This window comes from Anas acuta, chromosome 9, assembly GCF_963932015.1.
Source record: "Anas acuta chromosome 9, bAnaAcu1.1, whole genome shotgun sequence".
Lineage (NCBI taxonomy): Eukaryota > Metazoa > Chordata > Aves > Anseriformes > Anatidae > Anas > Anas acuta.
This window is the reverse complement of record NC_088987.1, coordinates 24,566,947-24,639,035: the sequence shown is the minus strand read 5'-3', so window position 1 is coordinate 24,639,035 and position 72,089 is coordinate 24,566,947. Positions and strand designations below refer to the sequence as shown.

The 72,089-nt window shown below is 38.2% G+C and overlaps 1 protein-coding gene and 1 long non-coding RNA gene across 3 annotated transcripts; both read right to left on the bottom strand.

The window, feature by feature from the left end:
* Positions 1–17,003: 17,003 nt before the first annotated feature.
* LOC137861118 (uncharacterized) lies at positions 17,004–39,208 on the bottom strand. Its single transcript, XR_011099396.1, has 4 exons — positions 38,851–39,208; positions 27,594–27,766; positions 19,930–20,030; positions 17,004–17,736 (listed from the first exon to the last, which is right to left on the bottom strand). It is a non-coding gene; the product is annotated as an uncharacterized lncRNA (long non-coding RNA).
* A 7,226-nt stretch (positions 39,209–46,434) lies between these two features.
* DIPK2A (divergent protein kinase domain 2A) lies at positions 46,435–60,755 on the bottom strand. Of its 2 annotated transcripts, none has more exons than XM_068691794.1 (3): positions 59,946–60,755; positions 51,853–52,156; positions 46,435–49,288 (listed from the first exon to the last, which is right to left on the bottom strand). In XM_068691794.1, the coding sequence occupies exons 1-3, from the start codon at positions 60,597–60,599 to the stop codon at positions 48,957–48,959; spliced, it is 1,290 nt and encodes a 429-aa protein (XP_068547895.1). In that variant the 5' UTR covers positions 60,600–60,755; the 3' UTR covers positions 46,435–48,956. The 2 variants fall into 2 exon arrangements, with proteins under 2 accessions (XP_068547895.1, XP_068547896.1); XM_068691795.1 differs by lacking the exon at positions 59,946–60,755 and adding an exon at positions 58,277–58,417.
* Positions 60,756–72,089: the final 11,334 nt, after the last annotated feature.

The following is a 72,089-nucleotide window of genomic DNA, read 5'->3' as shown; positions in this document are numbered from 1 at the left end:
AAATTGACTCCATGTGTTCAGCGTGTAACAAATTGAATCTAGACTATTAATGCAGAGAAGGTGGTGTGTAAAAAGGAGGAAGAAAGCCAAGGGCTCTCTGGGTAATGGGGTTATCTCATCTGTGCAACTGCTGCCACATTCAAGGAGCTCTCCAACTCTGGAGTTACAAAGCACAACTACTGGCATCAGTGTACGCTTATGTGCAATCCACTGTGCAGAACCACAGCAATAAGGTAATTAGTTAAAATAGTGAAATTTTAAGAACTATAAGAAACTGAAGTGTAAACCGAAGGTATTTTTTAAGAATAAGGGAAAAGAATCTTTGAATTTGACATTAAACTCCTTGTGGGCATGTAGCTGAAGGGGAACAACCAAGCAAACCCAGATACACATAACACTAAATCTTTTCTTTAACATTCTTTTCCAGATTTACTCTTTGATTAAAAAAAAAAAAAAAAAAAAAAAAAAAAAAAAGCCATCTCTCAGCAAGAGTTTTCCTAGGGTAACTTCCATTAATCAACACTAATATGGTTCCCTTCAAAAAGCACAATATAATACTGTTAATAGCAATATAAAGAGATAGTTCCAGGGAAAAAATATTTTGCTACACAATGTTAAAGAATAACCTTCGTATTTGGCTAGGTATCCAAGATAAATGTTTGCATAGCAGTTTTTATAGAAAGCTAAAACTGCCTTATGCACTTCTTTTCCCTTTTGGTTTACTTTTTTTTTTTTTTTTTTTTTTTTTTTTAAGCCTAAGAAGGCTCCAGTACACTGCATAAATTATTCCTTGCCGCTTACTCTTCAGATAGAGTGAATGTGTTTGGATTATGTTTTTGCCTTTTTTTTTTTTTTTTTTAATGTTCACCTTGGATAAGGGAAGGAAAAAAAGAAAAGAATGTGTTTTTTGTTTGTTTTCTTCAAAAGTGAAGGAATATGGAAAGAATTTTCCCATCTAAAATAAGCCCAGAATAGTGCTTGTTCAGCATATCAGTGATGGACAAACATTTCAAAATCTTCAGTTAAAAAAAAAAAAATGAAAGAAAGGAAAAAAAAAAGAGAAAGCCCAAGCAAACCACATATCCTTTTGACAGTAGGTTCCTCCAAAGGATTACCATGGTAAAGTGTAACCCAAGCTCTAATTGCAGCGTTCTCTGAAATAACATAGTACACAAAACCTCACGTACAGGCAACACACAGATGGTAGGTTTTTGTCTGGTAAGAGAGCCTGTCAAATAATAAGCAAGACAACGTTTTACTGGAACAGTATAAGAAAGCACTTACACAAATGTGATTTTTATATTAAAGGACTCCTGTGTTTTAAAAAAAAAAAAAAGTCACCAGCTTTCATTTTAATAATAAAGGTACATTTTTTTAAAATAGTGTTCTTTTCATTAATTAATGCATCTGTTTACACTTTTACTTTGCTCAGCAATAACAACAACAAAAAAAGCTTTACTAGAGCTAGACAAGAAAAAGTATATACACGCTTTTTTTTGAATGAGGACAAAGTCAGTGCTTCATGGACAAAAACTGTCTCAAAAACCTTATCTGTCAACTACAGTGTCTTATTTCAATTCAAACTAGTAATTTTATAAATTTACACTCCTAAATAAACTCATTTTGAACTTTTTAATGAAAACTATGAGTATACCATGAAAGCTTACAAAAAGCATTTTCATATAAGCACAATGAAAACAATGTTTTCTTCAAAAACTTCCCAGTACTGCTAGTCTATTTAACTTGGATCCAGTGAACTAAAATCACTGCAATACTGGCATTTCAAGAAATTTAGTTGTTCTTCTGTACTCCACACTACTTATATCTCTTTGGAATTGCACTTCTGACTTGCACAATATTTTGGGGACAGGGTGGTTTAAATAAGTTGGTTTGAATAAGTGAATGAATAAAAGAGTCAAACCTACCCCACATTTCAATCCAGGCAGTGTCACTGAGCTCACTGTTTCCCCATCCATAGGGAGACAAGGCAAAGCTGACTGCTGCACTACACACGTTTCAGAAGAAGTATTCCTTCAGTACAAAGTCTTTTCAACTCACACAGCCTTCCTTCAAGCAAGGAAATAAAGTGGTTGTTTTAAGCTCAAGTGAGTTCCTCAGTGCTGCTCACAAGGCTGCTCTACAAACAGTTGTGTGGACATAACTCAGGGGGCAGGACAGCGATGAGAACTATCTAAGCCTATAACACCATTAAGGAAATTCCTGGATGTACATCAGTGTCTGTGCCCCAGGAAAGATCGTATTAGTAAATAAATTCCAGATTTGCTGGCTGAGCATTTGCTAAATACACTACTTAAAGAAGTTGTGCTATTTCATTTACACTCCAGCTGCAATCAAATGACCATCTATTTCCTTAACCTAAAGACCATTTTATGGGTGTGGGGACACATAAGAAAAAGCACACACAAAACAGAACAGCCTTACTATCTGTTTCGGTCAGCAAGGTCACTCATTAGCTGCAGCCTCACAAGAACTGGCTATATTGTTTGTCGCATGGGCTGCTTGAGACATGATACTTATTACAGCATCATCAAATAGTAGAGAGATGGACAAAGGTCAAATGACAATGACATCAACAGTGTGAACCACTGTATGACTTGCTATTTCTTACTGTCTTGCAGTAATAGACTTATCGCAGTAGGAATTTGCTAAAGTGAGTCTAGTGGCTTTAATTTTATGCAAAATCATTAAAATCTAGTTGGTGTGAACTTTCCCTAGAGCTTACAAGACACCTAAGATGCTATTAATTACTGCTTAAAACTTGCATTTTCCCAGGCTTTTTTAAAGATAAAGGAAGAAGTAGTGTCACAGCAGTAACACTCTTATTATATACAGAAAATTAACAAGATGAGGCCATCAGAGGATCAAAGAAAAGTTCCATGCAAGTCCATTGGAACCACTGCAAGAAAACACCTGGAGTGGGTTTTTCAGCTTGCTGCAAGAACAAAGAGGGATAATGACATCACAGATGACATCAAAGCACAAGGAAACAGCTCAGAAAAATAAGGAGAGGTCAGAAATGCACATGAGAAACAGACCAAGATTCTACATAGACCAAAAATCCTACATTTACAACAACTTCCTGGCTTACCACTGTAGGAACAAGCTTGGCCATGATCTGACTTGGAGATCAGAAAGCCTGCAGCCCACTTAAACCTAGAGAGGAAACAGATCACTGGTAACAAGGCGCAGAAACTTCAGGTATCTCTAAAACAGAGCTTGGATCTTAACTTCATGCTGGTGCTCACCAGTTAACACTCCTGGCTGGCCCCTTGCTTTCTCCATACAAAGCCACCTAGGCGCTTCTGACACCCCAGGTGGGGTTCCTTGCCTTCCACTGTTCCTCATTCTCAACAGGTAACGCTGAGGAACTGGAGACTTCCTACAGTTCGCAGGTTTGCAAGGCTTGATAATGTTAGATTCATCATTTGAAGCAGTCCTGTCACATTGATCTAGTGCTGCCCTTGAGCAAATAACCCTGACAGACCCTATCTGGTAGAGTCCGTGACACAGACAATCTGTAAATAAATTCAAGTTGACTACCTTCATTCCTCAAAAAAGCCAGTTCAGAATATCACATGCCAAAGTATCTGAGAAGTCATGTTGATATATTGAGGCAGACGTTTCACAACTATGAGTTACTCAGACTGTTGTGCAAAAGGGATTAGCTCAAACACTTCAAAAACTGTTTACCTTCCCATTTTTTTTTTAACTTGCAGAATTCAACACACAAAAGCTCACTTTCTAGTTAATCAGAAATTTAAAGGATTTAAGTATTATCAGTAATATCTATTGCTAGACTAAATGATGACAAGCTCGTAGCAATGAGAGCTAGGAGACAACCAGCAGTATCAGCGTACCAAGTCTTAGAGTACGTGCACAGATTTCTAAATGAATCCCCTTTACTAAAGGTTACATCCTCTCAGGCAGGCACTTTTCCTGTGAAGAGCTCTGCTAGCTTACATGAGGCTTCAGATGGACACAAGTACATGTATCCAAAACCAAGATGCTGTATGTTTCCTGTTATTCAAGCATTTCATATTTTTTTAAAGAAAACTTAAAATTCTTAGAAATTTATTTTTTGTCCAGCTCATATCTCATTGCTGCTGTATCCCTACATTCACATATGCAACAATCAAAATCTGCATGCAAAAATATCACACAATTTCACTTGGAAAATTATTTTTGCTACCCCTTTCTCTGAACACCATCATTTTTACCGTTCCTTTAAGACATAATTTTCATCTAAAAACTGTTAAAAGGCCTCAGTCCTGTTAATACAGGCGTCCCTTTATCTGACACCAATGATTTTTACCAGTTTATCAACTTATTATTAAGCCAATTTATCACTGGCTTAATGCCTTTAAGCCAGTGATAAATTAATCAACAGTGCGGTCAAATGATTTTGTCAACTTCATAACAGTATCTGCAGTTTTGAATAACAGGCTCCCAATGGAAGATCTAGAATGAAAACCCTTTAGCAATTAAAAAAAAAAAAAAAATCTCTTCCTGTCCACAAGAGTTAGAGATTTGCAAGGAGCATGCTACTATCACCACTGCACTGTTCCCCCCCACTTACAGATGACAGGGTGTGGGGAAGTCAGGGAGGTAATTGCACCAGGGCAAGTGAGGCATTTTTACCTCTTAGGAATAGATCAGGAGCTACAAAAGCCTCCTGCAGTCAGTCCCTCTGGACCAAATCCAGAAAAGCATTTCCACTTGAGTTAACATCAGCAAGGACTACCACTTTTTTAACTTAGCAAGGTTAGCTAAGTCCATTAGCAAGGACTACTAACATTTTTTAACGTTACACATTGTTTAAATGCATGATAGATCAAGCTACACTAGTTTCTGGATGAAAATGCAAAAGCATACTGTGTAAGTTCTTTCACACAGAGAAACACAAAAACATTAGTATAACATTGTACATCTTTGTCTGCTTAACACCCATTCAAAAGAAATAGATTAGTGTTGAGTAACAGAACTTCAGTCTCCCTTCCAGAAATCAAAATCCTTCCTAAAAGAATTAGAGCTCTTAATTCTGTTACAAAAGCAGATCATGTAGGCCCAAAATTGCTGATAAAACAGTGCTTAAATGAAGCAACTGCATATTATTGATGGTTCTTGTGACCTGTGAAAAACTTCTGGAGTAAAGAATAATTCCAATTACTAAACCCTTCAGCACTCTGATTGTATTTGCCTTCCTCTAAAGAGCACTACAGGATGGGGGGAGCCAGCCCTATATAATGCCTGTAAAATATATCAGTGTAGGTGATGTATAGAACCCACTTCTGTTTGGGTCAGAAATCACGGTCAGAACAAGAGGCAGATTTCCAGCCCTTGACAATGCAGCATCTCCCTGAGGAGGAAAGGGTGTGGCTGAGCGACCTTCATACACGGAGCTACTCACACATCTGCACAGCAAGGCTGCACTCCAGGGAAGCTGTGATGTTATTAAAGCAAGACAACAGGAAAAATATTGCCAGAGGCACTGCTACTACAATAAGGATTTGCGAGGAAGGAAAAACTGAAAGAAACAGAAGCAGCAGCTGGGAAAGAGAATCATGACAGGGAATGGGGAACTAGCATGGCAGTGGGGAAAAACAACGTAGATATAAACAAGTCCAGATTATAAAGCTGACGACTGACTGCATGATCTGTATTTTCCAAAATTATTGAAAGTCAAAGTACAATGCAGTTCAGTTATCAAGGAACTGTACACAAAGTTGTATCCTGTGTGTTATGGTTGCACTGGACAAAGGATTAAGTACTTTCTCCTTTTAACAGCTACAAATCCAGTAACAGCATTGCCTTTAAATCTACAGAATTCAAGAACAATCAAGACTGAAGTAGGAACACAGTAAAGACAAGAGCCACTAACAGCTGTTAACATAGTGTCTTGAGAGTTGTGTAAGAGAAAAATTCCATGTTGTATGTGTATGTAAAGAATAAGAATCATTTAAAAAAAAAATAAAATACAGCATTCTGCTATAACTGCTTTAAGATTCTGACCAGAGGCTATTGGTTTCAAGATCAAATGTAACGTCCGAAGCTACATATAAGTTGCTAAGGCAGTTTGTCTGATGCATATAGCAAATCCCACCCCCGATCCCCATGATCATTCCTAGTTTTCCATTAGTTTGAAAAAGGCAGTCAACCTAACCATTCCTACAGTATGATCTCTTTCAATTAAAATACCTGAGCATACTTAAACTTGCCATTGATCATTCCTGTACCAACAAGCTTCAAAACAAATGGGAAACAATAGGCACTCTCAAATAACATGGGCATTTAATTAGTTTTCTAATCAGAACTGTTCTGTTGAAGTCTAAAAATTTGAGAGGGCAAAGAGAGGGAGGGAAATCTCTACATCCTTTGTCCAGTGTAGTACTTCTCAGGAAGCTAAACAAAACACACTTGGTTCACAGAATTGTAGATTTAGCTGTATAATTGCTTGCTGGCAATTTCTAGCAATTTGTAACTGTTGTTGCCAGCAAGTGCTAACAAGCACCAGGATTCAGATTCCAACTAAGCCTGACAGCACTTCAGTTTTTGGCAAACACTCCACAGATAATATTTCGTTTTTATTTATCCACAGATAAATAATCCCAGACTCTACTGCATCTGGCTGGGATGGAGTTAACTTTCCCTGCAGCAGCCCATACAGAGCTGTGCTGTGCACTGGTAGCCAGAGCAGCACTGCTGTCCCAGAAGTGCTTTGGCCATTGCTCAACAGCTCTGGCACAGCACCAAAGCCAGCTCTCCAAACCCCCACAGCACGTAGGCTGGCACTAGGCAAGTGGTGGGGAGGGAACCTCACCAGGAAAGCTGACCTAAACCTACCAGAGGGAGATTCCACACCACATGTCATTGCACAGAGCAGTAGAAGCTGGGGAAGGGGGTCTCTCATTATCAAAACACCTGTCCTGCCAAACAACTGTTATGCATATTGAGGCCCTGCTTCTCAAGGTGTGGCTGAACATCACTTTTAAACCAGTTTCAACCAGTGAGTTTCCCCAATGAGTTTCAACCAGTACAGTTGATAAGCACATGACTTCGAGGACATTCAAAACTAGGCAAACACCTTTATTTTCAACTTCTGCACTTGGAAGAAAAGTGTTGTTTCACTTGTATTCTGAACAACTAGAGAAAGTCATAGGTTTCTGGGTTTAATTTATGTTCAAATATTTGGAAACAAAAAAAAATCAAACCATGCAAGACCCCTGGAAACTAAAAGCCAGTTTCTTCATGAGTAATTCACAGTAGCTCTACTAAATTTTCAACTGCAGCATTGTTTATACAAATAAATGTCTGTCCAAGTGTTTGTCAAGCTATGCAAAATATCTATGATGGGTGGGAAAAATAGGTTTTCCATTTGAATATGGAAAACTTGAGTATATGTCCCTAAGATTCAGAAACAAACATATCATAAAATGTAATGGCACACATCTACACAGTTGTACCAGCTCCAAAATCCTATCTACCTCAGCATCCACCTAGTGAGGCTAGATATTTTTCTTTTCTAGAAATCCAAACCAGATATTCACAAGAGAATGAGTAATATTTAAACAGACACAGAATCAAAGGATTATCTCTAGACTGTAAATTTCATTTCTGAAAGTTTAAGTCCTCTGTGTACAACCGCAGCACTATGAAAAAATAAGCTTTCAAACCCTGTGTAAGTTCAAAATGCATACAATTGTTTCATATGCTTTGATATCTTAGAACCTATTGAACTATAGAAGGCCCAACATATAAATACATGTAAATCCAACTCCTGTTAGAGTCAACAAGAGTTGCAACTGCACACGAACTGAATAAGAGCTATTATACAGTAAAATACCAGAAGGCATTTTACTTTCTATTTTAAAGTTTGCCTCAAATTTTCCATGTCTTGGCAGTTTGTGTTTTCACAGGATTTAGGGATTTCTTTCTAAAGTAGCAAATAATTGTAGACTTTGAAATTCACTGTCAGAAATTGTTTCCAAATTTGGATGCATAGAGAATTAACAACCATTGCACTACCACTTCAGAAGGATAGCTGTCTTACATTAACACAAGCGCAGAAGATATCCGACCACAGGGTGTAAGACAATAGCAAGATGGTGTTTGTTCTGACTAACAGTGTTGCTTCCTTAAACGCAAATATTTTCCAAAAGACAGACTGACTTTTTCTAGTTATTGAGTAAATAACTTCTGGGTACCCATAAAACACGATGAACACTTCAGCAAGCTTGCAGTCCCCAGGGTCAGCTTCACACATTATTAGTTATCTTTGAAACTGTATAGCATATAACACCCACTGAAATTTTTCCAAATTTTTTTTTATTTTTATTTTTTTTCTCAGCATCCATGTCTCAGTATAACAATAAAAACAGTCTTTGTGCAGAAATCAAAATAAACTTAAAAGCTATTTTGAATGAATCTGAGCATGGGCTTTGTACCTACTCCCCTTTACAAATGCAAGGTTTAGACTTGATCTACATTTGAAAGTTTGCAACTCAACAATGATATTAGTTTACAATTTTCTTACCAAAACAGTCATATCACTGTCATATCATTGTCAGACTTATACTGGTATAGCAGTATGCTCACTACCTCAGCAATGCAGACCAAGAATGTCTGTAAAAGAAATAAAGTAGTACTTAAACATGCTGCAGCAGCATTCACATGGGGTGTGGAGCACAAGGGAGGGAACCTCTTTCATACCAGCCATGTGGGTAAAAGTGGCACTGTTCAGAAAGCCGCACCAGCACACAGCAGCTGCAGGCTGCTCAGCACAGGACAGGCTCCGGTGAGTATGCTGCGGACTGTCCCCACATGAGCTGATAGAATGCTACACAACAAGCAGCAAAGGTACTGTGTTCTGGGCAGAGCAGGCCCTGCAGGAAGGAGGGACACTACATGCTTCACCTGTTGGGGTGATGCTTCCCTTCAGCTGTCCCTAAGATATTCAGCCATGACTGACTTGCACAAGCAAACCACTCAGGTAATATTACTCAGTTATTCTAATTCTTTGACCCTCTCATAGGAAAGTTGCTGCTTCAGAGTAATTTTCATGTTATGAGACTGGATACAATTGGTTTGCTTTTTTTTAGCTATAGTCTCTTATTTCTGTTCACTAGGAACTCCTTTTTGAGCCTATTTGTGATCAGCATAATATGTCGTTTGGCAGAGGGGGTTACGTACTATGACACTGCAGAAAGTTGCTGAAAGATTATCATCACAACTGTCAATTCATACCACATCCAAGCTGTTCAGATCTGCACTGCTAGTCTGAACTGCAGAGCTCACAAAGCTCCAGCCTTAGATCGTTCATTAGATTTGATCTCAGGTTTTTTACTGCAGAAGCCCACAGTACCCCCTTCAAATAAAATTAAAATGGAGAAATATCCTACAAAAAGCTTGTTCTGAATCTCGCAGTCCTGGCCCCTTATTCTCACCCTCCTGCTCCTCCTGTCTGCATCTCTCAACTTCTCAGGGCCTTTTCTCATCAGGTTTACACTGCCCACTGAAAGCCTCTTACAGGGCTGCTACCTGATTCACTCCACTGGAAGCAGTGAAGTTTACTCCAGAAAAGTTCCTACTGGACCATATTCTGTACAAGAGTCTGTCCCCTTGTTACAGCAGTCCAAAATTTCGGACCAGAAAGTGAAACAGATTTTCGAGAAAGTAAAATGTGTAATTAACCTTTATAACAGCTTATCATCCAGCTATGTGGCAGGCTTTCAACGCTCACCATGCCTTTGAATCAAAAATTGAAAATTAGAGATCAGAAATTGTTTTAGCTACTGGGCATGACATTGTAGCGATCTGTGCAATCTTCCCGTGTCATATGAGGTCAGGTAATAACATTCCTGCTTAAGTCTATAGACAAGACTACAAGCCTGTAATAACAAAGAAAGCTTCAATTATGCCACTGTGGTTTTACAGATTTCCAAGAGAGATGGCTGCCATGTGTGCTGTGGCTGCTTACAGCTCTATGACATATTTCAACAGAAGGAGAAAGAGTTTTGTTGCAGTCATCAATATTCTCTGGACAAATTCTGTCCAAGATTGCCTTAAGGAAAAAGCAACAAAAATCCAAGACCAGAGTCTAGATAGATTACTATTGGACATGCACAGGATATGAAATATAAAAAGTGTCTTGCTCGCAAACTAGCACCCACAAGCAAAACAGAACAGCCATCAGGTGGCTGGAGTTACAAAGTAATAAAAATTTATTATCATCTCTCCGGTGATCCTAGCAGTATCATCCAGGCAGAAAATAATCAAGTATCTTTCATTCTACTTTATTTTACCTAGAGGAGTCATATGCCTTTACTCAATAGTAGTTCTAACTTTTCAGGTCATGCAGTTACAGCCAAACTACATTTTCCTGGGACAGAAAGTAATTTACTGTAACCTAATTTGACATGCTATATATTTTTATATGAAAAGATTTAGAGAGAAGTTTGGAAACAAAATCTTGAATAGAGACACCACATGTATACATAACAAGGAAACAAAGCAGTTAGATATACTAACATTCTGACACCATAGCAAAAAAAAAAAAAAAAAAACCTACTACTCTCAGTTAAAACTGAAAATAAAATGTATTTTTTCCCCACCCAGAAAGTTACATTCATAAAGTGACGATATGTTAAAAAAGGTGAAACCCTAGGCACACCTGCAGGCCTTCAGGAGTCAGTCACTAGGTAAAAACTTTGACACAGCTTTCACCTACAAAATGCTCTGTACACCACCTTTATAAAGAAAAAAAAAAAAAAAAAAAAAAAAAAAAAAGTCTTCAGGACATCTCCAGAAGGATAGCCACAATAAACTTACATACAACATTAACCTCCTCCTGTCATGGGCTTCACCCTCACACCTACTTGCAGCACTTGTCCCCAGGGAGCCTGGCTGCCAGATCACGTGTGCAAGGAATGTCACAGACAGACTGTTTCAGCAGCCATGCAGATGGTGGGCTGGCAGACAGTTTCCACAGCAATGGCCACGCTGAACAACAGCAGAGGGAAGGCAGTATGTGACCCCAATTCTGGGGCCACACAGCCCTCTGGCTGAGAGAAACTAGCATGAAAGGGCTGCCAAATGCCAACAGGGTCTCCTCCTCAGGCTATTCCTTCCCGCCTTCCCTCAGTCCATCCTGCCCTCTGAGCCTCTGAGCCTTTGCTCAACACCCACCACAGGGACATCTCCCAGGCACGAGGCAGGACCGTGCCTGTTCTTGCCCCCATCCTAGCTTCCAGGGCCAGCAGCCACAAGGCGAAGAGTCATGTGCCCCTGCCCTGTTTTTATTACCCCCAGGCACAACCCTAATCCTCTGCTGCCTAGGCATGCGGCCAGGCAGCAGGAGTCAGACACAGCCATGAACTGGACCACAGAGGTCAAACAACCCTCTGACCTTGGTCAGTGATTGTCTTAGATGATTCAATGATTCATTTTAACTACTTTTTTCATTTTCATGAACTGCTCTGCACCACTGTATCAGGCACTGCTCTTCACCACATGGAGCCTCACTCAGCAGGAACCCAAGGAGGAACATGCAGCATCCAGACCAGAAATAAAGGTCAGTGAATGAAAAGTGTGTGAAAAGCAATGTTTTAACAAACAGATGGAGAAAGTGTGTCTATGCTGCATTCTTTAGAAACAGTCAATTAGTAAACATTAACCCCAGTATCATACAAACAAATAGTGGTTTACAGAAAATAAGTGATTTCCTTTAGGGGTCTGGAGTAGGCCAAGGAGTTGAAGACAGATAAACTGAACTGTATGAATAGTTAGACAACCTGGGTTAATGGTTTCTGAAGGTGACATATCCAAATGGATTCATGAACCACGCAGTTTTACACAAACATATACTAATTGAGGATTTATTGTATGTTTCTTTTTCTTACTCAGCCAGTTAGTTATCAAATTCTGAAATTGGTACTGGAAAAGTCACCATTAATCTCCAGAACCTGATAGTTTATCTAACTTCCAGCATTTTTTATTATTATTATTATTATTGGAATGATGGTAAAGAGCATCCCTCACTGACAGTAGTCCCTGGTGTTAAGGGCAGCACAAACAGAGCTGACCCACAATTGCTGAGAGGTATGGTAGAGGAAAAAACAGGGCCAAAGAGGCTGTTTTGGACAAATAGAGAAGATCACGATGTTTCTTCAGACATTTTGTTGGTACCAATAAAAATAGGCTCAACTCTTCAATCTGATTTTCAAGCTATGCAGCTGTTGACTTAGCTTTTACTGCAAATTTTTAAAGTGAAATGTCTTCAGGGTAAATTTGCCAATCCAGAAAACAGTGCAGTCGTTGCACAATTAGCTTGCAAGATTAAACTGTCACGGATTATAAGGGGGTTAATCACCAGATAATTTAAATACATATTTACTTTGTTTAGTTGTTAAGTCAGTTTGACATGCAGCAGGGCTATTTTCTCCTTTCCTGCTCCAATTTTGTGCTTGCCTGAAATAAGCCAGAAACCTGGTGTCTGGCACAAAAATAAACCTGAAGCCTGAAACAAAATGTGAGTCTTGTATTCTCCGGTAAGCCTTCCTGTAGGATTTCTTCAAGCTTCATTAAGCATATCCTTGAAGAGGAGGTGGATTAATAGGGAAATATGCAGTTCATTTCAGTAAGATCAACAGCTAAAGGAAGGCAGAATACAGGTTTGTTTTGTTTATAACAATAATAAATATTCCAGTAAAATGGTCACAATTTTCTTTTCTCCTTTCATATTAAAAATTCTCTTTCCATATAACATTGTGACTTGACCTCCCTCAGTCTTATACAATAGTGCAGTGAGCTGACAATCCCTGCAATACCAACAAAGAAACACCCTTTATGCAGATTGTTTTTTCCATTATATTTCACAGTCCAGCTTCTCAGTAGTTCCAGATAGAATATCTGCATTCACTTGAACAACCAACATACAAGAAAGGTTCCAGCATCACACACAGAACAGCAAATAGGCCAGATCAAATCTTGCAAAGGCAAATTCAGGATAGGAACTTGCTATCAGAAAATTCTTTTGACTCACACAGACTCCAGTTCTGCAATTCAGCCTACCATTTCACACCTGTAAATCACATATCAACAAGTCAAAATTGGAAACATATCATCCCCACCCACACAGGAAGTCAAATCCCTAACCTCAAAGCTATTCCATACCTGGAGGAGACTCTGACTTTAGCAGTGCCATTAAGAATAGAGCGATAAGCTTCAGACACTAAAATTTCACCTGTCTTGCAATTTAAACAAATTTGGATTTAAAAAAAAAAAAAAAAAAAAAAAAAAAAGAATGCTCTTTATCCTGATAATAGGAATGTTCACAATTTCCTAGTCATATGCAAGCTTCAGAAATTTTTCTGTATCTAATTTAATCCTCTTTGCCAGTTTAATGTTGATCTGATCTACAGATTTCTCAATATTGCTGAGCTGTATTAAATAGTTGTTGCAGTCTATCTCTTGAAGTGGCCTCATTTGTGTTGGAAGGGAAATTACCTTTTTTTGCACTGTGTAATATAACTTTCACAGCGTTTTAATCAAGGTAAAACTGCATACAGATCCTTACGCAAAGAACCAGAAGTCTAATGAATGGTTTTAGAAGAGTCTTATCACCATTATGAGTGGAAATGTTTGCAGTGCAGATAGGTTTTCAGATTGATTTTGAAGAAGAAAAACGAGACTTGGAATAGGTTAATAAGGCTATTATTCCAGAGGGGCAGCTCACTCTGAGAAAGTAGCTGAAGGGAGAACTAGAGAGGAAAGGCAAAAGGAACATATGACTTTTGGATTTACTAATCTTGGTTTCCTATATACGGTCCATAAAATATTCCACCGAGTGGTCCACCAGAGAACATAAAATCAATCTTCTTTAACATAAAGCAGAACTGCATTTAGTATGTAATTTTAGCAGTAATTGACTTTGAGATAATTTGGGCAAATAAACTAAGTTTCATTAAAGAAGATAATATCTTTAACCAGGTTACCACAGAAATGATGGAGTACCATGTGGCAGTAAGTATGCACACCCCATATAACCACTGCCACCCTTGGAGGAGGCAAACACATTGATTTTTTGCTTCTGTGAAGCCTAACAAATGGTTTTTGTTAACCACCATGCTAATCAGATTTATTTGTTCCCTTAAAAAAAATCAAACAAATATCAGAAAAAAAAGAAAAACAGAACAACAAACCATGCATACACCAAAAAGAAAGTGAAAGAAGAAATAAACAAAAACAAATAATAATAATAATAATAATAATAATAATAATAATAATAATAATAATAATAATAAACAAGCAAGATGTTTATCTTTCAAACCTTGTGTCATATTATGCTCATCAGACCTCTAAAAGCTCAGCAGTTGATAGACACTGTGCTAGGAAGTTTTTCTTCACCCTCATCATAGGAGAAGCAGTTTCTAAAGATATTGTCAAGCATAATGTGATGATTAGGAATGATTGACTGGCTTTCTGCAATCATCCAATTTACTTGCTCCTGATTTATTTCTTACACAACCTTACATGTATAATAAAGGTAGACAGAACCAGTACAGGATTGACAAAATATTATTTCTTTGTTATTTGCTGAGCTAGCTTTTTTTTCCTCCCCTATTACAACTATCCCACTAATATAGAGCAGAAGCATGCTAGCAGAAGTTTCTGCTGGTCTCTTCATGTGCTGTGTAGGTGTTTGCTATATTTAAAGCAGATTACTGTCCATAGGAAAAATAATTGATTTGGATCCAGTAGAAATGCACTGAGGTATACAGCATACTTGTCAGAGAGATTAATGTAGACCTAGTAATAAGATTCACCTCAGCTCTAAGGTTAAGCTCTAGCTCACCCATGCTATAAGCAGACCAAGACAGCTGCAGCACAAGAAAGCACCCACACCACTTTCCTCCTGCCAAGGGTAGCAAAAGCTAAAAGAGGACACAGATCAGACAAAACCAGTTAGTCCCCTGGGTAACCCCATTAGTTATCTCTGCTAAGATTTAGACACTATCTCTAAGCTGCTGTCAGAACTGCTCAGCTAGGTAAAACAAAGGGGAGGGGACAGTGACAAATGGACTTGCCCACCCCACAGGTGAACCTCTAGTGAGGAAGAGAGAGGCCCAGGCAGACAAAAACAGGGAGCCCCAGGCCAACATGCTGCCAGTGCTGTTTGTCAACTAATTGCAGTCAACGAATTTCACCCCAAAACTTATCCACATGTATATATAGTATAGCTGACTGTAGCAAAAGGCAAAATCATTCTCAACCTCAGTTTCACCTGCAACTCCACCATATCTGATTTATTACTGCTATCCAACTAAACAGAAGCAGCCTCCCTCCAGACTGCTACTTTCAGAAGAGCTTCTCACCCAGGCAGGCAGAATTTGAACCTCCTCCCCACCAAAACCTCTCACAGAAATCATCTATGCAGTTGCCACAGTCACAAAGGTGTTAAGACCTTCTCCAACAGAGTTGATTCTGGAAGCACGCATTACCACCTTCATCCCCTTCTTCCATCACAATCTGCAGGAAATAAACCAGCCCCTGAACAGTAACTGTGTTTGAAATACTCATTATTTCTCAGGTATGAGTTCAGGTACACATAGCATTATTTCATCACTTCAGTTTAACTCAAAAAATGTCTCAGGCTGCCTGAGTAGTCAGTCTCAAAAGCTGCTAGGCTAGTTTGGGATCAAAAACAATTTTCTCAGCAAGATGCATTTTTAAGTGAATACACTAAATAGTTTGTAGATGTTGCATACGTTTTAAAGGAGGTTGATTCCTGCAACCACCCAGGGACACCAAACTACTATGCTTTAACTGTGATTTGAGCTGAGAAAGATGATCCCACAAAATTCAAAGAAAAGCAACAAGGTAAACAGGGTTTATTTTCTTCATGGAGAAGCATTACAAACACTACTTGTAAACTGTAGCCATGACACAAATGACCAAAAAGCCCAACAAGATAATGAAGATTAGTATGTTATTTGTAATCAAGGAAGCCCTAGGATTTCTGGCGAATTATTGTCACTAAGGAGAAACGTTGTAGATTAAGGTCAATAGATATAGGGCTAATCAGAAAACCATTGGCTCATACTGATTTGATGTTGGAGATCTGAGGTTAAGAACACTATAGTAGCTAATCTACCAGCACTTGAAGATGAACTGAGTAACTTAATGTTTCCTTGACAAGAAATTCGGTAAGACAAAGTAGTAGTAAATTGGCCTTTACACCAAAGTGTAGTAACGGTGTTAGGGTTGTTCCATTAAAAATAAATAAAACATTTATCCAGTTCCCTGGGATGTTTTCGGTTTGATTTTGTTTTTTTGCCTTCACATCTGTTGTATCAGTGAGCCAATTGATCCAACCCACCACTTGTATCTGCCATTGGCAAACTGACGGAGGTGATGACCCCTGAAAGAGGTGGTAACGAACAACAGGAGACAGTAATCTCTGGGATCTGTACAGAGACTATAAGCCACAGTCTCACCATTTTTGCTCATTGTTCTGAGAGCACAGGGGCTACAGAGCAAGTTTTTAAACCCTGTTCTGGCTTGTGAAGTAGCATTTACTCCACTTTCTGTTTGGAAATGTGCCCAGAAACAGTGTGCGTGTGAACTGCCTCAGTAGATGCACAGGTCTCTGCCAAGGCACCTCCACAGAAAGCCAGGTTCTCTGTTCTGTCTCATACACAGGGAGCTGACAGTACCCCTTACAGTAAGCATATTCAAAGCCTTCCATGATAAGATCTATTTTTACTTGGTTATAACTTTGCCAGTATTGACCATTCCTATAAATTTCCTTCTGCTGGGTGCCTACCTCAGGCTGAAAGATTTTGAAAAGTATGAACTTCAGCAGATGAACTAATTAAGAAAGATGTAAGTGAAACATTTTATTCTTTTTTTTTTTTTAAAAAAGGACGTTTCCATTTAAAATGTTTTACACCTTCAGGTTAGAGAGTAGAGAGGGTAGGAAACTGAAATTCAGCAGACGGAAAGTATCATTGCAGTGTCATGGTGTGCAAATCCACCCAAGTTTGGTGGTTAAGCTATAAGCCTCCAAAATTTCAGTTCCCACCAAAACAGTTGAGGCTTTTGGTACAGCCTGACAGCAAAATGTTTTCAATGCAATTTCTAGACTGAGCTAGAGAAACTTTTTTTGTAATTGCTTTGAGTAATATAACACCACGCATGAGAAACAAGAGAAGAGAAACTCCTCCTCTGTTTTCAGTAGATTTGTTAACCAAGAAACGAAAGAGCTGTGTAACTCAGAAGAAAAGAGATGGGAAGAACTGGGAAAAACAGCAAGTTAGAAAGGCCTGACAGTAGAAACACAATAACATGCTAGGGCAGGGAAAGTCCTGTGGGAACAATCCAGGCAATTCTCATCAGGACAGATGACATCCAAGACAGACACATCTGCTAGTACATGCATATAAATTATTAAACTTTGGCAGAATTTGAGCCCAATCCAATTTCTCTAAAGCCTTTCTTTTGGCTGTCTCACCTGCAGTTGTCAGTGGTTTGGCTGTGTGTTATACAGCTTCTCATTTAGCCTAATCCACAATCACAAAAGGTGGAGTATTTTCTGTTTTTTGTAAGGATTATAAAAGCATGCAGACCTTGGCAGATATTTAGTCCCAGTATGGGGTATTAAATTGCATAATAGCAGTCTTTTGTTCTCCTTTCAGACTGTAGGCTTCAGTTTGTCTTCTCCTGTGGATATAATGAATTTTCTGTTTACAAGTATTTCCATTACCTGCTAGACTTGCATCTAGTTACTAGTTTTTAAATGAAACAAAAATATGATCTATAATTAGTGAGTTTCAGAAAGCTGCAGTGATTGACCCAGGAAGGGCTATTTTTTCCTTCCTCTGCTTTCTGCCAAAATGTTTGGGAATAAAGGGCTTTCCACCACTATGCTGGAAACCTTAGTCTCCTGGTCAGAAATCAGAGGCAAGACCATGCAGTGTCAGAGATCATTTATCATAGCTCATGAGCTATACATGTATATGAAAAAACGATTATTTTTTATAGTGTGATAGAGGAGTGCAAGGGTAAAATTTGCCAATTGGAGTTATGAAGGCAATGCAGACTTTGCTAGAATCATAATATAATTAGGGTGAAGTCTCTGATCAAAGCAAGTTGTGTTTTTGCTTTTGAACTGAGGAAAAGCTCAGTCAGCATTTTGATACTGTAAAAATGAATTCCTCAACCTTTGAGGTTATTAAAGACTTTAGAGCATTTTTACAATGAAAATCATAGTTAGCTAAGCCTCTAAGTACATTATATTTGAGGTAAGCATTTCTCTAAAATTTTAACTAGATATTTCACTTGCCATTGTAAAGCATTTTGTGGAGTTAATTCACACAGCTAAGCAATAACTGCATCACTTTGTAGCTTTCAGTGGTTCCAGCCAACATAATTCAATCTACATAGAGGACAGCACATTGGGAGGTACAAATTTACTCCTTTCTGCTACCTGCAGAATTAGATGATACACGTGATTTTTATTTTTATTTTTTTTTCAGAGACATCCAGGTCTACCCAACCTTTAAGGAAGGGTTGTCTGGGTAATTAGGTAGGTCATTTCTGCTACAATTTCTAACAACTGCAGTGCAGCCACACACATCAATTCTGTCAGCCAATGTTAAACATAACTATTATATTTGTTCTCATGCCCTAGTTAAGAAAGAGACACATTAGAGGAGCTACATCCTCTGCCCTGGGCTGAAGAAGAGACTGTGGAGGTTACTGTGCTTTAATCACAAGCCCATGGATAAGTAATAAAGGCAGAAGACACTTGTATTTCTGTTGCTTGATTATTGATGAAAATCAGACACCTTCAGATGAAATTTTAAACTTAAATTGCACATTTGATGATTATATTCTGTGGGAGTAAAACCTCACAGATTTTCCCAGCCAAAATTCTCTCAAACCATGGCTAACTTTCACCACTTTGCCATCCTTCCAGTGAAAAGGCGCATAGAGTGTACTGGGAGCTATACGGGACTCTGGCAGCTTTCACAGCTATCTTCTGGCATGCTGAACTCTCAGTTGGTGTTAGTAAAACCTTAGGTATTTATTTTTCCTCACATCGAAACTGTGATATTTTTATCCAGTTCTAAATGCCAGCTATTTAGCGTTCATCAGAGAGCTCCCACCAGCCAGCAGTCAACATCCGTTCAGTTGCTAAGAAATAAATTATCGGGATTTCAACAAGTTAATTTAGGATTCTTTTAAGATTCTGCATTTGAGAAACAGAAGGTTTATGTTGGGCTTTAAACCTGTTTTAATGAACTTGACCAGGTAGTTGTTTTATACTGTCTACAGTAAAATATGCAATAGACTTCTGACAGCATGGGACTGGAGACAGTTTCTTGTTTACAGCTAATAGCCAGTGCACATTGAGTTCCACAGTTACTGAGTGTGATCTTCTCTCATTTTCCCTTCCTCAAAGGAAAGAAAAAATGATAAAAGAGAAGTCAGATTAAAAGTAATTCTATTCCTTTCCTCTGAAGTCTAATGACTAGTCTTCTGTAGCAAAAGTAATTTGTATTCACTTTTCCAGTAATTGTGCTACGTTTACCCACAGTTATTGCTGATAAACAGGTAACAACAAGCCTCTGGACAGAATTCAACCCTTTTAACTAGCCTTTGGAGTTTGAAAGCTGCCATTTGTGAGTAGCTGGGGTTGCAGTGCTGTTCCCAGCACTTGCTTATTTTTAAGATTATAAAGACCTTAAAAGATTTAAGATTTAAAAAGTCTTTTGAAGATTATAAAATTCTTTTGAGGCAAGAGATGGTAGCAAGAGGGCTTGTATTGGTTTTATTGATCAAGTTTTTGCAGTGAGCTACTGTGTTTTCAGAGATGCCTGAATGCAATAAAATGTGTATATAATTTCATACCTTCACTATATGCCTGGCATTGTATGTGCACGTCCATCTCTGTAAACTGTATTGCATTAATTATGTTAGGTTTCCTAGGTACGCAGAGGCTTGCCTGGTTTCTGAAAAAATAAAATAAAATAAAATTAAAAAATAAAATAAAATTAAAATAAAATAAAATAAAATAAAATAAAATAAAATAAAATAAAATAAAATAAAATAAAATAAAAAGAATTAGTAAAGCTGTTCCTCCTGAGAATAAAGTTATTTCAGAAAGCTTAAATCCAAACTGTGCTGATCAAGAACAGGGCTTTCTTGATGTACAAGGCAGTTTAATGCTAGTCTTTAATGTTGCCTGACTCATTCATTTGACCGTAGTAAATTCCACACACTGTCTGGAAGCAAAGATCTTTTAGTTGCATAGGTTCACAATGAAATACGAAGACAATTAAACTGCATGTCATAAATTATGGGTTTTGAGACAACCTACAAAATCCTAGAGTATGCCTAAAAATGACTACCAAAAGAGAACTTCATTCAAAGCTGGCCATTGGACAGCTTTTCTTCCTCATTCCACAGTTTTAAAGATTAAATTGCTTTTACATTGACTCATTATTTAACTTTATACCCAGGAGCCTTTTGGGAATATCTGATAACACATAAACACAGCGTCCATAAATGGTAGCATTGCATTACAAGCTCCAGCTTCACAGTATCCAAATTTTCAGCTCTCAGAAAATGAAGCACTTACACAAACCTTCCAATGCCACCCTAGATGTGCAACCAATACTGTGGTTTTTGCTTGACTCCTGAAGTCGATACAGGGACATTGCTTCCCAGGACATTTTCCAAGACAAGTTAAAATTTGGATTTAAATAACTTTGCAGTTGCACTGACTTTGTTTCCATTAACACCAATATTCTGAGTCAAAGTTACTGGGAAGAAAAACAATTTATTCTGCTTCATGTATCAGCTATCAAGTTTTCTATTATGTCACTAACATCTTCATTGTTAATATGTTTTTGCAGTCTTTTTCCAAGACCTTTTAAAATATTTTATCTTTTTCTTATAACTCATTCAGCAGAATAATTATATTTAACATAATAGAAGGAACTATTTCTGTTTTGGATGATTTGTAAGTCTTACTGCTTTATAGCCACATATCCCAGAATCATTGCTGACCACGCACATCTGAGACACTAGACTGCGGTTGTAGATTGACTGAAGTCTGCAAATAGCAGTTACTAAAAAGTTATTTTAGAAGTTTTTTCCAGGTGACATTTGCAAAGGCACCACAGTGGCTTAATGACTAAATGCATTTTTTAAAACCAAATGGGTGTTTTTCTAAGAGCTAGATTTTAAGTGTACAACCAAATTCCAATGTGCAGATCTGCAGTCCTTTTTGTCAGACAGGAAAACACTTGCATGATTTTGAAAAGCCCAGTAGTATTTTACCAGGTCTTTAGCCACCTAAATGCATCCAAAATTTGAATTTATGTCACAATTGATATCAAGACTTGTTTTTTAGGTTATGTTTTTTACTCAAACTTCGAATAATTTACCCACTATATGGTATAGTAGAAAAAAATAAATGCAACAGCCTCTTTGCAGAATATCCTTGATTATATGGAGAGATATGAAAGCTGAAATCAGTGTAAGGCATTTCATTGATTTCAACAGGTTTGGGATCTGACCACAACCAACATAACTCCATTGACTATTTTTAATAATGGCACTTCTCATCTATTTAATTATTCCTCACAGTAGCCTTTATAAGGATTTATTTTCTACATAATGCATAGATAAATCATAATGATAAAGTATAACATGACACCATTATTCCCTAAGAAGATGGTCATAGCTTTTGTTTTATTTTCTTGATGGTTAATGCAAGCAATTCCTCATACACATAGAAAGCTGTGTGTGTGATCTTTTCCAGCAAAGATCAAAGAAGAGTTTAATTTCATGGCTTATCAATAAGAAAATCCTTCATTTTCCTAATTAATGTGTATATTCATAGGTTGGAAACTGAGATAAACTCCCACAGAAGACTAAAAAGGTATTAACTCTCCCAAGAAGACTGCAGTCTGCTTACAGCTTGAAGGAAGCAGCCCCTGCCAGGCTGCTTGTTCCCCGACTAGATGGTGGGCAAAAAATTAAGAAAGTTTTAGTACTCCAGTAGAGTACTAAATAGACCAATAGCACCAACAGACCAACTAGCACAGTGAATTACTCCACCAAATACAGTGGGAACAAGACTGACATGTGTGACCTCCTGGCTTGAGACAGCCAGAAAAGTGCTATTGCAGTCCCTGTGCTCTGTTGCAAATGAAATCACCACTATTCTTCAGTTTGTTTTTATGAAAAATTGGAGAAAAATATTTCTTTTATGCAATATGTAGAGACCTGCACAGAAAACACTGATGTTATAAGCTGCTGAACAGTGTCTATCAGAACAATTAGTCATGAAGTCCAGGAGCTGACAAGGATCCTAATTGTACGCGATCATAGCTTCAGAGAATTCAGCCATCTTCTTTCCAAGCCTGCCATGAATATCAGCCCACTAAAGATAATTATTTGTTTTACTAGGTTATAGGTACAGTATATTAGAGAGGAATGCATATTAAGATGTCCTGAAGAAGCATTCTTTAACAAAATCAGAACCCAATTAATTACTAGCCAGGGTTACATCCCCAAGAATGACTAAGTAGTGCTCTGATGTAAATGAATGTCCATCCTAAGACTGAAGGAACTGTGAGAAACAAGGAATGTGCAGAATCCCAGCAAGAATGACGCACATTCGTCTTGCCTATACTTGCATAATCATCAGCCTTTAGTAAGGAAAGACAAGTGATTACATTTTCCTAATAAAAGCCTGCGTTATATGAAAAGAGATTTATTAAGTTGATAAGGACTTTAGAACATTCATTTTGGCTATCTGGTAGAAGCCTGTCATAGAAGTAGAACTATTTTGCAGATATTTTTAGCATGAAGTATTGGGATGAGATGAGCCTTGATCAGCAACATTGTAAAGCAGGTAAACACACGTTCAATTGTAAGCATGTGATTAATCCCAAACTTATTTAGCAAAACACAGTGTTTAAGACTCTGGTGTAACTCATAGCTCATTACTCAGACAGTCAGAGATAGCCTCAAACGCCTGGTTCAGCGAAAGAAATCTCCAAAAGTGTCATTTTGATTTGAAATCCACTTCCATCCTAAAGAAAAGTCTTGTGTGAAAGTACACTTCTTTTGCCTACATGACACTTCCTAGCCTGCAGACCTATGCCATATCTCCACTAATATCTTTAAAAAGTCTTCTGACGAATTTCACATGCTCAAATTCACCGAGATCTTACTAAATATATATATACACATACACACAAACACACATATATATATTTTTGTAACTCACTGCAGGGATTTTTATTGGAAGAGAAGGACTTGGCTATAGTAAAATCCTGTGCCTAACGTGGAAAAGGAATGTGGGTGTTCTTCCCTCTGGGGTTTAGTCTTGTTTATTTTACAGGGCTAACATCTCAAAAAGCTGACATGCTCCAAAGCCATGTGTGAGTAATTTATACAATTTAGTATAATTTAAAAAACAGATCACTAAAACTCTGACTCAGTAAAGCACTGAAATATGTGCTTGAATACCAATGTGAACATGAGTACGCAGTGGCACGGGGAAATAACTTCTAGTAAATCCACTTATTCATTCAGCAGCCCCATATTTTATCCACTGTTGCACCAACATTTTGTTTTCTTTCTCCCATAATTTCACCCAGACCTTAAGTACTTTATTTAGAACTAGACTCCTGAAACAATAGGGACTGGCACAACCAAAAGACAAAAACAACACCAAAGACAGACATGCACAGGACAACCCAGAAGTAAGACAGAACAGCAATGAGTAAGACAGTATGGGCAGAAGAGCCCTGCTGATTTTTCTTTCATGAAAGTGCCTATGTGTGAAAAAGAAGTCATAGGAAATGAGAAAAGGAACAGCTCCAGAATATTTATGCTGTGGCACAGAAGGAAAGTAAGATTACAAAGTGAGAGCTAGAAAGGAATTTTTGGTACCTAAAATTTTTGCTAAAGATTTAGAAGAACATCACAAAAGCTGTTCTGACCATTTTCACATAATACTTTTCTAAATTTCTTATTCTATCCCAAGGTACCACCTAACAATATTGCTTATCTTGTCAAGGTGCAGGAGGAAACAAAAAAAAAAAAAAAAAACCACTGAAGAGACAACAGTGAAAGATTCAACTTGACAGGCAAGTTTCAGGCTAATTTTTTTCCCCTCCTAAATATAACTGTGTTTTCCTGGGGTATTGTAGTGTTCAGATTTTGACCTACTACTGTTTATCATATAGGCACCAATGTCATTCAGCCTTCACTCTGATTTCATTAGTCATTATAACTACTCCATGTTACAGTCTTCTCACCCTTCACTTCAGGTTTCTGGTTATTTCCATCAAAACCAGTGACCTCTCACCACTAGTAAATTCTGATGAACGCAAGGACATTTAGCAATTAGTAGAACCCAAAGGCAGTAATATCTGAAATTCCTCTGCCTTGGAGAGTTCTCTTGCACTACTCTAGCCAAATATGAGGTCTAACAATTTGCTGTCTTGTTTCCCAACATCTTAGTATATGAAGACTTACTTTATTTGCCAATATCACTTATTCCTCCAGACAATGTGGTTGTAATCAGGCCTCATTTTTTCTGCGTGGGAGTCCCACTCATATCTTGGAGGATGCTCACACTTGACTTTGAAACAGAAGAAAAATAAAAGCTGGGCTCCATAGCTAAATTATAGCAGGTGAAGACAATGTGACAAGTGTGACTAGAACAGGACCAGTTCTTCAAGGTGTAAGTTTTATGACATATTAGTCCGGAAGCAAAATACAGTGCCTTTTGAAATTACTATGTGCCATAAGCATCAGTATTTCACAGTGGCCTAGAACTGGAGTCTTTTTTTTTTCACCCCTATCTATCATTTAAAGATGCATAAGCACTCAAAGTGATCATTTCATCAGCCCGTTCCCAGCCAGCTGCACAATTTTCAAAGCTAAACTGAGATTTTACTCAAACACCAGTCACACATCCGTATTTGAGCTTCCATCACCTGAAAGCACTCTTGGAGGATCTCACATGAGTTAGAGAGCTGGCAAAATCAACCCATTGGCCACTGCCTTACCCACTTCAGTGCAGCAGCTAGTGACAGGGATTACACAAAACTTCACAAGTGCCAGCCCAGGCCTCTGCTGCTACACTCTGCAATTTGCCACAGGCACAAGTTGCACTGATGCTGTTGTATGTAACCATGTCACAAGTCAAACCAGTGACAATAACGTGCCTCCATACTGCCTTCCTTCCTCCTTGTGCTCAAAAAGGGGATGTGACTTTTAAACCAAGACATATCAGTGATCTTTGCAAGCTGCTTTTGCATCCTTTCCTGAACACCTTCTTTTCTCTATTACTATACTGGAATTTCTGCTTCAAAATACTTTAAATTTAATTCTGTCATGTCCCATGCAATTTGAAGGACAAGTGGTAGTTGTTTAAAAATTTGTCATATGTTTTATGTCAAGATCATCACTGAAAAATTATTATATGCATTGGAAGCTGAAATTGCTATCTATTGTGTACAGTCTTGGACACAACACAGTGCTTAGCATTCTCTGGTGATTGTTGCCAGTAAGTGTGTGGATCTGAGCTTGGCATCATACACTTGTATTTCTCAAGTTACCCAGTGCAGAAATTCTGAAATTCAGGCTGCCTTTACACTTTCACTGAACTTTATTCTGGCTACATAGGACAGATAATACCTGCTGTATTACTGTTATGTATTACATAAACTGGTTGGTACAAAGTTAGCTTGTCAATAATTTATCAGATAAAAATTTATCGGAAACTGCAAAGGGTTTTAAACAAGTTCAGCACTTTTGCCACATGCCCAAAACATTTTTCCAATACTAGGGGTTGGAATTTATTATGTAAATTAAAACACAAGCTACGGAGTACCGGGACAGAAGTGCAGTCTCCTGAATGACCTTGGCCTACCCATTCATGTCTATTTCTCCTTCCAAAACTTTGTCGTGAAATCTTCAGTGAACAATGGTGTTTACTAATTCTTTAGCATAGTGCAATAACGCCTCAAATCTGTTGACAAATCTAGGATTTATCTTATATATATATATATACACACACATATATACACACACATATATACACACACACGTATAATGTAGTAGTGGAGACAGTGGAATAGAATGAAGCAGAGTTTAACCAGGTGTCTGTAAAGTCTTAATAGTACAAGAATCATAAAAGGCTCAAATATTCCTCATTCATCAACTTTTCCAATGTCTGTGCTAGGTACTTCAGGGCACAGTTACAGCAGAGCACTGACTCTGAGTAGCAACAGAGGCTCATCTCATCCATCCTCTGATGCACACACATCCAAATCTCTCTATGTGACTGAGGGTCGTGTGTACCTTGTTCACTTGCTCCGATGTTCATACTCACATGAATCATAAAACACAGTCTCAGAATCACTCTACCTTCCTTCTACGCTTCACAAGAAAAAAATCTTAATCCATCAAGATCCACTGAAGTTACTCACACTCCCTTCACCTTCCTAAAACCTGCTGCTGCCTTTTAGGATTTGACAAGACTTGGCAGCGTTGCCTGGAGGAATCAACCTATAGGAGTTTGCAGCTTCAAATGAAGAGCATCTAAACTTCATTATACATAGTACCCTGGAAGGATAAACTGAATGAAAAGTTTACAATAATAGTTCAGCACAATAATTACAACAGTCCCAGATCTGCTGTTTTGAATTTAATCCATAACATTTAATTTGGGTTTCACACACACCTTTATAGAATTATCATTTCAGTTCTGTTTTGCACATAATTTTGTTTAGCATTCCCAATTGTACTTCCACTTGTACTACATCAGGTTTTTTTGACAGCCTTCTCTCAAACAAATGGTTCTTGGCAATGCACACTAGATTGAAATCATTCTTATTCATATTTTACCATAGTAGCTCTGTTCTAATAGAGCTCTGCATCTACCTCTCAGCACTTAGTTGCTCTTTTGTTTTCTTTTTGTGGTCTCTTTTTTTTTTTTTTGGGGGGGGGGGGGGGGATCAAAAATCAAACTAAAACAACTAAACTATTAGAAAAACTGATTTTAAAAAAAAAAAAAGAAATGTAAATTATGCAGTATTTCAGCAAAAGATATAATGGTCAGAGTAAAGTAATTCAGTTCCTAGAACATACTCTTTTCAGATAGTTTTTTTTCCTCTCCTTTCAATCAAAATATTACATTCTTTTCCTTCGAAGAATACCCATTTCAGATACAAAATATGTACTTAGCATTTTAAGCAATGCAGCAACATCTTTGTTTCTTGAAATGTTATGTAGTCTAAAATTTTAGTATACTCTGCTATGTTCTATACTCTAAATAATTAAGCCACTTGTTTAAAATGAAGGAAGGAAGGAAGGAAGGAAGGAAGGAAGGAAGGAAGGAAGGAAGGAAGGAAGGAAGGAAGGAAGGAAGGAAGGAAGGAAGGAAGGAAGGAAGGAAGGAAGGAAGGAAGGAAGGAAGGAAGGAAGGAAGGAAGGAAGGAAGGAAGGAAGGAAGGAACCACCTGTCAGTGGTACTGCTATACCTCTTGGACAGCGTACAGGATGTTCTTTCCTCTGATCCCATATGCTTAGTCTGTCATGGATGTCTTTGGTAAGCACAGCGATCTCTTCTTCATATCACATGTTAACTGCATTCATTATCTTCTGTCAGTGTTTGGTCAGTTGCTGCAAACCTCAAGAGAGGGCATGTATTCATCTTAAAAACAGAACAGGACAAGACAGCAACTTAGAGAGAATTTATGCAGAATGTGAAGTAGAGCAGTTGACCATGAACACATTTAAGAAAGAATTTCATAGCATGTGGAAGCTACATGCAGGTTGAAATGTGTAATTCTTGACCTAAACTCTATCAGATCTGCTACCTGCCTAACTGAGAGACTGTCTCTGGCCTCCAGTGTGGCAGCTGAAATTCACTAATGCCCTAAAGACAACCCTACTCTGAACAAATAAAAGATACTTCTGTACTTTTACTGTGCTTTTGCTTCATTGACTCAAAATAGCCAGTCATCTGACCCCTAAGACACTGAAGCTTGAAGCTTTTTGTTTTGTGTTTTAAAAGTGCTGAAGGGCAACCATGCCACAGGCGCAGGGGTATTGTTATTAATCATTGGCTCAGCATCACTACTGAATTAGGTGTTTGATGATTGTTATTTGTTTTCTTTCTACACTGACTAGAGCATTTATTTACCAGTTTTCCTGTTCTTTACATTGGTTGATTGAAATGCCTAGAGAACAGATATCTCTGATCATTTTATAAATTCAGAAGAAAAATAGCAGTAATACAAAATAAAGTCTGCTCTAGCATTGACCTACATTTAAGAAAAGTGGAATAATTAGCTGATTTGCAGTTTTATTTGTGCTCTTCCTGATACATGGTAAATGGTTTCTTCCACTGAGGATAGCATTCTGTGAAAGGGCAGTGTGCCAACCACATCTTGTTTCAAGACCCACCCTGCCATCCCAGGACAGGCAGACAGCCATTCTGGGTACACAGGCACACACTGCTACATATTTTAGGAATGATTAGCATCTCCTCAGTCACAGATAGTATTAAGCCAACTGGCCAGAAGAGACCTAATTATAACTCAACCAACCATCTGTGGTCACTCAGGCTGGCTCCAGGAGGGCAGGACCTGTATCTTACCCCAGTCCCACCCATGCCCTTCTATCTTTTTCCCCCACAGTGATGAAGAGTGAACTGGAACACAGCTGCAAAGTGATCTGGTTCATAGAGCTTATTCAGAAATGCAGGAGCTGAAAAGCATTTCCCCACCCCCACCCCCCCAGTTTTCAGTTCAGCGGCATGGGCCGGCTGACCAAACAGCTGCAGGTTTGTCAGTTCCTATCTGAGAACAATAGCAGGAATAGCAGGAGAGAATAGCAGGATAGCTCATGGTGCAGGGAACAGTTTGAATCTGCAGGTTCGGCCACTCTTGAAAATGTCATGAGTGTTAGGTTGGCTTCTCAAAATTACAAGGACAGGGAAAGAACACAAGGTATTTCCCCCACTAACATCTGTGGAAATCAAAGGGGATTTTTCCCTTGGACTTATTTCCTGAACCTGCATTTTAAAGCTTTTTCTAAATCATAAACCTGAATTGAATAGAAATACTTGGATTATAAACTCCATCTTTCAAGTCTCACATCCATCCTACTCATCAGTATTGTAGCTAGGTTCTCTTTTTCTATCCATCTAATTCTGGGCTAACTGCATATGAATGCAATTTAATTATTCCTGATTCACATTGGAATAAATAATAGCACAATTCTCTCAAATGCTCTCTCTTAACTTAACTAGACAAGCAGAAAATAAATAAATGCTCTCTCAGATTAAAAAAAAAAAAAAAAAGCAAAATTGTATAACTTCAACCTAACGTCACTTATTCACTTATAAAGAGCAAGACAAGAAGATAAATGATACCACTGCAAAACCTAAAATCCCACTTCACATACTGTTGGGAAAGCTTGCCCTGTTTTGCTCCATCATCTTACTGTTATAAATTTTTTGCAACCTTTTACAAAATTATTTTCCACATTGCTTGTGCTTTGCATTAATGCAAATGAAAGTAGCACACATTTTAAACCACCTAATACATTTTGGCTATGAAACCCAAATTTCTCAGTAAACCCTCCTACACAGTAAAGACTGACAGCTTCATAGCAATGGAAAGCCCTAAGATCCTGAATTATTAAAGAGGAAAAAATGTGAAAAAGTTATTATTTTAGGTAATTTGGAGAGGTTTCTAAAGGCTAGGAACAGGGTTCCCTTCTGCCTGAAGCCATTGCACTTAACTGTCACTGTCTCGAGTGCTCTGGATGTGAAGATTTAAAACAAAGAAAACAACAACAAAACAGAGCTAGTAAATATTTTTAAGAGTCTCTATTTCTTCAAAAGTAGTTGGTGCACACATGATGTTCCATCCCATAAAGAAGTATTAGTTCAGCTTTGCTACAACCTACTCAATTAAGCCACAGCTTCACTATTTCAAGCTTGAACTCAAGAAACCTTTGAACTCATTACATTATCACTCTGTTCTAAACATATAGAACTGAATTTAAAATCAATATATAATCCAATTACTAATGTTGTGAACAAGAGAAAGATCTTTCCCACTATTCTTTTCCTGTTTTGAATGCATACATGGGTTAATTCAAAGATTTTTGGATGTCTAGTTGTTTATAACTCATTTCATGTTTGCAGAAGGAATGTGATTTTCATTATCCAACACAGGAAATCTGATTCTAGAAACCACTCACCACACAAATACTGAAAACGTCTGAAAAAAACATCCTCAGTACATTTGTAACAGGGCATCCACATGGCCATCACTTGAAAACAGAGCTCCCTGTGCATGCTGAAAGGAAACATCCCATAAGTTAAAGCACAGATGGTGTATATAGAAAAATGAGTTATCTGGGGGAGAAGTCTTTTGACTTGGCCTTCACTGATGTACTACAATCTTGCTTGGGAATTCAGAATGATAATTTTTCCTCCACTTCCCTTGAACAATTAAACTGTAATCTGCAATGCAGCAATAATTTACAATGTGGCTCTAGGCAAAAAGCCTACTGCAGATTCTCTGCTAGAAATGCTATTAACACAGCTAATATCAAGGTCATTCTCAAAGCCTTTCAAGAGCATCTATAGAATCTCCCTGTTTGTTTGCCTATGGTTAAGCTTTAAGGTTGATTACGTTAACAGACACACATAAGACCTGATTTTACTGAATGAGGTTTAACATTTATTGCCAAATTATTTTAATGGCTTGGGAAGCAGAAGCTCCAAAGGTAAATACATCTCCAACAGAAACATTAATATGCAGCCTCATTTAAAAGTTTGCAAATAATATCTGTCTTGATACCTCAGCGTATAAACATATAGTTGTTTTGTTGCTTTCAGAAAGTTGAAGTTTTGGCCTCTCTCTATATATTTTTACATACCCATAAAATGAATTAAAAACTTAAAATAATCTGTTACTTCAATTGCTTGTAAGTTTTAGGCAGTTGGCAGTAAATTTACTTTTATATAAATAAATGTTATCTCATTACCAACAATCTCCATTAGGATCTAACAGACCATGAAACAGACTTTGCAAGATCAAGCAATGTGCTAAGTCCCAGAGAAATGTTATTTTACCTCCCAGCTTCAGAAGTTATGAGGGAAATGAAGCACTATATTACAGTTTGCAGCACAAACACTAAATAAGCCTTTTTATTCAGAGGCATTAGGAAAGAGAAGTGGGGATCACCCATAACTGTGAGGTGTACAGTTAGGTTATTCGGCACCTGTTCCTTAGCTTAATTTCCTACTGTTTTTTAACTTCTTACAGAATGTGTTTTTTTTTGCAGAGAAGAGGTTGTATTACTTCCAATACAGGATAAACTCATTTTAGACACCAGAGGAAACAACTATATCCTAGCACGTTACTGAAAAGAAACAAATAATAATAATAATAATAATAAAAGCCTATTCAGAGAAGAAAAATAAACAAAAATTTACAGACTTAGTGTTAAGAAAAAAATCAAAGCAAAACAAGAAAAAATAATTCTGAATGCTAATCAAAACATTAGAGCATTCACAATACACTCATCCTGTTTGTATAGAAATAACGTCCAGTTTATGAGACACACTGAGCTTCATATGTCTTCATCAAGCTAAACAGGTAATTTGTTAAGATAAATTACGGTCACATTTCATTCCCTACATGACATAAGAGATCAAAAATTGATACAGAATGTAAGCTATCCACCAAATAAATCCTGAGCCATTGTATCTTCACTCAGCATTTACAGACTGTGAGAGAGCACCGAGCTTGTAAGAGAATAAGCTTACCTGGCTTCAGACCTGGCAAAGACTTAAAGACCTTTGTACAGGGAACAAGTAAATAAATAAATAAATAAATAAATAAATAAACATTCACACAGGGAGCTAGATTTTGATGGTGGTGGATGGTTCAAAGAAAATGTGAAGTTCATAGAAAGTGACCTTTCTATGAGGGGTTAGGGTGATTTCAGCCAATTCTGAAAAAAAAGGAGCTATAGCTTACAGCTTGATTGTACGCTTAAAGGTTTTCTGTAATCTTGTACTTGTAAGAAAGACACAAATTAGTAAATCCAGAGTAAATCCAAAGTGGGAAGTAAATCCAAAATGGGAAGATAAGGAGAATCTTCAACCATTCAAGATTCTTTTTGTCAGCAGCCTGGTTGACTGGTTGACACTTCCCACCTAACCTTAGCCCTGTTCTTGTGTGTAATGGAAATCAAGGGAAACATCTAGGGCCTTATAGTACATCAAATCCATAAGATAATAATAATTTAAGAAACAACGTATTCTTCATGGCTACAGAAAGAAAATATATTTTCCAGTCTGTGAAGGCTGCATCAAAATAAAAAAAAAAAAAATGTGAATCAAAACAAGAATACTTTTAAAATTCCTTATTTAGCACTTCTTCCCACCTTACTTTGTTCTTTATCCATATTTAAAGTTATCAGAACCAATTTTAAAATATAGAGACATAGATGTGGCCATTGATCCCTTCTCTCAGTGTTGCTGAGAAACAGCAAGGCAGAGCTCTGAAACTTGAAGGGAAAATGCTGAGAAAACCTGGAGCAGGCTGCCTGGAGATGGTGTTTCTGATTGCAGCTTGGCACTTCCCAGTCACTGCAGTTAAGTTGGTTTTCTGTAACCTGGAGTGGTGCAAAAAATGATTGGAACATTGAAATGATTTTGAAGCTTATAAAATTAATTATATATTAATTAGCTTGTTTTATTTTCTGAGAGAAGTGCAATGTCCTTTCTTCCTAAATATCCTTCTGTCTCCAATGTACTCAGAAGGCAGGATGTGTTGAGGACATGAAGACGTGTCCCCAGAGGCCTTTAGAAGATGGGGGAAGGACAGACAACGCCTTCCTCAGCTAAATCAAATTCAAAAAGTGAGAGACTGTGCAGGTGAGTGCTTTAGAAGTCCTTCCCATGCAGCCTGTGTAGCCTCATGTTCAAAAAATAAATAAGAAATAGCACAGGCCTTTGAGGCTGCTAAGGCAATAGTTAATCAGAAACTTCTATGGGGACAGTTTTAACTACTAAAAATTCAAATTCCTTTAACACAAGCACCCTGGGCACTAATTTATCTGTCTTTCTGTAAGAGACACAAGCTCACTCACTGCAGGGCTCTCCATAGAAGCTGCACCTAAGTCAGGCTGCTGCTCAGAGGTGGTTTAGCCCTTCTAATGTCTTCTAACATGCCTCAAATTCTTCCACCTGGATTCCAGTACAGCTCCTATCATTCAATTATCTAAGTGCCCGGAGCAGTCTCTCAAGAGTTAACTCATCCCCTCCTGTCATGGTTAGGACAACCTCACATAGCTCTTTCCCACAGAGCTTATCTCAACCAGTCAGAAAATAATTACCACTCACCTCATTAGAACTAGGTCACATTCAATAAACTACTCATCATTTGAGATCAGTTATTATCTCTCCTAAAAAGACAGTATTACCTACAAAATGTAACAGACTCAAAGAAATGTAAATTGTTTATTTGAACAGTTGAAGTAAAGCACAGTCCTTGTGTATTTTCCTTCTAACAGCAGCCTTTGTGAATGTCTCTTTCTCAGTTTCACCTGGATCATTTTTATGATGGCCAGGGCTGAATTAACTTCTTCAAAGCAGCCCATAGCAGACTGTGTTTCAGATTTGTGGCTAAAACAGTGTTTCAGCTACTACTGAACAGCTCTTGCACTATGTCCAGACCTTCTTGGCCTCACACAGCAAGCACGCCAGGGGTGGGTGAGAGGTTGAGAAGGAGCATAGCTAGGACAACTCTGGCCAGGGGACATCCTACACCACCTACCATTGTGCTCAGCAGTAAAGACTGGCAGTAGAGAAAGAAGCAGAGGTTGTGTTTCCAAGGTGGACGATGCTGAGGGACTGGCTGGACACTGGTCTGCTAGTGGGAGGCCTTGGCACCACTTCAGTTGTTTTTTTGCTCTTTCCTTGGCGTATTAAAATTTCTTCAACTTGACACTGGAGTTTTCTTACTTTGCTCTTCCTATTCTCTCCCCCATCCCACAGGGGAGTGAGTGAGCAGCTGTGTAGGTGCTTGACTGCTGGCCAGGTAAACTCTAAACCAGTTTTGAAAATCACAACCAGCAGAACCCAGAAGTACAGAAGCAATGGGGTAATTTACAAACTGTGAGAGCAGTCTCCCTGGTGGAGAGTGTTTCCTAGCTCCTCACTGGCCTTCTGCAGAAAATTCCACTTATGGAAAAATTCATTGGTATGAGGACTGGTCAGGAAACATAACAAAGTAAACACATTCCTAAATTCTTTCTTTAGCTGCTCAACTCTGTCAAGTGCTTCTGAATCCTCTGGAAGTCAAGACCTATAAATGTTACTTAACTGCACGTGTCTTGCCAGTAGTCTGGGCTTATCTGAAGTTAGGAGAATTGACTGCTCAGGTCAAAAGCCTGCCAAAGCTACTAAACAATTAGCACAGATATTTCTGCTTTTGACTTCCTTCCTCCCTCAAAAAATTACTCTCCTAATTTATAGAATAAAGTTCATAGGAGCAAAGGGATCCAACTAACATTGACTTTCCACCAGTTTCCAAAAATTTTCCTTTGTTCTTTTACAAATATTTCTGTAAGTGCTTCTACCCCTAAAAAAAAAAAAAAAAAAAAAAAAAAATTAGTGCCATTTTACTTTATGACCCATTGCATGTATAATGTTTAGCAAGTAAGCAATCAGTAAGCCATTCCTGCAAAATACTGAATACAGCTGGGGGTAAGCAGGCTAACAGGTTATGAATGAATTTTCAAATAAAGATACAGTGTACAGGAATCATGTATTACCCAGTATTAATGGTTTGATCATCTAATTTTTAAATAATCAATCAGGTTTAAAGACTAATTGTTTGAGATGGCACTTGGATGATAATTTGCAGCTTCCTTGACAACATTTACTAGAGATATTTAAAAGGAAAAAAAAAAAAAGGCAAATAAAAACACAATATTATGACAGAATTGTGAAAATAGGTTCCTCAGTTCTTGAAGGCTTTGTAGAAATAAGAGTTCAGCACAACAGATTGTACAGAGCTGCTTTTCTTTGAAGACAGATTTTACTCGGTTTTGCTGAGAAAAAAAATATTATGTTTTTCTACTAAAAGGCAAAATGTCTCTGTGGAATAGTCCCATGGAAAGTCCAGTGACTATGTATGAGTACTTGATGAAAATGACAGCTCTGCACATCTCACATCTAGGATTAATGTATTGAAACTGATATACTTTTGCTTAACTGTAACTACATTTAAAGGTTATGAGCCATATATAATGGAAGTGTGAAGTTTCAGGAATTGCTCATCTTCAAAGTTCACAATACTAAAGAAGAATTTTAATCAGTTCTATTATACAAACAATACTAGAATATTTTCAATTTTTTTTTTCAATTCTGGAAAAATGAAATGAGAGACCCACATTGATACATGACTTGTGTCAGTAACTTTTTTAAGTTAATTTTTTAAAATCTCTATCTCTAGAAGCAGGTTTTAAAATCACTCTCTGAAAGAACCTCTCCATTAATCATAGAAGGACTAGAGTAAATGAACTTAGGCACTTAAGAGGTGATATTCAGACTCCCTCTCAATGAAGAAGAAGAAAAAAAATCCTGTTATTGTGTGAAGTTAGAACAACTTTTAGTGTCACTAAGGCTATCAATTTAAATTAATGCTCAAGAAACAGTTTCAAACACTCAAAGCAGCAAAACTGACTTTGTGTTCCTTCTGCAAACCAAGAAAAAACAGCACTACACCTCTAAAGAGCTACTCTCCTTTTCTGTGAGTATAGATAATAGTAATAGAGTCATAAATAAGCTCTTAACTGAAAAAGGACTAGAGATATGTGACAATGATAATGCATTTTATTAAATCAGCCTACTCAATTTAAAGCCCTCCCCCAGTCAAATATTACTCCAGCTGTAAGAGAAGGCTGGAGACAACCTTTTTTTTTTAAAATGTTTGTATGTCTAATTTTACATTCAAGTTAGCAGAGAACATGAAATAGAACCATGAGATTCCACGCTTATTTTTCAACATCTGAAAGTAAAACTTGTATACAGATATATCTCTAAAATTTATGGAGTATAGTTCTCTTTACTATTATTAGGGCCTTTTACTTGCAAAATCAGCTTGATTATGCTGCAATAGAATAATAGTTTACTAAATATTTCATTTGTAATTAATTTTCTATTTAAGTCATTAAAACAAACAAACAAAAAAAAAAAGTAATGGGCAGCAATCCTAGTGCATGCAAAGGTTAGATCAAATCTATACATAATTTCCTCTGGTGTCTAATAAGGGTTTCCTGAAAGGATACACACGCATAATGGTCCTCAAGCATATTTTGAACTAATACAAATGTAAACTAATTTCTGTGCAACTTCTTTTAAACTTCAGTTTAAAGGATGTGTTTAAGTGCTTTGCTGAATCCATTTAGCAGTGTGGTAAGGGGAAATTTTCAGCCTTCATGTAAACACATCTATTTCACAGTATTGTAAACCTGGTTCCAAAAGGTGAAGGAAAAGCAAAGAAAAAAAAATGCATAACCTGGAGGAAAGGTGGAGGATGACTTAAGTTTTTCAATGTATAAAATCCTAGGAAATCTGACCCAGCAATACCATATATCCTGAAAATCAGGCTTATGGTGCAGTTTTTTCACACATTTTATATTTTCAGATTAAATAATTCTTTGCTACATCTCAGCTTCTTTTCTGCTCTTCAACTTACTTGCTACAAGAAACTGCAAGGTATTTTCAACTCACTCCACTTCTCAGAGCGGACATATTATATTCATATGTATAAGATATATAATATACATTATATAATATACCCCTTCTACCTCTTATTAATACTTCTCCTCCCAGACTTGGAAATGTTCCCTGTTTCATATATTTTACAAATAAATAAGTGGACATGTTGCAGTACAAAGCTTGAACACCCACTCCTCTGATAGATTTCCACAGTTCCCTTGAAAACCCCACTGACAGCACCTTACTTGCCTCACAGGATTGCTCAGCAGGATTGAAGTTTCAGCTACTCCAGAGAGGTCCCTTCAGGAACTGGGGGTGGCCCATCCATCCTCACATAGATTTATGCCTAAATGGTTGCTCTCAAGGCCAGGATCATCTCCTTGCTTACTATTTTACAGAAGCCTTTCATGGACAGGCTTCATCCTTGCAGTGCCTAAACGTTACCCTAATGTAAATTACTTCTACTAATAATTACATCATACAGAGAAAGATATGTAACAGCATCACAAGCCCAGACTTTGCTTTGATGGATGTGAGCTTGTTCTTGAAAAACATTAATGAAATTCAACTTTAGCACTTAAACATTATACACAGCTCTTGTATATGATCTGAGCACAGTAGCAACCACTATTGCCCTTTCTGAAACAGCTGTCTGCAAGAACTGGTAAAGTCCCTAGTAACACAACAGTAAGGGAAATTCAACCCTTTGTTTTTAAAACTTCACTCACCTCAACACCCTGTCTACCTTCACAGTCTTGTTTTACCATTCAAACACTACTCCGTGGAAAAAAAAACAGATGTAGATATCATGTTAGTAGGGATAGACAGTAAGTAATGCATCTGTCTTTGCCTAAGCCACAGTTACCTGCACTGCACTTCAGCTTGGTACATGTTAGCAGCAGAAGTGCTGCCTGGGGAAAGGAGACTGGAGCAAGGTATCATTTACTATACTTTTGGTAGAGGAGTTCACAGGCCTCCTCCCATGCTTTTCTGGACCCCATCTTCAGAACACAGCATTGTCTTCCAAGGACTTCTGGAGGAAGGACTTCTCTGGTACAGGGAGTTTCATGACCATACCAGCGCTCAGCTTTCTTCAGAGAAAGAACATCTCCAAGGTTCCTACAGCTAGGAAAAAAACTTGAACACTCTCGAGTGTTTCACTCTTCATCAGCTGTCCTTGACAGTGGGTGGGTGACAGCCTCATATTCTTTTTTTCCTTTTTAATTTCTCCACTAATTGTTCTGTTCTAATGAAAACCAAGGCAGTATCATTTTTTTTCTTCATGGAAATATTCTTGTTGTACATTGGTTTATAATTAAATTATTAATTAAATATCTATAATTAAAAGATCTTCTACCATAAGGTATTATTAAAATAGAAATTTTATGCACAGAAAATAGGAGTACACAATAGGTTCACTATAGCCTGCTACTGGCAGTTAACACACCTGTTATTGTATCTTTTTTAAGTAGAAAAAGAAGTTGGCAGTTACAAGAATATAGTCTAGAATTAAAATAGTTAAATATTACAGCATGACTTAAACAAAATTCAAAAATTAGTTAAATATTAGTGGGTCTCAGTATATTCAGTAAGATAAATGCTACTTCTTTTGTATACTCTTCGCTTAAAAAAAAAAAAAGGCTTGGAAATATAAGAACATTGAACATTCTCAATCACATTGGAAGAAAAAAAAAATAAATAAAAGACTTCACAGAAGTGAAAAATAGGATGAATAAGAAGGGTACCAATGATACTTTAGACCCATCAAATTATACTCAATATATATAGTATATAAATTTTAGAAACATAGCCGTTGTGATGCCCCTGAATGCATGTAACATTGTTCATAGGAGGTCACATTACTTCAAAGCATTTCTGAGACCTACTCAAAATTACAAAAGCCAAAAGGCATTTGAAGCCTGTTGTCTCATTTCCCTCTATGCTTTATCAAAATGTTACCAATGTCAATAGCTACTTACAGGTAGCTGTGATTCATCAATTATCCATCTAATACACATTAACAAGACAACTAGCAAGAACCTAGAAGCCTTTTAAAAAGGCTGGAGAAAGATGGGCCTCAGTTTAATAAATCATTAAATGGTGTAATCTTTGAATTGCAAACATGTGGCCTGAATATGCTGTTAAATAGTTTTCTTGTATGGGAATCATATGAACACACTGTTCAGCTGTGATTTGTTGTGAATTCCTTCTCAGCCTCCATTTTCATTACACCCAGATCATCAGATCCTGGTGGAGGAAAAGTTGCCGAGTGGCCAGACCCAGGGCCCACTCAGAGTAGCTGGGGGGCACTTGCAGGACCTGCAGCTAGCTCCCAAGTTGAATGCTGCTTTCTCTTCAGCTGCAAACTGTCAAAAACACACTGGCTAATGCCTGCCACTGTAGGCTTCCTTTTGCAAGCCACTATTTTGTGTCAAACAGAGCTCAGAAAACCCAGGAACTCAAAAGCATCTTGGAGCTGAAGCATTCTGTCTCTACCTTGCTGCTGCAACTGCTGCAATTACTTATTTTGTTCCCTGAAGGGCAACTAGCCTTAGGCTCCTTAAGAATAAGGAAAAGCATAAGTTCATTCTGGCTCTTGATTGCAAAGCAGAAAATAGTTACCAAAAGGAAATCAGCTGAACAAAAGATCAACATCTACCTGGAACTCAGGGCAATTATGGGCTGCTGAACAGATTTCCTTCTGTGGCCATCTCTCAACTGCCTTTGCTGAAGGACTATTTCAGCAGACATCTTCCCCTCATTGTTTCTTCTTTGGAAGAAACGACTCTTACCATGGTTCACGGTCTTCTAATTATATTTCTTTTATTTTTGCTGAATATTGAGCACAAACAAATCTTAAAAACAGATCCTAACCCCCCAATACCTCTCTTCCTGCAATTCAGCATGCTGCTATCATTGTATGCCAGATGCATATTAACGTTTTTAGCACATTGGGAACAAAAGTTTTTCTAAACGTAATCTCTTATGTCTGGATGACTTTCCGGTGTTTTGTTATTGTTGTTTCTTTTTTTTTTTTTTTAAACATGTCTTTCTCCCTGCAATACATGTGAAGTAAGGGGAGTATGACTTACAACCTTGCTTCTATGATGTGTTTTCAATTAGCCCACTTTTCTAACCTAAACAACTACTTTTAGCTATTGCAATGCTTCCTAAATCATTGTATGCACTTGGAAACCATCTATCACTCAGGCACCGTACTACTAATACCATATGCAATTTACTCCCAGCATGTTAGAGAGACAGAGCACATCACAGAAGTAGGGGGATTTAGGAAGGTACCATGTCTGGACTGTGCTGCACCTCCTTCCCCATGCACACTCTGCAGGGAATCCATCACAAAGCTCTAAAAGAAGGAATGACTTGAGAAATGTTTTTGATATTAATTGACAGCTATAGCAGGAATCAGTTTTTTAACAGATATTTAACTTTAACATACTCCTGTGTTACATCAAGAGTCTTAATCTCACCATAACATTGGGATTGTAAATTATCAAAAGGTATTTTTAGATATGCAAATCTCCTCGATGTCTTTAACAGACAGTCAACTCCTGTTTTTTCACATATCTTCCAGTTACTCACCTGTTCCCACAGCATATGTTTCCCATATGTCTTGCCATTTCATCCTACAAGTTAGAACTGTCCAAAGAATATTCATTTTCAAAGAACACTGACTGAAAAAAACTATGACATTGACCCACACTATGATATGATCGGTTGTATCAGTCTCCTGATGTAGGATCCCATAGCAGAACAGCCAGAACAGAGTCCTGTGTCTCACAACACTGCACACAGAAGCATAGGATCCTCATGGGACTGCTGTGTTTTACTTTGGTTCATGTTGGTGCTCAGGCTCAAGCTAATCAGGATCTAACATAAGGGCCTTCTTTTTTAACCCAGTATAGAAAAATGACTCAAGCCATACACTTTGTGCACTGTACACCAAACCAAAGACAATATACACTTATTCAAACAGTACTACAAAAGCATATCTGGATCAGGGTTTAAGCTACAAACACTTTGTTACCTGCAAGGCACTAGCAACTGCTCTGCATCGAGCCTAGGCCTAATTAGCAACAGAGAAAGCAAGTTTTAACAACTTGCAATTAATTTTTATGTATTCTCTAAGAATCTCTAAGATGAAAACCATGTCCCTCTAACAAAGTTATCAATTTCTGTTTCCTGATTTCATCCCACATCTATAAAATATCTGCTCTGTGTCTTCTTAATTACAAAACCAAATGACAACAAAACTATTTTTGATTTGTTATATGCATATATTTCTTTCCTTTCCTTTCCATGACGCTCGATCGCCCTGCTTGTCTTGGTCACAGTGTCACACAGGTGTGGCATGGTATGGTACCACTGTACCTTGTATGTGGGAGCTGTGTGAATGCTGACAGAACCCCATGTCACATGTGAAACATACCCCAGCGATTTGCCATACAGCAGCAGTTAATTAATCAATAGTATTGCCCGTGGCTTTGATACAAGCTTTTCCATGGCTGGGGCTTTGACAACTCACAGGAACAGCAGTAAATGCAGGCAAGCAAGGAATCCAGAGAGCTGGTGATGAAGGCTTCCCTGCTGCTGAGCCAAGGCCACGTTACAGCACTGCCAAGTGCTGCCCTGCCTACAGGAATGCCCCCGTGCAGCTGACACACAAATCCCAGTCACACCGTTTCTATTTTTCAACAAGAAAAAAATGTGTACCAGCTAAATTCCCACATGATTTATGATGTTCCACCCACCTAAGAAGGGAAGGGAAGGGAAGGGAAGGGAAGGGAAGGGAAGGGAAGGGAAGGGAAGGGAAGGGAAGGGAAGGGAAGGGAAGGGAAGGGAAGGGAAGGGAAGGGAAGGGAAGGGAAGGGAAGGGAAGGGAAGGGAAGGGAAGGGAAGGGAAGGGAAGGGAAGGGAAGGGAAGGGAAGGGAAGGGAAGGGAGAAACAGTGGTATATAATCTGAGTTATGACATCAGAAATCACAAACTTGTTCAGAGTTTTACTTAAAATAAAAACATGAAGGCCATTAGTCTGTTCCAAATAGCTGGCTATAGATTAAAGAGCAGTACAAGATCAGGTTTTAGTTACTTGCATCAGATCTGCTGATCAAAGTGACTTAGACAAAGCAGGGAAGTGGCTTTTCAGACTTTTCACAAATCAAATAAATTCATTAAGTAAAACATCAGTCTTTGCTGAGAACTTGGGAGCTCAGTCAGAATTTTGCAATAGTAGCTTAAGCTAAATATATGTACGTATATGCATGTGTAGGTATATACAAATTTCACTTTTACATATTTAAGTAAAATTTGTGTATATATGTATACACTTCTGTATAAAGATACATAATTTGCATAATGATACATGTAAAAAAATAATAGCTATATGATGCTTAAACTTCAGATCTCAGGCAATACAGTCAGTGCAGCGTCCTCATTCTGCCTAGTGAGAACTCATCTGTTAGGCTTTGAGTTTACATAAACATTTTGGTTTGGACAAAAAGTGGGTTCAAAGTGAGTCTCTCAGTCGGCTTCCCACTTCCAGGTGTTGGTTTGCTTTGCAGAGCAGTGTTGGTGCGTGTAAACCAGCTTCCTTGTAGAGCAAACTAAGGCAGAAGCCCCTACCCATTTGCACACCAATTGCTTTCCAAGCCCTGACAGAGATGTACAAGTTCAAAACGGTAACAGAGCAAACACATCAAAAGATGTTCAGTCCACAGAACAAGGCCAAATTTAGGCTGCAGCATGACCTCAGAGATGCATACAGTGACGATGCAGAGTCCTTGGCAGCAGTGCAGCCTGCCACTCAGCTCCCCCCACTGCTGCCCGGTACCAGGGAGCACACGACCTTCCTGTCCCAGTCACAAAGGCCTCGCAAGATGGCTGGTTTCTTCCAACTGTACTTCATTGTCAGGTGTCTGGATAATACAGTCACACACACATGATAAGCATTAATAAATGCAGACAGATGTTTCCAGAAGCAAAGAGTTTCTACATAACCAGAAAGTGTTTTCTAATAATGTATGCATTTGGTGATGGGGCAGGTATACACCCTAGCAAGTATATAAAACCCTATATAACTAGGTATTGGTCCATACTTATATAGCATAGCCCAGATTGTCATGTTTTAAACCCCAAATACTAGCATGCTTCCACTAGGCAGTTTCCTTTTTTACCTAATTACCACCTACCTGAAAGGAGCGGGGAATGAGATGACCCGAATCCTGTGTTTCAATTGCCAATTCATTATACAGGGGGAAAAAATACAATGTTAATACAATGCAAATTCAATCTATTTATACTATGATTGTGTTTAATAATGATGCTAATAGGATTTAAAAAAATAATATCATTTGTATAATTTTACTACTTGCAGAGAAATAACACCAGCTCTTCTAACAAATGGTGTTAACAGAAACTATAAAGTTTTGTATGATATTTGGGGAAAGAAAAGGAAAAAAAAAAACAGTATGGGAAGTAATTAGAGAAATAATTAGAAAAATATTGTAATGGAATCTGCAAAATAGACTGGAGCACTCTAACAATATGTACAGCTGAGAGGGATTGAAAGGTGATTAGTTGAAGGGATACACAGCTGTTAAACTGTAACTTGTCTCCCAAATTCTGCTTTGTAAACCAGGAAGTTTTTAAACAAAGTGCCACCACCAAACAAAAACCAAGCAAACAAAAAATCCCAAACTACACACAGCCAACAGCAAGTCAGAGAACATAAGGCTGCAGCCTGAGAAAGACTCACGTTTTTCCATCTTCCCTCTAAAACTGATGAAGGGACAGTAGCCATATGGTCACGTGTACAACTTTTAAATAACAGAAAAATATTAAAAGAGAAAAATACTCTTTTAAAAATAAGCTTATTGATTAATTCACCATGTTAGAACTCGGCAACCATGCAAGATGAGTTTCTAAACTAAAAGCTGAAGTGTGCTTTGCCATATTCACGTTACTTTCTGCATTCGCTGTCTAAATATTCCCCTCGTTCACTGAGAGTGTTGCATGTTGACTGAAAGAGATCCCTAAAAGACAACAGTTCTTAGAAGTCATTAACAACTATACCTGCTTTCCACCAGGCTACAAATTTAGCCTCGGTAAAACAAGCATGAGCACATTAAGCTCAACTATCTCTACAATCAGTGCACCTAAATAAATTACTACAGTTGCTCTTGATATTCTACAGGAAGTGGAATAATTCAGCTCGTTATTGGTAACTAAGTTCCTACAGTGTGGCACAGAAGTCAGCAAGTTCAAAGTATTATTGTGATTTTATCATTTCCTCACTCCTCATTTACTTGTGTTCTCTCCTGATGCAGTTGGGCCCTTCTTCCCACATTGAAACTGTGAGTTAATTTGCAATAGTAATAGAAGTTTTTAATATAATAAAATGTCAAATCCCCACAAAATAATAATAAAAATAATAAAAAAACATATTCTAAGAAAAGACTATTTTCTATTAAGATCCAGGTGACCCAGTGATATATGTATGCACATGTTGCATAGCTAGGTTTTACAAGCATTCTCACTCCAGTCTGAGCAACCACAGAAGGTGAGAACTTCCAGGTCAAAATTAAGTTGCAGTAACAGCTAGCAGCAATGAAATCAGGTGCTTATTTTTGAGAATTTTCAGACATATATTTAGAAAAAAAAAAAAAGAAAAAAAAAGGAAAAAAAAAGATACTTCACTAAACATTGAAAACCTAATTTCTTTAAAAAAGATAGATGGCTTCTGTTTGGCTTAGCTGTGATTATACCAAGGATACATTATATGGATACACGAAGTGTCCATTAGTAATATCAAAAGCTAGAATCTGAATCTGTGGTAAACGTTAAGCATAAACAAAAGCACTATGTTCAAAACAGAAAGACACTATGAAAATTTGACTAAAAGATGGGCTCTTTGAAATCCTGACCTAGAAAAAAAAAAAAAAAAAAAAGCCTTTTTTTAATCTTATCTGAACATATGCTGTATATTAAACTGGATATTTTCCTTTGAAGTACATTCTGCTTCCACACTTCTGTTGTCAGAAGACAGGAGTTAATGCACCAACTGCAGAAAACAGCCACATACTTTTAAAGTCAGAACTTTCCTGCTCTGGCCTGAACATGCAAGTCAGTATTTGTGGCAACTGTGCCTTACTCAAGGTTCTTATACCTGTCTAGCACTTAAGCACACAAAACAGGTATGTTTCCATACTTCAAGAGCAGCAACAACAGCCTAATCTGCTGCCAAAAGAACGGCTTCTTCATTGTCCTCCCAACCCCTGCAGGCTGTACCAAGGCATCCAGCAGCCACAGGGCTCTTCTGCATCCAGCAAAAGCTCATTACCACGGTGTGCAGTACAGCTCAGCCTACCACTGATTTTTGCCTGGTAGAATGATAAAACGTTCATAAAAGTCAGTAGAAACATAAAAAGGATGTGATGTTTAGAAATACCCAGCCAAATCTGGAGAGATATGTTTAAAAAGAAAGAAGACATCAGCACAGAAAAAGTAGGTATCTTGAAAACACCTCAAAATTAAGCTAGAATTATATAAAGGTCTATTTAAGCTGCTTGTGTAGCTTTGAATGTGATCAGGAAGTAAGGAAATGGCAAACAAAGAGCTTGCTGACATTTAAAGTAAAATTAACAGCAAAACTACTAATGAGTAATCTGGTCATATCAACTGCGTTCAAGACAGTCTTTGTGATAAATCAAAGTAGCACATGAAGTTTAACATATCTGAATGGTCTCACAAGAGAGTATCAGATGATGCAGAAGTATCTGCTAAGAAAGGAGCATGTCTTGAAGTTCAAGGCAAGCAGGATCAAACTGTACCACAGAAACTGTTGAAAAGATGCAGCTGTTGCTCATGTCAGTTTCCTCTTAAGGCTTAATCTTGATTTCTGAGGTAGCTAAAACGTTTACAAGTTTTCATTTGCATATTTGCAGTTCCTGAAGATGTAAGTTGAGGCAACAGAAACACAACCAAAATGAAAACTTGAAGTGATTATGACACTTCCTATTATTTATAGGCTCAAAAAGTCATGCTCTGGTATCACTGCAGGTGTTAATTTCAAATGCAAATGCTTTCTGAAAAATCCAGAGAAAATAAGAAACATCAGGAATTATGCATACATACATATATATACACATACAAACCACTAAAATATTTTACTTGGAAGACCATGGTACTAGCAATATGAACCATTCCAAATACAAGGAAAAATAAACTCCTCAAAGAGGGAAGACACCAATTTGTTTAATTTAAAAATATTCAATCTTTCAGTTCATTAAACTGGAAGGTATGGTTTAATCATTATTTTTTTTCAAGAAAATGAGTCCTACGTCTGATAAGCTCAAATAGGAAAAGATTCCTGAGAGATCACTTATGATTTTGATATTATATTTTAAAGAAAGAGGGGAAGAATAATATTCCTTGCTGTTGTCACTGTTGACTATGGAGCACTTACAATAACAGTTCAATGTATCTTTTAACACAGCCTGGACTAAGTCAATCTTAAACAAATGACATCAGAAAATAAATAAATTAGATGAGATTCTTAAAGTATTCTTTATTAATATCATTAGAAGTTGCAGAAACAACTTTCTTGTAATATAAAGGCACAGGGAGACAGTTTTGATAAAATATTCCAATCAAACAGTAACTTACAGTACAAAAGGACAATTGTAATGCACATACAAACCCCAAACATCTCATTCAAAAATAGTTCACCGTGTTCATTAATAATAATGGGCAATGACTAAAAATATAAATTGTTATCATACAATAAATATCTGATAGGTGCAAACTGACCAAGATTTATTGCTCTCCGTGTTTTCCCTGTAGTATTTTTTAAAATTCCAAATTCCTTTTACAATTGGCTTTAGTAACTTGTTTCTGAGGGAACTGAACCCCAAAGCAGATGTGATAGGACATTCTGGCAGCTACAGAAATGCCTCAAGTAGTAATGAGAGCTGGCAGTGTTTGTTTTTTCTAAAACTTTAACAATCATACTCCACTCACTCATTGGGAAATGTGCTGGATGGTTAAAAAAAAATATATCAATTTTAGTGATAAGTCAAGGCTTTTATGGTAGGGTAGCATTACCTAGCTTTATTCTAGTTTCTTAAATAAGTAGATTTTATGACTAAAAAAAACACACAAACACATTCTCTGACAGCATATGCCAGAGCAAGTATGTAGGACAGTTCTCAAACAAGGGGAGCGTAGAAATGAAAATTAAAACTTGCCTTGCCTTAATCCTCCAAATTCAGAAAACAAGAGCTGGTGCACATTAAACTATATATGCAAAGATGATGAAATGAGAATTTAGAAGTCTAAAATATCCTTAATATAGTCATCTAAGAAATCAAAGTCACACCACATCTTTATATGGCTGCACTTTTTGAGAAGGAGCCGCGAGCTTGCTATTTTCCTCACCTTGCACTTGCAACAATTTGGTAAAGCAAGTTTCCATCAGTCTTCTGATGCAGTATGAACTGCGTAGACTTGGCTCTTGAAATTAGCATACACACTATCTTACTCAGAATCTTTAGTTTGAGTGAAATATTGTTTTATGCACACATTTAAGAAATGTTAGCTTTCTTCATTATTGTTACCAGAAATAATATGCATACATTTCCTTAGAGCATTGTTTTATGAGTAAGACTTGAGGAAAATGAAGCATTTTAGTAGTTAAATAATTGAGAAGTAAGCTTTGAAGTGAGATCTTGTAACAGTAACTGAGGTTTTTAAAAAAATGTTATTTATCAGAAGACATTCAGATTTACACAGACCTCAGTAAGTCAGTTTTAACTGTACTGGGAGTAGTCAAACTTTGTTCAAGAAGAAGGTGTCTGGAGTGTATAGTGTTTAATCATTTTAGCTGGTAAACTAAAAGATGAATATTCAGTAAACTTGACTAGACTTTAATTCAGCAGAGTTGGTAATGATGCAAAAACAAGTTGCCAGTCTTCTACACTTTTATTCAAATTAGGGTTTTCTCCTAGTATAAGAGCATATCTTTATAAGTTCTGCAAACAGTAAGCAACTACCAATGAAATTTGAATTCTGAGAATTATTAGCTTCACTACAGCACAGTATTTTTACCTCACACTTAATTTAGGAACTAGTAAACAAAACCATTTTCTTTGGTTAATGCTCAACTACACTGGAGTAGTGAATTTTTTTTAATCAAGCTCCTATCCCCAATTTAAATTCATACAGAACTTTTTATCTTAGTCTCTCCTTAATTCTCAAATAATCTCTATTAAATGAGAGTTTGCTCATACTGCAATTTCCTGCTGAACAGTCGTGTGTGTACTGGCATGAAGGATAATGTAATTATTGTACAAAATTTTTTAAGTCTTATCTCCAATAGCAGAACTACAAAAGACATCAAATGAATTCAATATGAATGAATTCAAACAACATTTGAGTTTATGATGACCTTAAAAAAAAACAACACACACAATATCTAAGTACAGTTAAATACAGTGTAAAACCCCCTAAAATTAGACAGTAAACGTGGGAATCCTGCACTCACAGTAGGAATGTACTGCACAGCATTAACATGAAAGCCTGTTAAATTTGAAACAATGCAGACAGCTATATTTACCTGTAAGTAAATGCCACTTCAAGGTGTTTAAACAAACACAAAAATGAGACAATGATGTCATGAAAAAGGCCTCTAAAACAGACCATCACTCTAACTTGACTCTCCAAGTAAGAACATCAGCTTCACAGAACTGTGATACCAATGCAGTTTTATGTAAAGTACCCTTTGACACACAAGCTGTCAATTAAGCTATCACAGTCATTTTTGACCAACTCCCTTGTAAATAGCTAAGGAGAAGAGTCAATAGTAGTAGCTCAAGTTTTGATTCAGTAAGTACCTTGTTTGTTTCCAAAGGAACATTATAATACCATAAAATCTTATTTTTATGGTACTTAGAAAACTGATAAACTAGTTTCACTTTATTTTCTCTTTTGAACACGTAAGTTCAAGACTTCATTTTCTATGAGTCTTTGCAATAGTGTTTTAGCCAGTGTTGCAAGAAGTTTTCCCTGTGGACTACCTCACATTGTTACTGAGTTGTGCAAGGTATTCACGCAGTTCTTTTGCGGCTTGGAATCTGCCGTATCGCTTCTTTGGGTTGGCACACTCATCCAGCAAGGCTTCGAGGCGGCCGTCTTTGGCAATCTCAGCGGGGGGGTCATGAAGTAGTCCTCCAGAAGTGCCACGCCACGTGGCATGTCTTGATAAAAGGTTCTGACAAATAGCATAATAATTGTGGTCCACAGTGACACGAGCACAAAGAATCTCTTTTGAGAAGGACAGACAAGCTTCTTTATCACAGTCATCAAATTTGCTTTCATACCATACATCCCAGTTTTCAGGTTTATCTGTGAAATATAAGATGACAGTTAAAAAAAAAAAAAGGCAAGAGGAGAAAAGAGCATATCTGCATCTGAATATAATCAGCAGCTTGATACACAGAAAACTAGTGCTATTTAAGCTATAAACCAGCTCTGTTTAAAGGCACTCTTAAATAAATGTTCCAGTTCCCAAGATTTCACCTGACAGTTTGATATGCCCATCTGCTGAAATGGTTCTATCACTACAAAAATAAGGGCCAGAAAGAAAATAAAATAAATAACTAAAGAGAAAAGAACAAAAAAATAGCAAATAAAACAGAAGAAATCCAAATTCATGTACATACCCAGAAGGAAAAATGTAGCACAAACAACTACAAGAGAATGATTCGCAGCTGGAGTTGAGAGAAAAAACAAGCAAGCAACATGATTTATTTTAGCAACAGTTAGATTTGGTTTCTCCAGATGCCTGGGAACTATAACATTGGCAAGTGGTCTACCAAACCACAAAAGAAAAAAAAAAAAAAACACTGCGAATTAATTGACATAAAGGTCCAGTCTCTTACTTTAGACACAGTAGTAACTAAAAACGGTGTATACAAAAGCTTACTTATTACATATAAACTATTCATTTTTACTTTTTTCTTCAAAAATCAAAACAGCATTTATGAACATGCAGAGACATTTCTTTACATATATTTTTAAAAGTATAAAAATTTGAAGGTACAACTAGTGGTCTTATCATAAAGCTTGCTTTAACTGAAAACAAGATTCACAGGAATTATCTCGGTAACAACTGGTAAGCGGTAACTACAGATGTGCCTTTTAAGCGCTAACTACTAACGTCCCCTAGTTTTGTAGATCTCTTTGAGCAATGTGATATACAATGAAAAACTTCCCCGGTGCTTGGTAGGCTCTGAGCTATTACTGTACTCACTCATGTGCACTGAAAGTCAGTGTTGAAAAAAAACAAACCGAGGAATAATTGCTAAGCTATGAAAATACCATGTAAAACTCGTGCAATGAACAGCATGCCTAAAATGAAGAAAAGGCCAGCATTGCAGGAGAAATTGGAAAAAGGCTTAAGCAGACTCAAATATAATCTACCACATGAAGTGAAATTAGTTATAACTGTACAGTGCAACTGGACAGTGTGCACGTATTCAAGTATCTAAATAGGCACATTAATCATTCCAAACAGATTGTTTAATCAAACTTCTCAGGAGATTAACGAAATCAGCATTAAATGTCAAGCTTATATGACAACTGAGAAATTCCTTGTCATTTGTTTTGTTTTCTGATTGCTAGATTACAACTGATGCAGCAAAACCCTAGTTAGAGCCAAATTAGTCTGCAAATTAGTCTGAGAACTAGACAACAGATGTAAGACACTTCCAGCATTCAGCTTATACAAGATGCTAATTGCTACTATTCCATGCATGCATCAGCTTTTTAATAGTTCATTTGGTCATCTGTGACTGAGCAATTCAGACACGCTAGAAAGATTAAGTCCTACTTAATATTATTTTAAGAAGTTGGAAAAAACTGAAAGTTCAATATTCATAGACACGCAAATGAAGTAAACATAATCAATATCCAGTACATAAAAAGTTTTTCTTGGTAAATTCATATAATTCAGTATATTTTCTATCTACACACTTCTCTATAACTATGTATCCTTTTTTTTTTTTGTTGTTGGTGGTGTTATACTTGCACATCTTCAGGGAGCTTAGATTAAAATTAATTTAGTAACACAGCATATGAAGTATATTTGCAAGGCTTGGAAAAAAAAAATCCATTCACCCAAAGCAAAGTGGAATCGCTTGGCTTACTGCCATAAAATTCTGCAGAATCTCAGATTTCACATTTAATGTCTCCAGCCCTTAGGTTTGTAAAGTTTTCCTTATAAGCTCAAAAGGAGTAAAAACTCATGTAATGCCACTTCATCAAAAGATCTCTGCTACTGCTCTTATAGTCAGCAGAAAGATGAACAAGTTCTTGCTATTCCTACATGGAAGCAGCACTAAAAACTAAAGTTATCCAACCCTTCAATTCCGTTATTACAGAGCACCGATGTGAATAGTTGAAATAGAGGCAGGCTAGGAAAAACTACTGGAAAAAAGGCAGCAAGACTGTCTTGTTATCAGCAAACAGAATGCCAAGACTTCCTTCTTACAGGCATCGGAAAAGCCAAAAGGACCCTATTTCAGCTGAAGCAGGCAAGTCGGCCAGCCAGCCCATCTGTCTATCTATCCATCCATCTGATTGCCTAAGTCTGTCCTGAACTTCTCCTCCCACCCCCACCCACAGAGACATTTAAACAAGATTACAGGGATTAACAGGACATGTAAATCAAATTCAGGTAAAATCAGAGCTTCATAAATTTGACAAATTGGTTAAGCTAATTAGTACTGTAATTTGAGAAGAAAACTAATTAGTTTGTTAACTAATATTTTACTTGTGAAGCCAACAAAATGTTTGGTTTTTGTTTGTTTGTTGATTTTTTTTTTTTTTAGCACCTACACATACTTTTAATACAGTGCTCACAGAGAAAAGAAGCAAGAGACACAGAGGCGAAGTAAGAGAAGACTTACTCTGTCTGATTAACCTTTTGTCTGCTACCAGAACATTTTCTGCATCCACAATAATCACTTTCCCGTCTCTTGGTCCAACTGCAAAGTTGTCAAAGCTGACATCAAGGAGGTAGAGTGCAAATTCAAAGTCATTATTTGTCAGCTGCTCAGCTATTTCCATTAATTGCCAGGCCAGATCCACTCGTTTCTCCCAGGGTGCATGGAAGTAACTCCACAGCTCTTCTCCAACGTAATTGACAGCCACCATTCTTCCACATGCTCCTAAGTACTTTGCAAACGGCCACCCCTCATCAGACGGAAAACTCTAGAAATAAAAATAAACATTTAAAGTTTTCATTAATACAGAACAGCTTGTACTTGAACAGATTGTTCAATAGAATTTAGAGAGAAACACCTGTAAACGTACATCAATACTAGCAAAAAATAATTTCCACATACCTCTAAGTTTGGAAGGGAAAGAAAAACAACACAAAATATATTTATGTGAGCAAAATGCATTGATGGACTACTGAAGAGGAGGGCGTGAGGACCTGAGGTAAAACACATGCGTTGAACTTGTCACATACGTTACGTACATACACAGACGCACACTCTTCCATCAACTATGTTTATTTACTGGTGCTTTATACATACCTGCTGCACTAAAACAAGTACACTGCCTGAAAAGTTGTTTTTGCTGCATTTTAGCACACCTTAGTGCAATAAATCAAAGTGCTACAGCAACAATACCTACTCTTTGTATTTAGGTATGATTTTGGACCACCCTACTCCTTTTGTCTTCCACCCCTCTCATTTCCTATATTCCAGTCCCACTCTGTTTGCCTCTCCTCCCAAACACAAGCAGGTGAACACAACCAAGGCCATGCTCCCACGGTAAGGGAAGGGGTATATGTTCCTCCCAGTCCAGACACATCTATTTCCATCTCCTCCTGTGTGCCACCAGGAGGGCAGCACAGCTGGTGCTTGCCGGGCTGATGCTCAGCTGTACCAGCAGCCAGAGGTAGCACCCATCACATTGTGCTGCTGCTGGAAAGGGGACAGAGGGAGGCCTCCACAGCCAGGTACAGGGGACAGGACTGCTCCTTTTCATCAGCAGCAGGGATTTATGTAATGGCTTAAACTGAATTTAAACACAGTGTCAGTCACCAAGGCACACTTACCTCTGAACACATCTATTACACTTCCTGCATTGAATATACCAAATTTCATTTTGAACAAGAAATTCTTGGATCAGTTTTGTTTGTTTAGAACCGAACCTCCCAAACAGTACCAGCAAAATATCCCCATACCGTACTATTACACAGATATATTTGTAACACCGTGGCAATAAAAAGATCTTTTGACAAGAGGAGTACAGGGAATCCTGCCAACATCTGCACATGTATAAACAACATCTCTGTGCTGGCTCCCTTCCAACTGGCATGTAACAGCCACATCTACACTTCATTACCCAAGCCAGCAGCCGAAGAAGGGGATAAAAATATGTTCAAGTGCCCTATTCAGCAGTTTTACATTCACTCGGTGAATTTGACAAGAATATCAATTGAAGTGCAGGTCTCGTCTTTTTAACGTTTTTCACTATTTTGAAAGTATATTTCTGATTAAAATTACAACTAACTTAACAGGATGATTTTTTTTTTTAAATCTATTACAATTTTGAAAGCCACTAAGACATGAACACAAAATTGTACGGTTGTTAAACATGGTTTCCACAAACAAACTGCTTTTAGAAACAAAAAAGCTTAAGAGATACCAGCCTAAAATCCCACTCTTCTGTACAGTAATGGACAACATAGTTCTTATTTTAATTCTCAAAATATTAGTAGCATAAATATTTGATCAGATCATTTTGTACTTCAATATGCCATTTGAAGAGTTACAACTTTGCATTTGACACTTAAGATCAAAATTATCTTCTTGCTCACAGTCAGAAAAATCCATCTGATAAATGAATCTGCAATTCTGATACACCAACTAGGATTTTCTCTGTGAATATACACACAAATGTCATGGAAACCATGGACAATTACGCTTTTAAGTGTTTAATAATACAGTAACGTACAAGAAAAGCTACAACTATGTAAGTTTTCCCTCATTAAAATTATCATCTTTATTCAATAAGCAATATGGATAATCATCTAACAGAAAGATGGAAAACAATTAATACAACAGAACTCCTGTGACTCTGTTCCCAGAGTCACGTACACCAAAAAGTACTTTTGGTGCCCTAAATAGAGTAGCTACAAGATGTCTCAGCAAGCAAGCCTTAAAACCCTAAACAAACCCTGTCAGAAGGACAAAGGACACTTTGTTCCTAAGGAATAATACCACACTTAGGTCTTTTAAAAAAAAAAAAAAAAAAAAGATATGCTGTAGTCTCAGTCTCGGAAGAAATATTGAGAATTAATAGGATGAATTTATCATTTCACCCAAGCATAAAACACACTATTAATGCATTTGTCTTCCTGACTTCCATCTGTCTAAACATGAGAAGACAGACAAGTCTGCCACTGGTTTTGAACGCTCAGAGCTGTAAACTAGATTGTGCAGGAAAAACTGAGCAGCTTGAAGCTGGTAAGGCCTATTGTAGCTTGCAGTAACACAGAAACGCTTGCCATTAGACACGTGAAAGAATAATAGTTTATCATAATGAAGCATATAATTCACCTTAATAGTCAAATCCAAAGGGAAAAAACAGCACAGCTCATGACAATTGGCATCTTTGAGCTATTGTTCCACTGTATCATCTCAAAAAACTTTTCATTTTCAAAACTACTCTAGAAGATGTCACTACCAATATTTATATAAAGTTGAGTTCCATGTTAAAACCACAAAGAACTACACCTTAAATATGATGAAAGGTAAAAAATATATGCAAATATGCAACACCCAAAGGAGACTGCTTGCAACTTGTCATGCCTCTAAAGGCTTGATGGCAGAACTACCTCTCCACAACACACTTGCTAAACTCATCTTACTAATCTCTGTCTGCCCAGGCACAAGCTGGCACAGCAAGTAGAATTTAAATAATATGCTCTTCCTCAAAAGGAAAAGAGTTAGTTCTCACAGAGCACTGTTGATTCTGCAGTGCAAACAGAAGAAGGGCTGCATTAGTCACCAAGGCAAATAAGTCCAGCTCCAGAGCCACGCAGGCTAGGAGAGCAGATTTTACTGGGAAACTTTTCAGATGTAGAGGAAGTTAAAAAGCATACACTAGAAACAGATGTTTTCTTTTGTAAGATCTGAACTGATCCTTTTTAGAAGATCTAATGTATTATATTATACATTAGGCATAATATATAATACATAATGCATTATATATTATAAGATTAAATGTATTTGTGAATGCAAGTGTGATGAAAACCATTTCATTCTCAACTATACCAAATTATTTAATATTTCTGAAATTCCCACAGAAGTTGAGCGTTTGTGCACCTGCTGTGTTTGCATAGGCTATATAGACAGATAGCCTATACATGCAGGCACACAGTGAAGAGCACGTTTTGTTTCACTGAAATATTAGTAATCCCATTGAAACCAGGTTCCTTTCATTTACTCGACTTCAATTTTCGCACATTTCTACCAGTTACTGGCTTAATTTACATACCATGGAAAAAAACACACAGACAATCCTACATCTAAACCCTCTCAGAAGATGCTCAATGATCAAGCTGAACACACTTGAACTGTAAACGGTGTATTTCATAGTTTCAGTAGAAAATGTCTTTTCTTCAAGGAAAGGGATGAATGCAAGAAGATTTAATGCAAGAATCTTAGTGAAGAAAATTGAATGTTGTGAGTGGCTGTTACCCATTCACACTATTTTGTAGCCCACACAAGTTTGTTCAGAGTAAGTTTGCAACAGACAATAATCACTATCTATTTCTAATCAGTGATGAGTCTGGAATGCATCACTGCAAAGAATTGGTAGCAGAGATGGCCTGCCCTTTTTTCTGAAGGAAATTTGCAAAATGTGGGAGACTAAAACAAAGCCTCACTTCCATACTGCAGGGAAATAAACCACAGCCTCCCTCCTACATAGATATACTAGAAACAATTGGACAATACTGGCATTTCAGTGTTTGGTATGCAGGTGTAATGCGTGTGAGCGCACATGCGCATGCTTCAATGGATTTTTTAATTTGAATAATATAGGAAATGGCAACTGATTAAAAAAAAAATCAAATCAACTATAACAAGTAACAAGTAACTAAGTAGCAACTGGTCTCAGGCAACCAGGTTTTAAACTTTTTCATACAAATCAGGTTTCAGTATATCCAAATGTTGAAGTCTTTCCTCTAAGTACTACCTGGTATCTCTATGACCTGGGAACCAAATCAAGTCCTACAAGTCCATATAGGACACACAAGGTAGTGTGGGTAAGTGCCCTGAAACCTCTATTTGGTATTTAACATAATAATTATCGGTCAGAAACACCAAAATTGAATCATGGAGAAAGCTTAAAAGGCACCAAGCACTAAAACTGAATGGCATTCTACCACTGTATTTAGACTAGAGCTACAGAAAGCCTACTGCTAGAATTGCTGCATGATAAAATAAATAAATAAACGAGAAACCCAAGGCAAGAAGAATTCATTTCTTACTGAGTTATGTATGGCTTGAGGAAATAACTCATACTGAGTTAGGTACAGATCAGAAAAGTAATTCTCTAAAACAATACTAATTAATTAAACTAATTAGTTAAACTAATACTTCACACAGTCCATCTTTTACTGTTTGTCAGATGCCAATTATTGATCTTACTGGAACAAAAAGTAGTAAAAAAAATAATGATGACAGAGAAATTGGAAGAATGTTATGTGGCAACAGACTATTCATGGAGAGCTACAATATCCGGAACAGAGATACAGCTGGTCTGTACACAAGGAATAAGTGATGATCAGAAGCTGAAAGAATTAAGCTATTAAGCTTAAGTATTTAAAAACCTTAATGTACATCTGAGAGCAGAGCAATGAATTACACAATGCATGCAATGCAGAAATACAGTTATATTTCATATAGGTCTTGGAATTGTTATTAGAGCTGGAAAAATAATTGTCTTTGAGACTTGTAGATTATATATGCAATAAATACATTCACTATTATTCCTTTACAGAATCTCATAATAGAGATTCTGCAGAGAAAACACAACCTTGATAAAAGCTACAGTTGGAGAAAAGGCTGCATTAATGCACTCTGGCTATAATTCACAACCACCTTCTATAGCTGGAAACAAAGACAACAATATTACTTATAAGTACTTTGTTTACTTTTAACAGCAAAGTTTGTGTAGACTTTCCTTTGAAAGCAACACAAATATACTAAGAAGTAGTTGCCTTTACTGTATGAGAGGATTATTTGAAACAGGAAGGAAAACCCCAAACTTGTCAGAAGTTAAATCTTAAGCACCTACATGTTGAGCTTAAAATACAGATAGATAGATAGATAAAGAATAAAACCCTCGCATGTAGGTTGTTTGATTACAAAGTGAATTCAGATTAAAAATGTGGAAGGACGTAAGTACTAACTAGTCTGGTGAGATTTTACAAAGTAAAAACGATACTTCAACACACAGAAAAGATATAAACTGTACCAAATAAAAATGCAGCTGTCCTTCCATTTACTTCATGAAGTAAAATGCCAAAATAGGTTGAATTCTTCACTGCGTACACTTATGGAACTGTTTAACAAGTGTGGATAACGAATGTTAACAGGAAAGCTATTAAAATACAAGTACTGAATTAGGATTGCAGTAATTTATACCAAACTGTTTTTTGATTTGCCTTCTTTTTTTTGTAACTACTGTCCATAGCCTTGTAACAGAAAAATACCATGCTATCATACCAGGTGAGGTTAAAGCCCCACCTGAAAACTTACTAGAGGAAAAGCTTTTGTGACCATATGAATTTTGTAAGCACCACCACTTTAGGACTATCCATATTCCAAACAGGCTTCAAGGTAAAATCCTAATCTTCAATAAAAATCCACATATTACTAGCTCTAGTAGATGATTAAAGTGACTTTTTCAGCCAAATACCAGGCTTTAAATTCACTGTCTACTTATATTTGGTTGCGCCTATGCATTGATTGACACAGAACTTGAATGCACTGAGCACCAAGAGTTTAGAAGTTATGTCCACGTCTAAATCAAAACTTCCATTCACGACTGTTTAAAAGTCACAGCAGTGCTTCACGAAAAGCTCACAGCAAAAAAAGGCAGTATTTTTCCTTGTACTTACTGGTACCAAAGAGAAGCACCAATTAAATACACCAATTTTATTTTTTTTTTCCTTGTAATTAAAGTCTGATTCTTCATGTGACATCATGCAGGCTTCCATTCTTAGAAACAGATAATTTTTAGAAGAAGCCTCCAGGTCTCATTTGCACAACAATATATTTCCTGCAGTATGGCGAGGGCACATACCTTAAGATGCTTCACGTATCTTGTGTACAAGCACAAGCAAGCATCAGTAGCCAGTTATCACTTCTGAACAGTAACTTCTCCTCTCAGACAGTATCTTGCATCTTATAAAGCTGCATAACAGAGAATTATCCATCCCTTACATATCCGTCTGGTAGAGGCTGAGAAAGGAGTGCTGTGTTACATAAATGCGGAAAATTAATTCAGGTTCACATAGGTCAGGTATTTCATTCCCAATCAAGGGAAGACATTCAAGCCTTCGTTACCCATTAGCAAAGTTTCCAAACACTCTTCTGGAGAACACATTAACTTTACAAGTTCTGCAATGCACAAAGCTGGTCTGCACTTCCCTCAAAATGCTTTCCAAGCTATGTTTATTCGTCCCAATTTCCAATACTCTGCAAAACACTTTTGATTTGATTAGAGGTGCCAGAATTTGACTACACTGCAGATCAGTAAAAGCTGCCTTCCTTCCCACCAATCTGACCTGCTCTGATGGGCAAAGCCCTTGTTAAGTTCTGCGTCCAAAGACTTTCATCACTTAAACAAATTTGCCTGAAAGCCTCAGGGCTCATCCACACCTTATCAAGGAGATGACAGGAATCAGCCAGTGCTGCCTGCTGCCTTTCAGGCGCCCCGCAACAATAAGCAATATCACTCTGCCACAAGCTTTGTCCCTAAAGGCTGCAATATCCCAACAAATTTGGAAGAAACATACAGAGCAATTTTGAAGCCACCCAGATATACACTCAGTATTCTGGAACACGTGTTCAGAACCTAAACTGTAAGCTGTATGAACCACAGCCAAAACAAACCGATTCTCAAGAAGTTTCCAAATATACTCAGCAAAGCAAAGAAATTCTAGTATTCTCATTTATGTGGAGTTTCCTTATTCACAGTGCTCTGGAGCAACATTAGAGCAGAACAGAAGCGACACACTGTACCCCCAGGTCTGCTGAGAAGTCAGCTGGGAACTTTGCAAACAAACCCCAAGAGCAGTGTGTAGAAGGCTGAAGGCACACTAGCCAAAAATGTTTTTAAATTAGTATAGTTCATAAACACACTGTCTAGAAATAAATCTATAGGTGAATCTGCTGGAGGTCAAAGCCCACAGCAGCAGAAATTTGGGCACTGGAAATTTCTTGGCCTTCTCCCTAGAGAAGCAGCAGATGTTCATGACTGCAATCATGCAGTGATGCTCTCACATGTATTTGCAAATACTCTTTTGAACAAAAGAATTGGATAGAAGCGAGGACGGCTCCGTAGCTAGACAGAACAATGCTGAACCCAAACTTACACTCAGCACGCTTGTAGTTACCCCAGCGGCATTGGGCACTGAGATGTACAGCCTGGCGAAGCACTGCCCGGTGTGAAGAGATGTGTGAGGGGAGCAGCAAGCGGTGCCACAGAAGACAGCGGTCTACTGTAAGCTTTTAGATTAAAAACCTGAATAAACCCCGAAATTTAGAACGTACTGTAAATCTGCCTACCAATTTGCCATCAGCCCCCTTAAAGGATATAATACACTGCAGACAAGGCACGCTGATCTGGGGCTCCTTTTAGGCACCAACCTTTTAGGCTGCGACCCCCCCCCCTTCCCCGGCCGGGGAAGGCCCCGGGGTCGCAGAGGCACGGGGGGCACGGCCGCGGGGGGCGCCCCGAGGGGACCCACCTGCAGCACCAGCGGCTCGGGGTTGAAGGCGAGCGTGATGAGCAGCTGCATGCGCTCCGAGTCCTTCAGGTTGCGCAGCAGGAAGCTGCCCGAGTCCTTGGTCTCGGCGTAGCGGCGCACCAGGCGGTCGAGCAGGCGCTGCGAGGGGCAGTGCACCAGGTCGGACCAGCCCTCCACGGCGTCGGGGGTGAGCAGCCGCACGTCGCCGTTGAGGCTGGCGAACTCGGTGGCGTGCAGGGCCTGCGGGAGGTCGCAGCGGCCCCTGCCGGTGGCGCGGCGGCAGATCTTGGCGTCGATGTCGGCGAGCTCCTGCGCCGAGCCCAGGCGCTTGAGCACGACGCGGCGGCTGCCCTCGCGGGGCTCCCCGTAGCGGGCGAAGTACACGTTCTTGACGTTGAAGAAGTCGAGGAGCCGCAGGCGGCCCCAGCTCTCCAGCCGCAGCTGCCCGTTGAGGAACTTGCGGCACCAGCTGGTGCCCCAGCAGGCCGGGCACTTATTGAGCTGCAGGAAGCGCCGCTCCGCCAGCTCGTTGCGCTGCAGCGAGGCCAGCAGCGAGTGCGTGTTCAGCACCAGCGCCGCCGCCAGGCTGCCCAGCACCGCCAGCTTCACGTAGCGGTACAGCCGCCCCAACTTCAGCGACACCAGCCGCAGCATCGTCCCGGCCCGAGCCGAGCCGAGCCGAGCCGAGCCGGGCCGGACCGCGGCCCTCCCGCCCACCCCCCCCGCCTTCCCTCAGCCCCGCCGCACCCGCGCGGGCCGCCTCAGCGCCCGCCCGCCCGACGAGCGGCGGCCAAGTTACTGAGGGGACGGCGGGCGGGGGAGGGCAGCGGGGGGAAGGCGCGGGGGGCGGCGCCAGCAGCCCGCCGCCACGGCAGGGCACGCCCACGGGGAGGGGCCGCGGCGCCGCCGTCGCTGAGGGCCCCCCTCCCGCCGCCGCCGCCGCCTCCGCCGCCGCCTCGCCCCGCCCACCCGCGGAGGGGGCGGGGCCTCGGAGGGAGAGCGGCGGCCGCGGCAGTTGGCTGAACGTGACGCGTGCCCGGTGTACGCGCTTCTGCCCGGGGGCGGGGCTCGGGGGGGCGGGGCGGTGCCCGCCTGCCATCAGGAGATGGGGGCGGAGGGGCGGGCGGGGTAGCCGCCATGTCGTTGGCTGCCGCCGTCCGCCTGGTCTCCGGGTCATGGTGAGGGGAGGTCAGAGATCGTCAGCCGCCCTTAACGCGACCCCCCCTCAGCTCCCGCAATCGCTGTTTCCATCGCTGCCTGTCACGACACTGTCCCGCCTGTCACGACGCTGTCCCCAGCCCGTCACGGCGGCACCGCGGCTCGGCGCTGCCCCTCAGCGGCGGCTCGGCCACGGCTCTCCCTGAAGGGACGGCGGCGCGGGGTGGTGCCCGCCGTTGCCCCCCGCCACTTTTCCTCACAGAAGGACGCGGGGCCCCGAAACTCCTCACGGCAGTCCGGGACTGGCCGGGTCCTCCAATCTGTGGCTGAAAAGGGGGCGACGGCCCGTCTTCTGCGCTCCCCAGTCACTACTATACGTACATACATACATATTTACCCTAACTCGGGTCTTTACCATGGACACACTGATCCTGAAAGCTGAGCTGATTTTTTTCTGGATATAAACTCCAATCTCAGTAGACAAACATGGTCAGCCTTCTTTACACGCTGGTAGTGGTTTTTTTCATCTACCAGTACTTACTGGAACTTGTCTATTAAATCACTAAGAAATCCAGATATAAACAAATATATTGAATTAACATTTAGTTATACGTTGCTTACTAGATTCTTATTTCTCAAGCTTTCTTAATTGGATATAGGGAAACAGCTTGATTCTTCTGAATGTTAACAGAACAGTTTAGTCTTTTCTAGATGAAAACATCATTTTACATACAAAGAAGCTATTAAATACTTTAACTAATACTTTTTTTCCAGAAACAATGTAGGGCTCTTAAGGCCTTTTGCATTGTAAATCCATAAATAAATATGCTGCTTAAAAAAAAAAAAAATTGCTCTGAGCTACATAAAAGTTGCTAATATTTCTGGTTTTGTTGGTATTTGTAGGAGACTTTGGGGATACTTGGGATACTTTCTGAGGGATTAAGGAAGGTAAAGGCTGCCTTTTTATACAGTGTGGCTGTAATTCAGACTTACATATTTTGCTTAAGGCTGAAAAGTAAAAAAGTAGAGGCAGAGTTACTAAGGAAAAGCAAAGGAGGAAGAGCACTTGATAACTAAAATAATTTTTTGGGAATGATATATGGAGCTTGTAATTTAAAAAGCATGATTTGTGAATGAGCCATTTCAAGAGGGGAGGGGAATCCGTTTCAAGGTGCAGGGGAATGCAAAACAAACTAGATCATGCACTATAATACATGCACTTCAAATTCTGTTTTTCTAGAGTTGCTTTCTTCTGACTAAGTTCAAAAACTACAGTGTTTTTCCTGTGAAGACTTCATTATATATGACAATGTAATTCATCAAAGATTCCAGTGACTAGAATGAAAATGCAGACCATCAGTGCAGAGCAAGTGCATGAAGATCTGTGATGCACAGCAGGTTAGTTTAGTCACACAGGTCTTTGCAGTAGATCAGCAGTGAGGTCTCGTTTTGCTGTGTGTTGTGAAGCATCATTCTAACAGTTTCCTGTTATTGCTAGTTCCATATATGTTTTTTTTTTTATGCCTTCCATCACAATCTCATGTTGGAGTTATGCATAGACCTTGAATGTAAGTGGACTTTTTTTTTTTTTAAACTAGACTCATTCCCACATTCAGTCACATAATCATTTTGCCACTTTCTAAATAGGGATAGCTGCAGCTTTAACCAGGCAAGTCTGAAAGACGTGCTCAAAAGAACAACTAGTGCAAGTTCTGCACATTTATAATCAGAGTTCACTTATTTCCATGCTGTGCATCAGACTGACCACATATACAGAGTTCAGAAGCATATGTCGCAGGAATGGTTGCAATGGGCATGCCTCAAATTTCTGAGTATTTTGCAGTATTACATTGGATGATATCTACAGAATCTGCATTCAATATCTTCAGACATCTTTCAGATTTGGTCTCTAGGGAGAAAAGAGAACATAACATACTTACAGAAATCTGGATATACAGTTAAGCTGTGTAATCTGTTTGTGCATCCAACCACCTATCTCAGTTCTCTCAGCAACCAAGAGGGTTGTTCACAGCTGTCTGAGGATACGTAGCATAACCTGTGTTCTGTGTTCTACCTTCAGTGGATTCAAAAACTCTTTTACTATGTTGTATCATTTACTGTACAACGAAATGAAATTAGTATGTAGTTCTGGAAAAAATATCACGTAAAAGGTGTTGTAGGTTAATCTGTTACATGAGAAGTGGGAGGTAGTATCCTTCATTTACTGGTAAACAATTCCGGTAAAACAGTGTTTTAATTGTCTATATACAATATTAACTCCTGCTTAGAGTACGAGCAAACATGATAAATAAGTGATAACGTTACTTTTTTCTATAAATAATCAGCAAGTCTTTAATTGACTTGAATTTCATGCCCATAACATACTGTATGTGCAGCAACATAACACAGATATACTGGCTTTGTAGAATTTTTGCCTTGATCAGTTTGGCATTTTTCCTCAATTTCTTTTTCCTTTTAATTGCTAAGTATTCTATGCTTTGAGCAGCTGAATAACATTATGTTATTTTGCTGAATCAACTTCAAGCAAATGTGCTTTATCATCATGATTTGCACATTTGCTGATTACAGCACCAAACTTGAATATCAAAATATGCAAAAGCATTTTTAAATTCTCCCTTCCTCACCTTTTCAAGTGTAAATCAAAGGTGATCATTATTTTTATCCTTGAAGGTCAACGTCTGTTTTTATTCTAATTTCATGCAGTATGAAATTCTTTTTGTAACAATAAGGTGGCAGTGTTTATGTTATTGTGTGAAGTCTGTTTTAATTAGTTTCTCATTGGAATTTTGAAGCCTCTCAAAGAATTATTTTGTGTTTTCATCTTCAGACTTTACAGCACAGTTTTCCATAAAAGATTTCCAAATCACATACATTCTTTTATTTCAGTGCAGAAATTTTGCTACACTTACCTGTAGCTTGATTTTGTTTAGGCAGTTCTATGTGCATTATCTAGCACTTGATAAATGCCATTTGTTTAAATGTATATCATTGCTTAACATGGATTTTCGGGTTTGCCTGTGGAGAGGGTTTTTTTATTATTATTACTTTTTTCTTCCTCTATAACACTGAATGATCAATTTGCAAGTTTTGCTTTTTAGAAATCAGAATTGTCATGTCATGAAAATGTTGCGCTCCTGAAATGTACTCAGTTTGTATTGTCTTACATGTCAGGTCACATATGTTCATATGTCACATATGAACCCGATAAGACAAAATTAATGGATTACTGATTGGACATGGGCTTGGACTCTTAGTGAGTTGTCCTGGGCCTGATGTCACTGATTTCAAAGGATTCTTTTACAAGTAATTATTCAGATTGCAAGAAAAGAACTAAAAACAACTCTCTAATTTACCAATCACATTCTTTCATTGGTGACTGTCCATCTGTTAATGAAGTTATCTTATTATAAATGGTGAAAATCTGTAATACAAGAAACTACATGAATGCTGTTGGCAACTTTTGCATATTTCTTTACGAAAGCCACTATTATTACAAATGAATCTCAGAGTGACTATGGGAAGGCATTGCTATGGTAACTGTGATCCACAACAGCAGCTGCTTGCTTTTCATTGCTGTTGCATATATACATTAAAATACATTTAAAATGACGTCTCTCCTTTCAATTTTAATGTTTAACACAAACATTTCCAAAGCTACACATCTAATACCAAGAGAAGCCAATCCATGGGTTAGATTTATCTAGTCTTTCAGTTTTACTCTTACAGTTGTTGAAGATTAGCTAAAGACATAGCTTGAATATGACTTTGAGAATGAGAAATTGAGAAATTACTGCACAAATGGTAACACAATGAAGTTCTGTCTATACTGTTTCATCGTATACAAAAAATTAGAAGACTATCTTTTAATTGAGTTTCAGAAAATGTATTTATTAACAGTACTTGCTATTTTTATAGAAATTATAGTCAATAATTATGAAGAAGCTTTCCTTCCCTGCCACCTATTCCAGGAGAAATATGTTTTGGGGGCTTCTGTTATGCTGGGCCTTTTCCTTAAAAATCAAAACAAAACAAAAAGTCCCTTACTCTAATAGCAAAATTTCAGTCTATACTGCACTTGAAATCTTATGTTTTCAGAGATGTCTCTAAATATGAGCTATGCCATTCTGCTGTGCTATTTAGACACTTCCTAGAACAGTTTGTCTCTTGGTCCAGCAGGTAGTGGAAGTACAAAGAGTGTTCCTTACATCAATAAGAGTAAAAGAAAATCCCATTAATCTCCCTAACAATCTTGTGAGAGAAGTATTTTATGTTATCCCTGCTTTAAAGATAGGTAAAATGAAATACAGAGATTACAAATCAGACTGAAATCTCTGTTACTATTGTAGAAGTAGAGTACTGGCGTAGAAAAGGGTCAAAAGAATCCAAATCCTGTAGTATGGTTCTTCATTCTGGTCCTTAATCTAATATATCAAAAATATATATATAGTACTCAAAAGATTCAGAGAAGAGCTCAGGGATGATCAAAATACAACTTTCTTACTAGGATTGATTAAGTAAACTAGGACCATTCAATTTGAGAAAAATATAGGGAGGAATATGATAAAATTCCAAAATAGTGAGTATAACGGAAAGGCTGGACATATATCAGCTATTCATCATCTTTTACAATGCAAGACCTATGAGAAACAATAATAACAAAACAAAACAAACAAAAAAAAAAGCTAACAGGATCCAGCTTAGGAGCAGTAAAATAAATAATGCAGTAGGTAATAGAGCTGTGCAACTCCTTGCCAAAAGATATTGTGGATGCTCCAAGTTTATATTGGTTCTGAGGAAGACTGGACAGGTTCATAGAAGAAAAGCACACTGAGGCTGAGTACAAATAAAATATAGCTGACTTTCAAAATCCCCAAGCTGAAAAGGATTTTTCAGGTTCAGAGTCTGTGAAAATATTAGGGAAAAGTATACATCCACCTTATTCCTGCTTCCTAGGCAGCCACTTCATGGATACTGTTAGTGACAGGATACTGGTCTGTAATGGCTATATTGGTTTGACCCAGCAGACTTGTCCTTAAATGTCCGTACCCTGTAAACGGCATTGCCTTTCAAATGTGGAAAAAATAAGGTACTTAGTCATACTATACTTGGTTTCCAGACATGAAATAAACAAAAATATTTGAAAGTTGTTGGCAGGTCAGCTGTTTGACAGTAGGTCCATTATTAATCTATTTACAAAATGTTCATTTTAAAAGCTTGATCTTTAGCTTAAGCTGAGGGGCTCCAATGCTTGCTTTCATAGGGATGCTTAAGGAGCAGAGCAGTAAAAGTCATAAGTAAAAAATGGACAGCAAAATAATAAAAATAATAAAAAATAAAAAGACAAATGGGTTTAAACACTCAGTAATTGAAGAAAAGTCCACTGAATCATGTGTTCAGTGACAACTAAGTACAACTTTCTAGTCACTGAAAGTTAACAGGCAAAGATACTAAAAAAGGGGGAAAGTGTTGAATTTGTATCTTGAAAGAATAGGGATTAGAACCACATCCATTGTTAGAGCAGGGATGGTCAGGGAAAACTTGGGAGACTAACAGCTTGAAAGGACGTGTAGAATCCTTTCAATAGAAAGGATGTGTAGAATCCAACACAAGATTTCAGTCAAACCTGAAAATCAACGATAGAAATATTTTCCTTTTTTAAGTGTATGGTGATCCACAGTACATTTATGACTTTCAGCATGCAGTTGTCTCAGTTTTATTTTGTATATTTGGAAATATATTTACAATGGATCTCAGAAGTGATACATGGACATAGTTTATTCTTGCATAGGACAGATACAGTAGCATATTTAAAATATGCAAATATTAAGATGTACTCCTATAGAAATAGAAACAGGAGTCTAAAAATGGGGGAAAAAATGGCATATGGATCAAATTACAGATCTATCTTAGTGGGAAGAACAAGAGAGATGAGTAAGCTTGGATTCATTAATCACAACATAGATCTAAAGAAAAAAAAAAAAAAGAGAAAGAAAATAACCATTGATGGGATGAAAAAGAAAAAAAAATAATTTGTTTTAATTCATTTATAGTGAATGGAAACCAAAGGATTAGGAGTGTAAGAGACAGAAAGGTTTATGACTTTTTAAAAATGGGTTCAGGAACATAAATTAGGCAATAGTAACAAAAAAAAAATAATAAAAAAATAATAAAAAAAAAAGCAAAGCAAAATGCTTCACAGTATTTTGGTATCATATAATAATCACCTTAGCACTATGACAGCAAGCAAAATATAATCACCTGTATTTAAATAAAGTTTTGACATGCAACTGTGCCATGTTCAGAGCTCCCATTAAAATCATTTTATTTACTATAGTTTAAATATTGCAACTATAAAACTTGACCCAAAGCTAGTTGAAATGAATGTCCTTCAGTCTGGCTTTGCCTGCAGGGTAACAATGCACAGTGATGAAGGTTGGTTTCATTATTTCACTCATTAATTCACTGCATGATATAGACTTTCATTAACTGAAAAAGGACAAGAGGCCTAAGGGAAACACATATATAAAAAAGGCCTTTATTCACTCAATGTTTAACTGCTTACTAAAACAAAAAATGAAATGAAAATTGCTTGGCAAGGTGAAACATTTGGACATGAATTAAGACAACATTGCCAGTAATGTATATTTGAAGTTTCTATCTATCCTAATAAATACTTTTTCTTGTAAAGCATTTGGAAAGATATAAACTTAAGACTAGATTTTCTGTATTTACCTGCTTCGTGTTCAGGGGACAGCTATACCTGTAGGTTGGTTTCATAAGTTGGATTAACCTTGAACATTTACCAGGCTGAGAGGAAGCTTAAAAATATTTGCAGTGTCATAAAGAGTGAGATATAAAAAAATAAAAATAAAAGGTGCCCCATATTTCCTGGAAAACAGTCCAGATAACTTTTAAAAAATTAAAGCACTGAAATAAATGAGGGGATACAATAAAGGTTTATTGTACATGTAATTATTTCTTGCTTTGTATAATTGCATTAATTATTTAATTGCCATTATTTCATGAAATTTAGTTTTCACTGGTTTGGGTTGAAAAATTAGTAATTCACAGGAACAAACATAAGTGACTGGTTTGACAGATGACCCCATTATTATTATTATTATTTTTTAGCTGGGTTCTGTAAAATAATAATAATAAAAAATATTATTAATAATAATAATAATATGTTGCTGTTCAAATAGTTAGAAAACATCTGTTCATTGATTCTCAAGTATTTAATTTGAAATATGTTGGGTTGAACAAACCTTTGCTGAATCCAAGGTAGGGCTCTCTTAGAACTCCACCAAGGTGCAGCTGTGACAGTAACGGACAGTCTGAGCATCTCTCCATGATACGTGGTGAAGTTAAAGAGCATGCACCTAAGCAAGATGTGCTGGTCGGGAAGCAGAATGAGCTGTTTTTTTTCCTCCCTACATATCCAGTCCTGAAGGTTCTCAGCCAGTTTCCTCCTAAGAGCGCTACCTGATGTTCTGTAATTGACTGAAAGTTAATGAAATAAACTGAAGGCAACTGAAAGTTTTGCACCCTTTAGCCACGGTTAGGGCACAATGTGCTTTGGGTCTCCACAGTGAAGTGGCTTCTCCAGGAACTTTTCAGGTCAACTACAGAGCAGCCTGATTTTGTATCTGAAGTTTAACTTCAAGATCACAATCTGAAAAGATCATAGAATCATAGAATCATAGAATATCCTGAGTTGGAAGGGACCCTTAAGGATCATCAAGTCCAACTCTTGACACCGCACAGGTCTACCCAAGTTCAGACCATGTGACTAAGTGCACAGTCCAATCTCTTCTTAAATTCAGACAGTCTCGGTGCAGTGACCACTTCCCTGGGGAGCCTGTTCCAGTGTGCAACCACTCTCTCTGTGAAGAACTTCCTCCTGATGTCCAGCCTAAACTTCCCCTGCCTCAGCTTAACCCCGTTCCCGCGGGTCCTGTCGCTGATGTTAATGGAGAAAAGGTCTCCTGCCTCTCGACACCCCCTTACGAGGAAGTTGTAGACTGCGATGAGGTCTCCCCTCAGCCTCCTCTTCTCCAGGCTGAACAGGCCCAGTGCCCTCAGCCGTTCCTCGTACGTCTTCCCCTCCAGGCCTTTCACCATCTTCGTAGCCCTCCTCTGGACACTCTCCAACAGTTTCATGTCCTTTTTATACTGTGGTGCCCAGAACTGCACACAGTACTCGAGGTGAGGCCGCACCAGCGCAGAGTAGAGCGGGACAATCACCTCCCTCGACCTACTAGCGATGCCGTGCTTGATGCACCCCAGGACACGGTTGGCCCTCCTGGCTGCCAGGGCACACTGCCGGCTCATATTCAACTTGCTGTCTACCACGACCCCCAGATCCCTCTCTTCTAGGCTGCTCTCCAGCGTCTCATCGCCCAGTCTGTACGTGCAGCCAGGGTTTCCCCGTCCCAGGTGCAGGACCCGGCACTTGCTCTTATTGAACTTCATGCGGTTGGCGATCGCCCAGCTCTCCAACCTATCCAGATCCCTCTGCAAGGCCTTTCCACCCTCAACAGAGTCCACAACTCCTCCAAGTTTGGTGTCATCAGCAAACTTGCTCAAAATACCTTCTATTCCTACATCCGGATCGTTTATAAAAATATTGAAAAGTACCGGCCCTAAAATGGAGCCTTGAGGGACCCCACTGGTGACCGCCCGCCAGCCTGACGCAGCCCCATTTACCATAACCCTTTGGGCCCTGCCCGTTAGCCAATTGCTCACCCATCGTATGATGTTTTTATTTAGCTGTATGGTGGACATTTTGTCCAGTAGGATCCTATGGGAAACCGTGTCAAAAGCCTTGCTGAAGTCCATAAAAATCACATCAGCTGGTTTCCCTTGGTCCACCATACGGGTGATCTTATCATAAAAGGAAATCAGGTTAGTTAGGCAGGATCTACCCTTCACAAACCCATGCTGGCTGGTACCAATGACTGCTTTGTCCCCCAGGTGCGCCTCAATACGTTCGAGAACCATCTTCTCCATGATTTTACCAGGCACTGACGTGAGACTGACAGGCCTGTAATTGCTAGGGTCTTCTTTCTGACCCTTCTTGAAAATCGGCACAACATTTGCCAGCTTCCAGTCTACCGGGACCTCTCCAGACTCCCATGTTTCCTAGCATACAATCATTAAAATAAATAAAGCTGTATTTGGTATTTTGCAATTCAAAGAAACTTACTTATAGATACCTGAGGTGATAGGATAGAGAAGCAGTGCTATGAGTGCTATTTTATTAAAATGACATGTTTTTCACGTTCACAAATCATTCACATTTCAGAGCAAGTTTTGCAGAAGTCCTTATGAATGATACATCTCGTATGGGAGAGAAAAGAAAAAAAGGAAATGGCCTCCCCAAATCAAAACATCAATAGTTTCATCCTCTGATCTGAAACAATTTCTACAGGGACAAGGTCAGTTAAATTACATACTTTCTGTACTTCTCTCCAGCTGACAATCGGCTGGTTATAATGCAAGAACACAAGGGCTCAAATAGATTTTTCTGACATGGTGTGCCATCTGGCACAAAACAGTCTTACAAACGCTGCTTCCCTGCTCTGCTTTTGCAGATCTAGTGATGGCATAATTGCGAGCCCTGTCAATGTGGAGTAGCATAGTTAGCTTTATGCAATCTATCCATAAGTATCAGAATCACTGTTGCAACATGCAAATGTTTCATGATCCCAAACATAAAGATCTAATTATATTTCCTTGCAAGAAAAATTTCCAACGTTAGAAGTACAGCACGGTTTCCATACTTCGTGGTATATTTGAAAGCGCAGCAGGGTTCAAACAAGAACTACAGAATGATATCCATGACTGGTTGGTATATTGGTATTTAATGGAGTAATAAGCTAGGTAAAAAATGAGTTATTTCAGTGTTACAAACCATATTGTGATATCACTTCCTCATATTCATCAATGAGACTCGGCTTTTAATAAGTGAAGCACTAACAGAATGAAGCATCATACAGTTGTGCCGCTTAAGTTATTCCAAGCAGCACTATCAGTACATCTCTCTGCTGGAGCAAGGAAGAATGTCTTTGCAGCTTTGACTTCATAGAATTCTGAATGATGCTAGAGTGTGTAGTAATGTTGTGACGCTGCACAGATGGTAACTGGCATAAAATTACTCTTTCATTTGTAACACAACTCAGAATTCAGCCTTAGCAGTAGGGAAAGGACAGTAAACCCAGTAAACCAACTCGGTGACACTTTTTTTCTTCCAATCAATTTTTTAAAGTTTCCATCTAAATGCTTCTGTTACTGATGAAATTCTTGTCCCCTAGACATTAATGTTACAAGAAAAAAAAAAAAAAAAAGAAAAGAAAAAAAAAAAGACTGCAGTGTTTATAGTAAAAGCAGCACAATGTATTCAGATGGCCAGGTCTGGAGTTATGAAAAATACCTATTAACAGAAAGTTTCCATCATATTTTTTTCCATACTTCTTTTCATATGACACTAAATGGTATTGATTTTATCTTCCTCAGTGGTAAAGTTAACAGAGGGCTCTGGTTCAACCTATTTTTGATAACAATATTATCCAGTGAAGTTAATATGCATTTCACACTGTAGAGGTACAAAAACAAATCATGTAAACTCACACTTGACAACCATAATTTTGTACTACTACAGTTCAGCTGTAGGAGCACAAAACACTTCTGAAAAATTAGAGAAAGCTGTTTGGTGTGATTCTGTTTTACCTCCTGTCTTAAACTGAAACAAAGACAATTGTTACTGCAGATTTTCAAGGCAAAAGAAAATGTCACCCAAAGCATTGATTATAGCACGGGATTTTCTAATTTCCTAGAAGATTCCAAACATATGCCATAGTTTTGCAGAAGTGACAAGCACCATATCTTAACAGTTATTTTTCAGTATGCCACTGTAATCCTTTACTATTTAGGCTGCATTACTGGCAAGACCCCAGCTTTCTGTGA

Coding starts and splice junctions, on each gene's coding strand:
- DIPK2A (XM_068691794.1), bottom strand. CDS start 60,599: ATGCTGCGGCTGGTGTCGCTGAAGTTGGGGCGGCTGTACCGCTACGTG. Junction 52,157..59,945: donor CCGAGCCGCTGGTGCTGCAG/GTGGGTCCCCTC, acceptor TTTTATTTCTAG/AGTTTTCCGTCTGATGAGGG. Junction 49,289..51,852: donor CAAAAGGTTAATCAGACAGA/GTAAGTCTTCTC, acceptor TATATTTCACAG/ATAAACCTGAAAACTGGGAT.